Source organism: Rhipicephalus microplus, chromosome 6 (genome assembly GCF_043290135.1).
Source record: "Rhipicephalus microplus isolate Deutch F79 chromosome 6, USDA_Rmic, whole genome shotgun sequence".
NCBI classification, from domain to species: Eukaryota; Metazoa; Arthropoda; class Arachnida; order Ixodida; family Ixodidae; genus Rhipicephalus; species Rhipicephalus microplus.
This window is the reverse complement of record NC_134705.1, coordinates 66,516,055-66,588,143: the sequence shown is the minus strand read 5'-3', so window position 1 is coordinate 66,588,143 and position 72,089 is coordinate 66,516,055. Positions and strand designations below refer to the sequence as shown.

General features: G+C 45.1%; 1 long non-coding RNA gene across 1 annotated transcript; it reads left to right on the top strand.

Annotated features, from left to right (window-relative positions):
* The first annotated feature begins 17,011 nt into the window (after positions 1-17,011).
* Positions 17,012-26,977, top strand: LOC142764789 (uncharacterized). The gene is made up of 2 exons (XR_012883886.1): positions 17,012-17,296; positions 26,861-26,977. It is a non-coding gene; the product is annotated as an uncharacterized LOC142764789 (long non-coding RNA).
* Positions 26,978-72,089: the final 45,112 nt, after the last annotated feature.

The following is a 72,089-nucleotide window of genomic DNA, read 5'->3' as shown; positions in this document are numbered from 1 at the left end:
AGCGCAGGTTATCATGAGCTGAGGATTGAGTAAATTACTTACGACATAGATATGTACACACAGTTTGGATAAAGTACATAGTGTGTATGTGTATGCATCACGCGTCTCTGTCTGTTTGGACAGATAAGTGACTGGTAACATAATGGTTCCGATTTATAATATTCTCTCGTTATTTACTGGAAGACTTCTAGAAAGATGCATCATCAAAGAATATTAGAGAATGAATATGGAAATGATGCAAGGTTGAGCGCCTGCACTGGGGCAGCATATTATAAGAAATACAACGTACACAGAACGAATTCTTTTGTGTCGCAGCTGGGGGCTGCAGTTGATCTGGTCCACTGGTGTAGCATCCAATACCGGGGTTCTCTATTGATGAGGTTTTACTTAGTAGCCCTCTAAAATAGGCATGTTGCATTCAAAGAATATACTGCTTTCTTAATGCGAGTGGAAAGTAATGTAAGTTGACTTGCACTGACAGCAACTACACAACGATAGATCAGTTAGTGTAATATAACTTAACAGCCATGGTACATACCACTGAAATTCTTAACGTGGATATCAACACTTGAAAGAAATTGAAGATGAAATTTGGGTAACTGAAAAAGCAAGACCACGCACTTGATAACGTGAGGAAGTGCGCTATTTTTCTAATTACGTTCTTCTTATGTTCACAGTACACTTTTTTTTTTCAGTGCCACAGCGCAAACTGCCTCGTCCATTGATACAGTTTATCAGGAAATCCATGAACATCATTTTCTGTGTTGTGTCATTTTGAAACATGGCTAATGCGTAAGGGGTTTCCTACACGCGCGTTCATGCGAGTTAATTTTCTGAACAGCGTAGCATTCTAAGCAAGGTAAATTATATGAACAATAAACGAGCGAATCGCAACGACCGACCAGTAACATATGTATACAGATATATGTGTATTTAAACCTGATATACCGAACTGGCGAGGCACAGCACACCTTTTGCCGATGCTTTGGGATTGAAAACAACGTGCGTACACCGTCTTGCTGCAGCTGAGTCCGTACGCTTGTTCAATCAAAACATGCGTCTGTAAAGTGGTCACTACAGAACCGGCTGCCTGGAGAAAATGTCCACTTGTCTCTTAGTTTGTGATCTAGCGCTGCTACAAATCCGGTTTATAGCGAGGAAATCTGCGAAACACAAGATATAGCTCCGTTGACATTGATCATAGCACTTATACAGGAGCATTTATCGCGTATCACCTATTCTGTACAAAATGTCGTGATACAAGTGAAATGTGTTCCCACACGACTTCTCTGGTCTGCTTGTACAGTTTACGCAACAAGAAGCGGGCATTTTCGGCTAAATGTGAGCAACACCGGCCCATACGTAGACGCAGCTATGCTTTCGTGGCGGCTATCTTGAATACTTCCGGTGACCGTGCGCCGGAGCGCTCGAGGCGCCATTCAGCAAACCTAGTGGAAATCAGTGGACCCCACCATTGTCATACCGGCCGCCAGCCAGCCAGCAATGCACGCCGAAGAAGACTGACGTTTGGCGCACTCCCGACCACCACCCACTATGCTACCACTGCGGGGAAGCTGGCCACACCTACCGCCAGAGCCAGTACCGACAAATGGGTCAGTGAGGTTTTGACGCAAATGCTCCGTGTCAACAGAAGTGTGAATGGCCTCAAGATATCACTGACTGCCTCACAGAAACTCAGTGGACCCCCGGTAACCATAGTGTTCGCCGCAAACAGGCCCCTACAAGTCACCCCAACGCCACCAGTACACCGGCCCTTCTTGGGGCCGTTTCGCGATCCCATACTAGAAAAACTAAGGGCAGCAATCAATGAAGGTGAGGTTCCTGTATGAAGACATATCGAAGATTCCCCTCCACCAGCGATGACGCCGCCGCAATGAAGCTAAAGGCACCCGCTGCATGACGAAAGCGGCCTTGACGTCGAAACCTCACAGCCCAAAAAGAACCTCATGAGGCAACGTGGAAACAGAAAAATAAACCGACGTAATGGTGACGCGACGCCATGACCAAACCGCAACTCAGAAAGATGAACCATTGACCTAGACGTAATATTCGACGGCCACCACACTGCTGCCTTCGCCAACACTGGAGCAGACAACACTGGAGAAACTGCCTTTCGCGACGAAGCTGAAGAAAACCAAGGCTGCATGACAAGGCCCCGAAATTCCGACAGCTGGAGGTCATTTATTAACGCCGACTGGAGTTTACACAGCAAGAGTCACAATCAATCGTCAGACTTATCCTGCGAGCTTTGTAATTCTATAACACTGCTGCAGGGATGTGATACTTTGAAAGGGCCTTCCAAGTCAACACGGCAACGTCATCGACCAGAGGTCTGAGTCAATAACACAGACCTCAAAAAACACGCTGCCTATCCCCACAATACCAAGGAATCAAGCAATGAATGTATTGGAATACAAAGTCTTCCTTTCTTCTTGCTCAAGCGTCAACGTTCCCGTCAGCAACGAAACACCCACAGACCTGGAAGGCGTCATTTAGGGCGCAAACAATCTGTTCCTCAGCCGTCAGATTTGCGTTGCAAAAATCATTGCCGAGCCTAGTCACGGAAAAGCGAAGGAAATGGTGGCAAACTCCAGCCAAGAATGCAGGCACCTAAGGAATGGTACAACGGTCACCCACATGGAAGAATTTGCCAACGCCAGTGATTTTCTCGCCCTATCTGGTACCTCCGAACATGCTTCGATGAATGAATTTTCCCAACCCGATTTTGACGTCAATCATAACCATCCTAAGTCGAAGCAAGCACACATAAAAACTGTGCTCCTAAAATTCAAGGGCTGCATCTCGTCGCCGTCCACAATTCTACATTCATCAGTCGCGAAACATCATATAACAGAAGACAGTGCCCGATCTGTTGGCAGAGCCCTTACCATTAGGAAAGCCATGGAGGTTTTCCTAAAGGACCTTTGCAGACGATGTCCCGCTCCTCGAATAATCTGTGGTGATTTTAACGCGCACAATCCAGTATGGGGAGATAAGAGTGTAGATTTTCGAGGCAAGGAACTTCTAGCAGCTGCGGATGCTGCCGACTTATGTGTGGCGAATGGTGGCAAACCTACATTATCAGGACACCAGACTCATGGAGTGCAATAGACCTTGTACTTCACTTCATGGGCCTTCTGATATCAACGACCATGGCTCCAGACAGGATGGGCAGCGACCATTTCCCCATCTTCAACAATATCCTTGGATTTCGAATTGCTGGTCGACAATTCTGCAATGTAACACGTTGGGACACCTGCAGAGAATCGTTGTACAAATCCACTGGGGAGCTGTTGGCAGATATGTTGCAAAGCAAGCGAGCGGAAACTTCGTTGCTGAAACTGCCCGACCATTTTCCTGCCCCTGACTTGAAATTGAAGAACCTCTGCGCAGCACGTAGACGAACGGAGCGGAAACTAATGAGAACAAAAGGCAATCCATCTGCGAAAACCGAATATAACAGGATAAACGTTACGATTCGTCGCCACACAAAAAACTTCAGAAGAATTCAATGCGCCGCTTTATGTGAGAGTTTATCAACGTTTACACCCTTGAAACGCATATGGGCAGTAATAAATACTCTTTCTGGGAGGATCCGCTCACACAGGCCATTTGAAGCACTCGCTTTGAAACAAGGGAAAGATTTGCAAACCCTTGCAGGAAATTTCGCGGACGTGTACACATCTGGCAGATCAGCAGGAGCAGCGATTCCTGTCAGCCTCGTTTTTTTACCGGATGGATACGCCATTCACCTTTCTAAAGCTTGATATGGCCCTTAGGAAATTGAGAAGACGCTGTGCCGTGCGTCCCAATTTGATCAGCAATCAAATGCTCAAAAATCTGCCACGTGAGCGAAAAAGGGCCCTTTGGGACATATGTAATCATTTCTGAAGCACGGGAGAGATCCCAGTTGTTTGGAAGACAGCATGGGTGGTGCCAGTCGTAAAGTCCAGAAAGGATCCTTCGAGCCTCGCATCATATTGACCAGTATCTCTTACATCATGCGTATCTAAGTTGATGGAAAGATTAATATGTACAAGATTAACTTGGTACCTTGAACAAGGAAGACGATGGCCATCGTGTATGACGGGATTTCGCCCACGACTGAGTGCGCAGGACAGTGTTTTAGACCTATTAGGACACATCCAGTACCACTACGTCAGCGGACTCTCGACACTCGCCGTCTTCATGGACGTTGCCAAGGCATATGAATATGTGCTTCAGGCAGGCATCGTGAGCAGGCTCCAAGCCATGGGTGTGTCAGGAAATGCACTTTGGTTCGTACATAAATTCATCAAAGACGGCTGTGTCCGGGTTAGGCTTGGAAATGTAACGAGCAAAGAGAGACGCATTTCCCTCGGCGTCCCACAAGGAAGTGTTCTATCTCCCTTGCTTTTTAACGCTCCTCGGCCAGCCTTCCTGACACTCTGCACTTAGCTCTGAAAGCAGTTAAAATATCCATCTACGCCAATGACATCTGCATTTGGATCTCAGGGTACCAGCATAAACGTTTGGCCCGGATAGCACAGAGCGCTATTTCAATCATTGAGCGTCACTTGTTGACACTTGGCCTATCTTTATCAGAAGAAAAATCGGCCTTCATGCTCTTCCCGGGAGCGAGACGGAAGTCAACACGTCTGTCGCTGAATATTCGAGGCCACTCAATTCGCTGTGCAACAAGTGTCCGTTTCCTGGGAATTATTATCGACAACAAGCTACTATGGCGACGTGCAGTTGGTGGTATATACACGGCACCAGTGCAAAGGATCAACGCTCTTCGTCGCATGGCAGGGGTATGTTGGGGCAACAATCCTATGTCCATGCTTAAATTGAATACTGCGCTTATAACCAGCCCCATTCTTTGTCTGCTTCCCCTGATATCACAATCACCGAGCCAGTTCGAACGCCTAGAGGCAGTGCACAGAAAGGGTCTTTGCTTGGCGATGGGAGTTCCTCAGGCGGCTTCAAACACGAAGGTTGATAATGAAGCCGAGTCTCCCACTCCGCCTTTTGGCGTCTCAGGCCTTATTGACGCAGTTTTCAAAACGGCGCGAGGCCTTCGCAGGCACGGCGCTACTCCGGTGACTAACAGCAAGAACTGGCTCACGTTTAAACGCGGCACTGATCACATTTCAATATTTAGGCTTGAAACTGCCTATACGGCGCCCTATGAACCCGCCATGGTATTTTGTGGTTGTTGCATGTAACTTCAGAATACTCAAGCTACCAGCGAAGCACACCATTCAAACTTCGGAAGCAAAATTTCTTGTGCTGGACCACTTGAGCACCACGTACCGCGGTTACCTACAAGTGTACACCGACGGATCAGTGTGCGCACAAACGGATAGCTGCGCAGCGGCTTTCTGCATACCCTGCCTTGGCGTGCCGTGGTCGGGCCGCCTGGATCGCGTGGTTTCATCCACAACGGTAGAAAGCGCTGCAATCACGGCGGCTTTGCGAAAATTGCGATCCTTTTTTGCACGAGGTATTGTAGTGCTGACAGACTCCAAATCGGCGCTACAAAGACTGCATCGTGGCCTACCTCAAGAAAAATTCACCAGGCAATCTCTGGCACAAATTAAACACCTAATTGGCAAGAGTTTTATTATAAAGCTTCAGTGAATCCCATCCCACGTTGGCATTGAAGACAATGAAAAGGCTGATGCCCTTGCATGCGAAGCGTGGACTTTTGTTCCAAAAATAAGAACTCCCAAGAGTTACCAGAACAACAAAGATGTCATACGTACTCATTTCTAGGTGATCTACAAGTTTCCACACCAAGAATGCGTAATTCATGGACTTTCTCGTGAACAAGCGACGCTGTTTTACCGCATAAGAACCGGCTCCGCATACACCCCGGCCTGGTCATTCAAGACGGGGAGATACGCTTCCCCGTTCTATGCCTTCTGCGGTGACATCGGGAATATTGAACATTATATTTGGCTTTGGCCACAGTTTGATGTGCAAAGAGCAGCGACGATCTGCGCCTTTCAAAAAGGCGATCATAGGCACCAGATAGTTGATGACGTCATTTTTCCTGAAGGACCAGTGGCAACTAGAATGAACGTGCAACGAATTTTGTTGGTCTTCTTGCGAGACACTGGACCGTCTGACACGTGGTGACAATTTGTATATTCAGGAGATGCCCAGGCGGAACAATTGCCGGCCATGCAGGCCAAGGTAACCCCGCCTGCTGCAACACCACCACCACTACCACCACACCAGAGCCCTGGCATAGTCTCGACGTGAGAACGCGAAGCCGTAAATAAAGAAATCATCACAATCTTACGTGATGACACAATCCAGCTGTCGAAGAGTGCCTGGGCGTTTCCCATGGTGTTGCAGCATCTAAAACAGCACCCGTAGCATCTCCGTTACTCGCGAATGTGGACTAATCTACCGAGACAAAAATATACACCGACTTAAGCAGTCTACACCTCGGGGCCGTTCTTGTGCAGAGAACTGACGAGCGTGAAAGAGTCGTCAGTTATCACAGCCGGTCACCTTCAAAGGCAAAGGCCAACTATTTTGCAACAGAAAAGAAGTGCCTCGGCATCATATTGGCTACATCAAAAGCTCAACCTCTACTTTAAGGCAGGCTCATCCAAGTTGTGAGCGATGACCGCGCCTTGTGTTGGATGGCTAACTTGTAAGACCCTTCTGAAAGCTTCGCATGCTGGAGACAGAGACTTCAGGGATGTGGCGTTACAGTCATCTACTAGTGGTGAAAAAAACGCTCGGATAACGACTGCCTGCCTCGTAGCCCCGTCGAATAACCACCGCCGGACGACCCAGATGATGACTGCTTCTTGGGACCATAAATACCGACGATTTTGCTGAGCGACAACGAGCCGACCTGGAACTCAAGGGCCTTGTGGAATACCCCCAGGATAACAGCGCCACTGTTCCAAAAAGATTCTGTAGAGGACTGGCGTCGTTCTTCCTGCTAAACAGAGTTTTCCAAAAGAAGAACTTCTTGCCCCTTCGAGCAAAACACCTTCTCTTAGTTGCTTCAGCAGTTAGACCAGAAGTCCTGCAGGTGTTACAGCGGGAAATCTCAATGTTTCTTGTAAGCTCGCAAAAAATACAGGAAAAGTACTACTGGTCACGACTTGCGCTGATGTGGCTCCTTGCGTCAGGACGTGCTGTGACTGTCGAAGACGAAAACAGCCCTGACAAGACCAGTAGCCTTTATTTAGTCGACCGAACCGCCTCACAAATCATTACAGCGAATTCGTATAAACATACTGGGACAGTTTCCTACGTCCACTTGCAGGAATAAATGAATCGTGGTCGCCACCAACTACCTTACCCGGTACGCCGAAACAAGGGCCAAATTTAAAGGTAGTGCCACTGAGGTTGCGAAAATCTTCGTTGAAAACAAAGTCCTGAATTATGAAGCCCTCGAGGCTCCCTTAACTGACAAAGGTACGGCCTTCACTGCCATGTTAATTCAGTCGATTTCGGCATACAGCCAGACAAGCCGCTGCTGGACTACAGCGTAACACCCACAGACGAAAGGCCTCACCGAGCAGCTGAACAAGACAATCGCAGACTCTTTGTACCCATACGTCAAAGTCAACGTCGAACAGAAGACGTTGGATGCCATCCTTCCGTACGTAACCTTCGCATACAACACTACGGTGCAGAAGATGACGCAGATGTCGCCTTGCATGTTGGTCACCGGAAGGAACCTGGCTGCGATGTCGTCGCCATGCTACGAAACGTCAGTGATGAAGAAAATATCGACATGACTATCTCCCTTCAGCGTGCCTAAAAAGCCCGACAACTCGCCCGCCTCAGCATCAAAAATCAACAGACGACCGAGCGTCATTGGAATCTTCGACGACAATTCGTGGAACACCAGCCCAGCGACCGCGTTTAGGCACGGACGCCGATATGTCGATGTAGCCTCAGTAAAAAACTTTTGCGACAGTTCTTCGGACCATACAGGGTAGTTTGACGTCTTGGCACATTTGACTAGGAGGTTCTCCAACAACGATGGCGCGCGCAACCTGAAGTCGTTCATATCGTGCACTTAAAGCTGTTTCATGTGCGTTAACAAACCTAAAGACTGTTATAATTGTTGTTGTTTCTTTGATATTGTGCTTTATTGTTTGTAACTAATGATGTGCCTTTTTTGCTCTATATTTGTTTTTATTGAGCTTGAATGCTTCACTGGTGTTCTGTTTCAAGCATCGGCCCGATGCTTCTCAGAGGAGGGCAATGCCACGCGAATTCTTTATTTACACTTATGTTTTATTTGGTTTACACCCACAGCCCCGCCGCGGTGGTCTAGTGGCTAAGGTACTCGGCTGCTGACCCGCAGGTCGCGGGTTCGGATCCCGGCTGTGGCGGCGGCATTACCGATGGAGGCAGAAATGTTGTAGGCCCGTGTGCTCAGATTTGGGTGCACGTTAAAGAACCCCAGGTGGTCGAAATTTCCGGATCTGTCCACTGCGGCGTCTCTCATAATCAAATGGTGGTTTTGGGACGTTGAACCCCACATATCAATCAATCATCAATCATGGTTTACACCCACAAAGCCTGTCTTGAATGCTTAATACACACTGCGTCTCATTGTTTTAGAAGGTTCGCGATTATTTCAGATAGTTCTGTGTGGACCAACTCTGCGCCAGACAACCCACAAGACTATTCCAGAGCTTGCGCGAAGACCAGTGATAAGACTGGAATATTTGACGGCTAGTGTATAAATACCGACGCGCTTCGCACTTGTCACTTGATCGACGACCGATACAATGTTCACAAGTATCGGTGTCAGTGTGTTAATGTAATCCGTCGTTTCGTTTACTGGCCACAAGTCAATCCAAATAAACAGTTTGATCTGTACATATATTCTGCTCTCTTCTCCCACGTCACCACCCTTTGAGATTATGATGAAGTTTGAGGACTGCTTTTCGGTGTCTTTCAGAATTCGCCAGGCCCATGCATTAAAAGGTTTGATGCTTTTTTGCACTGTTTTGCTCCTGATTGTTCTATCGGTCTTCGCGAGGGGTGTTAGTGGCTTGGTGATTCGTTCCATATTTTTTTTTTTGACGAAGCAACTCCAAATAGGCGCACCAGCCGAGAAATCAGCTTATGACATATTTGTTGGCACGTATCGGGAAGGCAAAAATAGGAGCTCTTTTACGCGAATCGAGTCGAGTTCCTGAGTTGCTAGTCACATGATCCAAAGGCAATATATCTTGTCTTTATCCCGTCTGTCGCGCAGACGTCGATTTCACAGTATATACAGTATGACAGTATATAGGGCCTTCAATTTCATGAACGCTAAGTACCTCGGAGCTAGAAGTTCAGCAGCGGCGTCGTCTGTGCTTAGTAGAAAGCACATGTTCATCTTCGTGATTTCTCGAGGCCACCAATGACGACGGATAAATGTAGGGTGCCATTCGCTTTCTTCACTAGTACCATTGCAGACACTCAGGCGGATTTGAACGGCAGGATGATCTGGTTGTGTATTATTTTTAGTTTAACTCCCTACAGCCACGCGAATTCACATGTGAAGCCTGCAAGGGCTCTGACAATGTAATGTCACACGTTTTGCATTTATGATACAATATTTGGCTCCACCACTGTTGTTCAGTAGCTAAGGTATTCTGCTGCTGAGTGGCAGTTCGCGTGATTAAATTCCGGCTGCGGCGGCTGCATTTTCGATGGAGGTGATAATGCTGCAGGCCCGTGGGCTCAGATTTTGGTGCTCGGTTATTGTTGTTGTTGGTTTCCCCTGCACATGGCTCGTACCCAAAGGAGGGGATTGGCCGATCATAAGGTGAATTTGCCTGATACTTTCTGCAGTGCTTCATTTCTAAAAATACTTTATTATTTATTTATGATTTCAAGTGCCAAATAAGAATTTGAATAAAAAAATAAAGGAAAAGAAAAATAGTCAGACCACAATTTCACAAGAAAACCATTTAGTCGCAGTGATGTATTCCTGAACGGCGTATAAAACATCCCTGTGGCTGAAACCCAGTGTAGAGGCTCCAAATGAAAGGAGAGCAGGTTCTTATAAATCCAAGCCCAGTTTTTGAAGAGGTGGTGCTAGTATGCTTGGCCAGAATAAATGGAAACGGCGACATTATAATGAAAAATGACTAATCTTTTCCTCTTGATTAGAGTAAATGGACATAGTGGAATTCTATAAACCTGATCTATGCAAGTAAAAATTGAGGGAGGTAACGCGGCAATGAAATTTTGCAATGACAACTTCCATCATCCTTGAATCAGACAGTTCACTGCGCCAGGGAAATAACAAGTGGTTGTACTCCAGAGAAGCCGTCAGTGCAGGGTCTGATAAATTTTGTCTGATTTTAAGTGTGTGAAATTGCACCACCGTTATGCGTACTGTAGCAGGGAAAATAGGAATTATGGGTGTCGAAAGCGATGTCTTCGCAAGAGAATTAGCCATTTCGTTTAACAACAGACCTTTGTGCCCTGGTGCCCAGAATAAATGAATAATTCGGAGATGACAGGGAGCTATTGATTTAAAAAGTTTCAGTATGTCTAAGCAACCGGATATGGACAGAGAAGAGCACACTGATAATGAATCGGTTATGATTGCTACAAGTGGAATCAAAGTTTTTGCCTTTCGAAAAGCTATCAATATTGCCATAAATTAGCCAGAAAGACAGTAAGAAAACCTGGTAAGCGAAGTTAAAATGACCAATATATTCCAATGCCTGATTTTTCATCTCATTCTGACGCGTCCGTTGCAATAATGACATTTGTTGGCAGAGTACCTAAATGTTTTTGCAATAAACCATTAAAAATGCCTGTAGGTAATAGCTTAGCGTAGTTTGGGAAGATATCGTGGTAAAAAAATCTGGAAAAACTTGTTGCTCAGTAAAGGAAGCCGATCACGAACTTGTACATTTGGAGGATCAAGTAACAATTGAACAAATACTATTTCTGGTTCGTCATATCTGGATCAATGCTTGGAGAAAAATGGGTCAGGATTCGAAATAAAATAATTTAATCAGGGTTAACGATTGCTTCATAGAATCTTAAAAAAGTCTGCACATTAAGATTGTTAGAGCGACGTTAAAGGGTTGGAATTCGTGCTTCAAGGTATAACACTGCGTTTGCAGTACACTTTGGAAGTCCTAATCAGAGCCGTAAGGCCTCTCTGTCCAATAGAACGAGCGGCCGGCCGAAGCTTGCGGGCTGGCGCACCAGCAAAAAGAACGCAGCCAAATTCTAAGACAGGTCAGAAATACATTTTAAATAACATCAAAAGTGCCTTCCTTTTCATACCTGATCTACAATTGCTCAACCTCCGCAATACGCCCATTTCGCTAACTACATTTGTCGCGATGTATTCAATGTGAGGGCACCGATTGAGATGCGCATTTTACATAACTTCAAGGTATTTCAATGATTGTGCTTTTGGGATATCTTGTAATTAATAGATATCTGCACAGGATCTTTGACAGGGAAAACGAGAATAGCCATATATTGGTGTTCAGGTTCATTATGAATTCCTTCATCTAATGTTCTATTTCACTTAGATATGCTTGCAAGATATTGTAAAGACAGTGGATGTTATGTGCCATAGCAAAGGAAGCAATGTCGTCGGCATAAACATCGGTTTTCACATCTGGCTGAACGGGGATGGTACTAAGCAATATGTTGAATAATACGGGGGAAAGTACTCACCACCGAGGTACACGTTGGAATTCGCTGGTGCTTACATGGAGAAAAACCAGCTTGAGAACAATAGAAATCTCTTCCACTAAAAACTTTGTCATCCATGCTACTATATAGATGGAACCCCGTGAATTCACAACTGATTAATCAAGATAGTATACTCTACACTATCGCATGCTTTCCGTATGTCCAACGTTACTAAAGCCGTATATCACTTTTTGTTATGGGCAATATGAATACGACTTTCCAGATCTGCATGTGGATGTCATATAGAATATCCAGACCTAAAACCAATTTGGAAGAAACTCAACAGCTGTTTTTCAATAATAAACCTAATTATATGGCCATGAAGTACCCTGTCAATACGTTTTACTACATTAGATGTTAAGGCTATCGGTTGTATGCTGTCTAAATTATTGTCTGCCCCTTGTTTCTTAAGCAGTGGTACAATTTTCGCAATCTTCCATTCATAAGACATCCATGCTCTTCTAGCACAATAATTGATGAGACAAAAAATTATTCGGATATTCCCTGAGTAGTATTTTAGCATTGTATTTGTTATTCCATCGGGGCCTGGTGCTGCCTTTGGCAATTTTCCATAGCCTGATTTATTTCGGAAGTCGATGTTTCCGTGTAGCCATAGATGGCTGGTGTGTAAGCCGAGTTAGGAATACGCAATAAGAACCTGTTTTATAATCTTTCAGTCAACTGATTTATTGATTCTTGTAGTTCTTGTGAGGTGTGAAATACCGAGTCAACGTTTCCTGGAATAGGGATCTTCTTCCTATTATGAAGGAAATTGAATAAAGCACGTATCTTATTTGATTTAGACAGGTAATCTAAGTGTTCTTGATCATATTGCTCTTTCACTCGCGATACAGTGCGTATTATGCTGCCACAATGAACTGACAACCCTTTCAGTTTTTGGGGCTCTGATTACACATAGGTCTTTTTCATGCAGCTTTTCTTCTTCCATAGTCTCGTTTACACTCAGTATTTCACCATCTGCTAGGTTGGGCACTTTTGGTTGACGTCGAAGTAATTACAAGTTCTAAACTGTTCTTGGGGATTTCTGAAGCAGAACAGACATTTCTTCCGAGGTTTTCATTTTGATAATTACACATTGCCATAATATTCGAACGCTAGCAGTTGATATATATTTTTAATTGATCAATGCTTTCTCCGTCCTCTCAAGAGATTTCACAGGACATGCGATTTCAAAGTATACAGGAAGATGGTCACGGTTTGAAGAGAAATCAATTGTTTTTCAAGTCTATAATAAAACACTCGAGCTTCTAAACGTAAGGTGTAATACCGATCGTGTCCTTTCACGAATAAATGTAGGCTGTCTTTCATTTGGCAGGTAAGGTTTTTAATGATCATTCAATTCCACAGAAGAGTGCCGGAAGGGTCTTTTCGAAATCCCTACGAAACGTGATGTGAGTTGAAATTACCAGTCAGAAGGAATTCATTCTGGCATTTAGCTAAGGCTGTATTTATTTGTTGAGTATCATGCATACCCGTAGGAAAATATGCGTTGATAATAGAAAAAGGGTTCTGCCCTGGCAGACAAGTCTATAGCCGAAATTTCGCAGTCTGAGGACATAAGCTCAAAAGCTATGCTCGCTGTGTGGCAAAATTTATTCCAGAGTAGTATAATTAAACCACCTCCTAGGGATGAACGGTGTAGCAGAAATGCTCTAGAATTGTTTACATGATAGTTATTAGCGGGGTTAAGCCAGATTTCCTGTAATAATATTATATCCGGATATAACTGAGCATATATAGCAAAGTAAGTCAGTAGACACTCAAATAAAGGCCTACAATTCTACTGTGCTAATATCAAGGTATCTATGTTGACGAACGAATCACTTCAGCAACGGCGGCTTCTAAGATACTCTCTTTAGTAAGTGCACTGGCGTTATCGTTGCCCTTTTCAGGTTTTGAGTGTGAGCAAGAAGATTTTACAGGAGATTCATTGCGCTTGTGATGCCTGAAACCTTGGCATATGTCCATTTTATTCTGATCCTCCGCGTGGGTTGACGTAGAAGGTTCAGACGAAATCGGGGCTTGATCTTTTGGGGTTGCCGCTGTGGGGTTAAATTGGACATCGTTTTCACTGCACAAGGTGTCGACTCGGTTATCGGTACCACTACTGCGGAAACCAGCTGTGTCATTTACGAGCAAAACACTTCACAGATGCACTCACTTACGTTCGTAACTATGTGTTTCAACGCTTTCGACATTGCCCGTTCTACTGCTGCTTCAATTGAATTCAAAATCTTCGTCTCAGTTGTTCGTGCCTCAAAAAGCCTCCGGCATGTCTAAAGGCCCTATACTTCACAACTGTTATCGCTTCTCGCCGCAAGCAACGACGTCTGTTCATAATTTCTAGCAGTTGGGTTTTATTAGATCTTGCGGTGCAGTCCAAGTAATCGGCCGCATGATTTCCTGCACAAAGGCAGCAATTTTCGGTTTCGGCAGTGCACTCTTTCAATGGATGGGCATCGCCACAGATCCGGCAACGTCAATTCGATTTACAGCCCCCTACATTGTGGCCAAAACTTTAACAGTTTTGACACTGTAGAGGACGAGAAGCGAGGCGTTCGACTCTGAAAATAAGTGGCCATATTTTCAACTCTGATGGACAGGAAGTGCCGGCAGAGGTAGCAATAACCGACTCAGTGGGCACTTTCTCACCTTAATTAAGCAGTTGCACCGGTACACAGCTATGATCCCAGCATCATACAGCTCTTTCAGAGTCTCAGTGGGCGGTAGTCTAGAGTCGACTCTTCGAACAATTCTCTTAGTACACGCTAAATGAGGCAGGATAAACGCGCTCACTGGGACCAAAGCAAAAGCTTTGCATTTTAGGATGTCAGAAACGCAAGAAGGATCTGACGATCTGCATACCAAACCACCTCTTCCAAAGTGACAAACATCACTTATCAGCTGGAAGTGTGGCGTCAAGACCTGCAGCTCCGCCTAGGTTGTCCTCGAGTTGTTGAGCCTAATAAATCCACAACTCGTGAGCACCAGCGCAACAGGGATGCTGCCGACACTACTGCAGAAAAAATATTCTACTGGCAAGTCATCATTAGGCAAAGAGGCTGACCAAGGGCTATGCCCTTGGCCAGGATACAAATTTGACATTACCACTGATTCGACCACCTAAACAAGTACTAAGCAACATCAGCTAGTTTCAACAGGTCAAATTCTTCTAAGGCTCAGCCGAACTACCGTCCGAAAGAGACCGAAGGGAACCAGTTCGCTTGCAGACAGGGGCATCAGCAGCACACCTGACGTGGCCACTTCCTTTGTTGTTGGGATGCGCTTGGCAGGTGCTCAATAAAAGAGCCTGGGGTAGTACAAATTTTCGGAGCACTCCACTACAGTGTCTTTCATATTATTAGAGTGGTTTTCGGACGTTAAACTGTACTTAAAAAGAACAACAATATCATACGATTTTTAGCGTGTAGGTCCTGGCGAATCCTTATGACGAGAAAAATCACTCCCGAATTCGCATCATACTGCTCTTTTTAGTAACACGAGCTACAGTTATGAAACAAAAAACCCCAATGACCGTTATGTGAGCCACGCGGAGGGAAAGTGGCAGTGGTGTAATTTTTCCATAAAATGAAACGTTACGAAGTGACTGTAAACGTATGCATATATGTTCTACACATAGCCCTATGTGTATTCATCACACATGTTTTCTAAACCAGTAGTTTACCGCCGCGTAACGTTGCTAACTGTAACGTATTAGCAACACCAGAAGCAGGACACTGATATCTAGCGCTTGTTCTTTTCAGGGTGGCCCTGGCTACAGCTACGTAGGCCAGCTTCAGTATATGACGCTTAAGTATACAACTGACGTCAATTCGGCAATATTCTGTAGTATACAACTAGTAACATAGGATTTACACAATAAAAAAGCCAGGCTTCCAACCGAAATAGACGTTTCATCGACCATTACGCTGGCAAAGGGTTGTTTCTCAAAGCAGTTAGCATTCCTAGCCTGACTCTGTGCTAAAATACTTCATTTATATACAGAATGATTTGGTTTAATTTCTTTTGACGCCAGAATGTATAAATATTGCATTCGTGCGGTGAGTGCTGCCGAGGGTGGTTTTTAATAACGTACACATATTTACAGTGCCAAATGTCTGTACTTGTCGTTGTCGGTAAGTCTGCACTGTCGAACAAGTGTGACGAGTATTTGTATGCCGCGACCCGTAGTATACGGGTATGGGCCACAGATGCCAGGAGGAAACTGTTAGACGAGGTACGCGGCCGCATTTTGCATTATTCATGTCGCGACCAGCTGGAGATAATTGTCCAACCGTCTTATCATCTCGCAATAATTCGGTACATCCAGAATTAAGGAGCCAATCACGCGAGCCCCTGGACATGGGCAGCTGGATAGATTAATAATATTTTAATTAATTAATTAATTATTAAATAAATAAATGATTGATTGATTGATTGATTGATTGATTGATTGAAACGCGCAAAGTGCCTGCAGTTCACTAAGCATTGATTCGCATTAACAGCGGCTGCTTCAGAAAAGTGAGCGTGAACGTTACACATAACATAAAGAGCCGAAATTGTGTTTTTATAAAAAGATTCAACATTCTTTCTCAAGCTAAGTAACATTTTTCATTGCTGGTACCTTTCGAAGCTGGTGTAAAGTTGTGCAGTTGATTACATTCTTACTGATAATGTACTGATCTTTTAAATCTGTCAACGTTTCTTCAGCAAAGCTTACAAAAAAATAACGTGAACACGGCTAGCAAACATGTACAAGCCAAATCAGTGCACAAGAAAAATCAGTGTTCGCACAATGGTGCTGACATGTTTTTTTACGTCGTTCATCGCTGTGTTCTGTTATTTTATCACTTTTTTGAAAAACTTCAACCACTTTAATCCAACTGGCGTAATGTCATTGTTTGCGGATTTATCACTCGAAATTTATGCTATATGTGACGCTAGCCGCTTGGTATGTAAGTGACTGAAAATAAGATGCCAGAACAATGAAGCAGGTTCATTGGAGCGAATAAAGAAAGCTAGCAAAATGAAGCGGTGTATTCACACGAGCACTTAACGTCATGGCAGAGTTCTTTTCAAAAGAAGTGCCTGAAGCCCTAACTTGAGTGATGCGTTGGAAGTCTGTCTATCTAGCACGGGGAAACAATTCTGCGCGATCGAAATATCCTGACAAAAAGTGTTGCTAAATAAGGCGCAGGAACCAGAATTCTCGTATTCTCGTTATAAGCGTCTGTCCTCTCTGAGCAATGTGTTTTATTATGCCATGGTGATCAGTTCAAAAGGTATTTTTTATACCTCGTTGGAACAGTATATAAGTGTGCTTGGCTGCCATTCAGAAAATACGTCCCTTGTTGTATCATAATCATGGCAAAGGTTTCAAGCATCCACACTATGGTCTTTTTGGTCGCGTTGATTTGTCCACTTTTAATCATGAACTATGATAGAAAGTCCAGTGTTCATGCAATCCCTGTACCTGCCGGTCCCTATGCAGTACTTCGTAATAAAGGTATTTCATTACGGGGCCCATTCGGACCAAGGAGACCACGTTATCCAATGCCGGGTATGTCATACTAGCTATTGCTTGTTATCTGTGTTTTTATTATTCCATTGTACGCAAAGGCTCGCACGCAAGGGTGCAAGCTGCGAACTACTAGATTTTCCAATTCAATGAAGACAATGATCAGCAGTGTTAGATTATATTGTTTCAGTAAATAAGGCATGCTGTTTTCTTTTTCTTTCGGCATAATTGCTCGAACTTGTTTTTCTGAAAAAAGTACAACACACAGCTGGATATCATATGATTGTGAAGTACTGCGCCTGCATACCTTATTTTCTAAACGCATTTCATAGATATCTGAAACACAATACCACATATTTTAAAATTAAAATGTTTACAGTGATTAGTTGCATTTTTAAGCCAAGTAGTAACAAAAGGAACAAACGGAATGAGGCAGTCATATTCGACATCATTTGAAGTCTTTCGAGTAGCGTAGACAAAGGGGGCTGCAGTAAAACGGCAAAGTGAATTAGTTGAATTTGCTGCATAGTGTAGTTGTAGCGCACAGACACGAGGACAGACGAATGGGACACAGGAAGCAGCACAGACTAACAACTCATTTTTATTCAATAAGAAAAAAGAATATACAATCTTTTCAGCTCTCTTTATCACTGCGCATGACCAAAATGGCACCGCACAATAAAATATAAAGCAATCGATCCTTTAACAGATGCAGTTATTCAGCAATTGTTTTTCTTCTTCATTCAGCGACATTGAAGGATGTTAACCACTCGTGTCTTTAAGCCTAGGCATATGCCACGCGTCTATAATTTCTCTCGTTGTCTGATTATGATTACCATGCAGAACTTCAGTTTCATTATTCAAAGGCTTATATGAACTAAACGAACAACGCACACAATGCAATGCTAGATGTCTTTCTGGCCGTCCGTTAAAATTTTTCAAGTGCTCTCGCGGTCTCACACTGGAACATCGGCCAGTTTGACCGACACAACGGTGCCCACCACTGAAAGGAGTCTTACACACTACATTTCTTTTGCACTTGACCACCTGATGATCTGCACGCTTCGAGCATGTACTAAAAATATTCTTTGTCCTCTTTTTGTAGATCTTACTTACAACCGAACACACGTCCCTTACTTTGTCCTTTGCCAAGAATGCTACTTTGACACCATACTTATGCCACCTTCTTAAGTTTATTGGAGAAACCATATGCGTAAAAGTTTACCGAAATTTTCTTTGTATCTTCGCTTCTTTCCTCTTTCTCCCCGGATATCATTTTCTTTGTAATCAGTTAGGAGAGTTGAGCTAGAGTATCAAGCCTTTTCCAGCTTTACCTTCTGCTCTACAAGAGAATTCATTAACTTGTGATTGCATGTTGTTGTCAAAGTCAATTTGCAACACGCTCTTGCTATCCCCTTTTTTACTGTTCTTGAATGGGCGAAAGCATACTACAGATGGGGCTTCTTCGTTCTAGGGCAATACTTACAACATACATATTTTGTTTTTCCAAAACAAGCTTCATGTCTAGGAACTGTAAGCAGTTGTCCGTGGGTTGTTCAGATTTGAACATCAGGCCTCAGCCCCCCTTTTTTTTTCAATGCTTTCATCAAAAGGTCTGGTCTTGCATTTCCCCGCGTCGTCTGTAAACTTCCGTAACTCATTTTACGCAGCTAACAACAGACCTACGTTGGACAAGTGATTGATTTGTGTATGAAATTTAAGGTATGAGGCCAAGTGACGCAAACATTTTTTTTAAGTGTAAATCACAAGAAATATATTCGTCTGTAGTGTAAACCAGAATTTCTTAGGCACGTGTGTCGGTTATTGAGCCAGTCACACTTTATTCGTTTTTTTATAATTTTTAAATTTTCCTAAAGAGATGCTTTGTGTGAACCTTCCTAACTCAGGTGCTGCTGGTAAAAACTTTTTTCTTCCCACGCACATAAAATGCTTTGTCCTTTGCAATGAACCGAAACAAATGACCTCCGTTCAATAAAAACATAATTCTCAAATATCCGAAAAAGTATACACTAACACTAGGGGCACCTTCGTAAAGCAGGAAGCTATATTAAATGTCGAGGCTCGATTTTCTTATTGAGGTTCATAGCACGCCTAATATTTTGATATGAAAGTGTGCAGAGTTTTATTGAAAAACGATTGGCATTTATCTGTGGGGCTTGACGTCCACAAACCATCATATGATTATGAGAGACACCGTAGTGAAAGGCTCAGGAAATTTCGACCCCCTAGGGTTATTCAACGTGAACCCAAATGTGAGCACACTGGCGTCCAGCATTCTCGCCTCGATCTAAAATGCAGCCGCCGCCACCGGGATTCAATCACGCGACCTGCGGGTCAGCAGCCGAGTGCCTTAGACACTAGACCATGGCGGTGTGGCTTATTAGAAATGTTGATTAACAAAATAGCTATTGTTCGCGTACGGAAAAATGTCAGAAACATGGGTTTTCCCGAAACCGAAAAAAGAAAGATTTGAAACAAGTGCAGTGCTTACAAAAGACACTTGGGAGGGGGGGGGGTTCTACCATTGTCTACATTTGTCGCGAGTTTTCATTTTGACCTTATTATTTTGTGCATCTTCTTTAGCAGCAACTCTAATTTCTTTCGAGCTTGTTTAGAAGCAACAGTGACTTGACGAGGTAGTCTCATACACCAGTGCTGATTGTTTGTGAGGTATGTTTTTCTAGTTTAGGGGTCAAGCTGGATAACAATTCGCTTTAAAAAATCAAATGTGATTCTATTTCCCAATATTTACCCACATCACCGAACCAAGTGAATTTCATAGTTTACAGACTCACAAAAGGTCCCTTTAGCGTGAAAAATACATCACAATACGCGTTCACCAGGTGAAAAAAATATTACCGTTAGGAATAGAATTGACATGCTGACAGAACTTTTAGAGCAATTTTACTTGTTCGCTCTTGATATGAAAGCTAAATAACCAACAAAATACTACATATTAAGCTAATCGTTTAAATAACACTCAGTTGGCACATTCAGTTTCAGTTTGTCATGTGATGGGTGGTCGAACATTTTCGCATGTTTATTTCGAAAAAAAGAACTACCTAGACATAAGAACTATACAGCAAAATGACGGGCAATAAATGGGCAGTTAACTTAGACAGAAAACTGGAAAACGACGTTATGAGAAAAAAATTTGTTTTTTTAGCTTGGCCTCACACCTTAACGTTCTAGCCTATGTAGGGCAGGTCAAGGCCTATGACGAGGCAGGTGCCATCTTAAGGACTGTTCAAAATGTCATTGAAAGAACGCACCGACTGACAACGTGGATCATGTGCTCGAGAACTTGTTGCTCCCCCTCCCCTAAAAAAACTGCAGATCCAGGTCTTCAATATTGTTTGCCATCGCGTGGCGGAAAATTTTCAGATGCCATATCGCGGCAGTTTCCACTGTGGTGGCTCTGCAAGAAGTGTTCTTCGGATGTCGAAGAACCTGTGCATTTGCAATCTTTCAGTTGGTCTATTTCTCTCACTTCATTGTGAACACATAGGAAGCATATTCCCAACATTTACAAATTTAAAAACAGATGGCAAAGCACCATTGAATTGAGTTTAAGAAAGCGTTCTTTGCCAAATAAAAGTGCTATCTACTGCCAACACAGCCCATAAGAGTTTCTCTATAGAAGAACTCTGTATTTAAAAAAGTTTACGACACCAATATAATCAACCAGCACCTAAAACTTCAAGCCATGGTCTTGTTTCCTCAGGAGAAAACTGCGAGATGCAGAAGACGTGAAGTAGCGAAAACTGATCGACAACTGGAAGTATATCGGTACTGAATACGACAAGGTGTGGCACGAATACGCATTAGCGCTTCACCTTGCATTCTGCCAAGTTAAGTAATAATGCAAAAGAAGAGACAAGATTGATGTGTACCCTTTTTAACCGAGGACGCGTTCCTGTCATAAATTTATGCAGTGCCGTGCTGATAACAGCAAATTTCTAAATCTCTCTTCACCACTCACATACAAAGTTACGGCATCGTTTTTGTCAAAAACGAGCAGTATTAAGAACAGAGCATTGATTATGCTAGTATGATGACTTACGAAACGCCCATTCATTACCTCGAGATTGTTATAACTGGAACGTCCTATACAACTGATTATGACGTGGTTGTTGCTAATACCCAAGCATACAAGAATATGTGATAAGCTTGTGGAACGACTGATCTACGAGAATATAGGACATGACAGTTTCAAGAAACTGCTTGATTTTCATGTTCACCCCCCCGCATAATGTGTGGGGTTTTACATCCCAACACAAGTATATAATTGTGTGCAATACGTTCTTCAGAGAACCAGGAGAGAGAGAGAGAGAATACAATGAGGGAAAGGCAGGGAGGTTAACCAGAAAATGGAGCATCCGGTTTGCTACCCTGCACTAGGGGAAGGGGGAATGGGGAAGAAAGATTGGAAAGAAAGCGAAGAGGGAAATAGACGCGCGCGAAAAAAAAAGGGGGGGGGGCGGGGGCTGGGGTGCTACAGTCTATACAATAGGCCGCTGCCACGCAAAAAGTTCAGTAGGGCCTTCACTGATTTTCTGTGAGCACACAAATCATGTCGTCTTTCCAGCACTGATTGTTCAGACAAAGGTCTGTCGTCAAGGCGAGCTAACGCAGCAGCTAGTTGCCGTCTTTGCACGCTGTAACGAGGGCAGTGACAGAGAACGTGCTCTATAGTTTCATCACTGCCACAATGACCGCAAGCAGCACTGTCTTCTATGCCGATTCGGAAGGCGAAAGCTTTGGTGAAGGCGACACCAAGCCATAGTCGGCAAAGCACCGTTGTCTCGAGTCGGGAGAGTCCAGACGGAGGCCGGAGTCGACGAGACGTGTCCAGTCTACGCAGTCGTGTGTGCTGTAAGCACTCGGTGTTCCACAGGGATTTTAATTCTGCATTAGCGATTTTTCGGATGGTCATTGCAGCATCAGTCCTTCAAAATGGTATAGATTTTTCTTCACCATCTTCGTGTGCTGATCGGGCAGCTGCATCGGCATGTTCGTTGCCCAATATGCCGCAGTGACTTGGAATCCACTGAAACGTGATTCTGTGTCCTTCGTAGAAGAGGTGGTGAAGCAGCTCTCTAGATTCCAGCACTAGTTGTTCATGAGGTCCCCGGCGTAAGGCGAATGTCAAACACTGTAGTGCTGCCTTAGAGTCCGTGAACACGCTCCATTTCTTGGCTTCTTGGTGTTTAATGACTTGAAATTCGCTACGTAGAGCAGCAAGTTCCGCAGCTGTCGATGATGTCTGGTGGGATAAACGAAACTTCACCGTTGTCGCTGTTGCAGGAAAGATCACCGACCCTGCAGACCCATCCACTTTAGTTGAAGCGTCAGTATACAGATGAGTATGGTCACTGTATTTCTCATATAACAAGAGAAGAGAAAGCTGCTTTAGCGCTGGAGACGAGAGCCGGGCTTTTGACCCTATGCCTGGAACCGTGAGTTCAACATGTGCACAGGTCATACTCCATGGGGGAGTTGAAAGCCTCGATGGAGTTGTATATCCCACAGGAATGCGTGTGCGATATGACAAGACTGTCTGGCAGAATGAGGCACGAGGTCGGGCTTCTGGCAGTGAAGCTAGATGATGGGCAGGGGCACGAGTAAGATGCCTCACGTGTGCTCTGAGCACTTCCATCATGATATGCGTCTTTAGCGGGTAGTCATTAGCGATCTCTATTGTCTCAGCTGATTATGAACATCGCGGTAGCCCCAGACAAACTCGCAGAGCCATGGCCTGGATGCTTTCGAGAGTCCGAATGTTGGTTCTACATGTGTTGGTCAACACAGGCAAACTGTAGCGCAAATAGCCAAGAAAAAGCGTCTTGTACAATTGCATCATTGCATGTACTGAAGTCCCCCAGGTTTTTCCTCCGAGATACTTGAATAAGTTAGCAATTTCTGTCAGCCTCTTCTTCAAGTGGGCCACATGTGGGCCCCAGCAGAGGTCTCTATCAATGAATACGCCTAGAAATCTGTGCGTCCTCGCAGCGCAGCTGTGTGGCACAGTAACCGAACTCATTGACAGAGCGGCTTTGCTCGACGCGAGGCGTCGCACGACCGTGTGTGCCGAGAACGACAAGAAACCGTCATCGTCTACAGCAAGCCGTGGTCAGGGTTCGAACCAGCGGGTGCCAGCCAGCAGCTCTGCCAACTCGCCAAAGGCCAACCCGCGCAGCGATTTCTCGGGAGCTCCACACCCGCGGCCCATCTCTGCTCGTTCGTGCTTCAACTGCGGCGACATCGGTCACCTGTCCCGTGATTGTAGAAAGCCGAAAACGCCAGCAACGATCAAAGCGGACGAGAAACGAGCGAAGAAGGACAATAGCAGCCACGAAACAGGGGCTACGTCACCTAGGCAAGCGAACTGTTTTTTGCATTCGACGGGCGGCACATTACCAATAGTGTCCGGTACTGCTAACAACCGACCCGTCCGCGTGTGCATTGACAGTGGCGCCAACTTATCCATCATGAGTGCCAATGCCTTGACGGACGACATTCCCACGCACGCATGGGTATCGCGCGAAAATATTGAAGTTCTCAACCGCAGCATATGCCCAACTCTCGCTGCAACGCTTGATGTGACACTGGGCACCACGAATGTGCGACTCGAAGACGTCGTGGTAACGGAACTGCCCAGCGGCATCAACCTGATTTTGGGATCAGACTGGCGACGAGTCGCGAACGTCGACGTAACGTTTCACACGGTAAACGATGTGACTATCGTTCCAGTCGAGCCCTCCGGAAAATTTTCATCGTCTGATGTGCCACCCCCAAAACAAGGCACACCACTCCGCACCGGGGAAACGCTTATTGCGACGTTCTGCCGGCAATCGGACGAGAGTGTTTCCGAAGACGAAGGGTACGTGCGCCTCAACACGAAATGTCCCGCACCCGACGAAGACTTCACGAGTCTAGTCGAAGACGCCACACGGAAGATAACGAAGGATGCCACCGAGGCAGAGAAGGAACAACTTCACGCAATTCTGTCAAGGCATCACCAAGCGTTCACTTCCAAAGGCGACACTTTGGGCGTGTGTCCTCACACCGAACACAGCATCGAACTCAGAGACAATATACCAGTGTCATCGAGGCCGTACAGGTGCTCACCGGCTGATCGCAAGTTCATCCAAGAACAGGTGAATGACTACCTCTCCAAGGGCATCATAAGGCCGAGCGAAAGCGAGTACGGTGCTCCAACGATAGTCGTCGACCGACCGCACCACCCGACTACTCCACGAAGAATGGTACACGACTATCGCAAGCTCAACGAGAAAACCATCAACCCTTCTTATCCAATGCCCGTCATGGTAGACGTTATTGACGATGTCATGTGCGACGGATCGGCTTACTTCACTGTGTTGGACGTGAAGACGGCATTTCTGACTATACAAATGAAGCCGGACGACGTACACAAGACCGCATTCGTCACTCCAGACGGAAAGTACGAATACCTTCGAATGGCCTTTGGGTTTTGCAAGGCCCCTCAGACCATGCAAAGAGTCATGCGTCGCACGTTCGATGGCCTACCTAGGACAGCTACGTAGATGGACGATAACGGGCAGGGAGCCACAACCGTGAGGGAGGCTTTGGATTTGCTGAACGAAGCACTCAGGAGAGTCGTGATCAACGGCTTGAAGATGGATCTCCGTAAATGCCAGTTGATTCAAGACAAAGTATCTTTCCTGGGTTACGTGATCTTCGCCGAAGGACGAACACTGGACGAATCCAGAGTTGCCGCTGTCGAGAAGTTCGAGCCGCATAGCAACGCATCGCCAGAGAGAGAGGGGAACGAGCCGAGATTCGAGCCGGGACCGGAGAGCGAGCCGAAACGCGAGTGGCGTCGCACGTATCCGATCGAGCTCCTGCACCGAGTCCAGTTTCCTTATACATGCAACCACTGCCGATTCACCTGTAACTTAGCACAATACAGTTTTTCTTAAAATTTGAACCTTGCCTTGACTACATTCATTCGGACATCGCTGACATGGCCAGAAGCAGGATACCTGTATATGGACGATATGAAAAAGTTGTGCCCGGCACTATCACAAGACTTATTCCATTCAATAATGTATTGAAAAAAAAATAAAGCAGAATGGTTGGATTCATTAGCATTTCCAAGCATATAAATTGATCAGCATTTTCCACGTCCTAATACTGATAATACCAGGGGTTTGAGCTGCCAATACTTCGGCGCAGTTAGCATATGTGTTGTACAATAAGGCTCCAGCAATTTCGACCATTTCATGCTTTTTAACATGCTCAGACATCGCGCATTACATCGGCCCTTTGCAATACGATGCCATCAGAACATGGTATTCATGAACGACGTCAAACTGGTATCCTTCCAGTCAGCAGCTTAGCACCATAAGCAACATAAGCATTCAACCCACCATTGCAGAGACCGTCATTTACCATTAAAAGAACTCATTGCTTGGCAAGTTCGTGCATCGTACTACAAAAAGGTTAACTGCGCTACCGCTACCGGTTAATTGTTCCATGCGTGTGCCAACACGCGTAGAACCAGACACACACACAATAGCAGATTTGCCACTAGCTTTAATTTCACACAGTGCACAACTCCACAACACCGATTCCGTTAAAAAATCGTCATCGAGTAGGCCAGTTTCAGAAAGTCATCATTACAAAATATCTGAAAAGTCATAAGACGTCACCCTAAAAACACCATTCAATGAACCTCATCTCTGTGCTATGCAAGAACACCGACGATTCGCTGACACATTCATTTTCCTTGTTCTTTGTATGATGAGCTTCACAAATTGCCATTGTGGCATTATCACGGCAGTGACTGAATACCTTAACATCCTTTAGCATCGATTGACGCTTGTACTCGGAGCATCGGTGGATAGGTGACCCATCTTATTTTTGTTAAGTGGCAATTCATGTTCACACATCCGCGCATTGACTCATCTCCCGGTCTGTCTTACATAACTATTTCCGTGAGACAAAGGTCCGCGCGAATATTGCACTTTGCGTAAGATTTCACGCACAGTTTTTCGCACACTTGTAGCCTGTTTTGGCAGCGGCCTATGCGCGCGCTTATCTCAGTGAACCTATTTTGGTTGCTGGAAAAAAGCGCACACAAAGAAATGTAGATTGGAGGCAGGGTCTATGAAATAGTTTTTTCATGTGCAAAAAGTTTTGTTGGATAAACCGGAAGATGTGTGAATGTGAGAACTTTTAAACATGAATTGTGAAAGATAATGCCGGTGGCATCTTGTATGGTTTTGTGAGCTTTGTTCGACCTGTCTTCTTTCTGAAACGCTCTATGCACGTCAACAAAGCATCCTTATTCAAGTTTTGTGCCTAATAAGTAACCCAAAGCTTTTCTTATCGATTCGTATTTCCTTCTACTAAAGGTAAATCCTTCTCACGGGGAGGAAAGTATTATAAATTGAAACTAGGCATTCAACCTCGAAGAACTGAATGAGCAAAATACAACTTCGGCGCACTTACCAAAATCACTGTTCAGAGTTTTTTTCAAAGGCACGTAAGTACCTGTCGGCTAAGAAAACGCTTATAAGGAATGTGTCTTTTTTCTAGGTGGCGCAAAATTAGGGCGTCCAGGCCGCCATGGCTGACGTGGCTCTCAAAGCTGAAGAACTTGCAGCAATACAAAAATAACTTTAAATCATGCAATAAAACGTATTTGAATACGAACACCTGATGCTCGTCGAGATTTAAAGTGCACTTGGCTTGGCCAAAGACGGCCATTCCTAGTGCGAAAAAGCTACCCTATATATAACTGTTTGTAACGGGTTTAGAAGTCTGCAGATGCTATCCTTACCACACTCTCGCCTTCAGACTCCCACAGCTACCAAACACTTGACCACCATGATGTCCTTTTATGTAAAGCAGTAGAGGAAACTAGAAACTTCCACACTCAAACAGGCCGCTACCTGAAACTTAACCCTGCAACGTTCAACACCAGAGCCATATCAGGTGAGCCTAAGCTAGAATAGTTATTCAGGATTAACAAAGCGTCAATTTTCGCCTTACTGATCTCTGCCAAGCAAGAAGAATCAGAAAGGCATACACCGTATTACATGGCCCATGATGTGTGATAGAGGACGTCCTAACAGAAGAGTGCATGGCGTGTGATTTGAATTCACAGGTAGTTGGCAGGCAAGATGAAATACGTCTACAGTATCAGTGAAAGCGCAGTGAGCCTTGTGAATAAAGTAAACAGGAGACGCAAGTTAAAAAAAGTGCTGGTGTGTCCTTCAAGCTTCAGTCATTACGACGGAGAATTAGAAAAAGTGCATAAAAATACCGAACAAGAAGAGACAAAAGAAGCCCCTATTACATCTTATTCATGGGACACTTCAATGAAACAGTAAAACGAAAGCGAAATGAATGCGATCACACTAGTAACTATGGTATCAACTGCAGAAATAGCGAAATATGATTGTATATCGCTATGATTCGCAGACACAAATAGACTCCACATAATTAACGCCTTTTTGCAAAAGATAAGAGGTGGACAAGAAAAGCCTTTACCGACGAAAACAAAAAAAATGTGATTGTTCTAGGCGGCAACGCAGGCATAGAACTAGACGTCAGTTCTATCATCCGAGAGAACTAGAGTGATCATAGGTAGGCAAGGTTGTGCACTATAGCGTTTAATTTAAGAAGATCGGTAATCATTGAGAAGACCGCACCACCTAGACATAGCAAAAATAATGTCTGAAAATTTTCAAATTATAGTGTAAAAGTATTACACAGTCTGCAGAAAGAACCTTAATACTCGTATCGATTATGGCACTCATTCCTAAATCAACTATAGAAGTTGAAGGTAGAGCGCGTATATAAGAACTACGCAAGCTTTAATTTATCCAGGGACATAGACCAGAAATAGCCACACCTCAGGGAGAATTACACAGTATGTAAAAATGAGTTCTCTGAGCTAACAAACCTTAATAACAAAATGACAGCGTGTGACACAAGGAAACACAAGATCAAAGTGACAGAACCTGAAGTATAGAAAGCATCGGCATGAAAGAGTATAATATACTTTGCATGGGGAGAAATGATATGAATGCTCTCAAGGCTAGGGCCGGAAATAGTTGTGTTGGCTCAGAAGTTCAAAAGTTACAGAATAAGTAATCAAACCTATAGTGCAAACAGCATGGAGAAAGATACGAAGTTTCCACGTGTAATTACCGTTGAGTTTAGAATGACTATACGAAGTATCCCACGTGGTAAAGTAACTGCCGATGACAGAACAACGGTTGATATAATCAATGATGAAGCAGATCTTATTTGAAAGAAAAAAAACACGATTTTTATTCAGTGCCTCCCAGCAGCAAAGGTTCCGCTACCTCTAAATGTGCCAACATTGTATTTATACAAAAAAACTAAGTCTTCAGATCGTAAGCTTCAATCCGGTGGTACACAAACTATATACGGAAGTGATTTTTAAAAATTAGTCTAATGCTTCCCCTTTAGGAGTTGAACGTGACAGCGACATTCTATTTCTAGTGCGTATTTTAAACACTTAGTGAATGAAGTCTTTTCGAATTTGCTATGCACCCACTGCGTGGATTTAGGAGAGTAGCCGCAGTAGCATGATTACCTTTTGTAGTGGCACACTGGTTTTGGATCTCAGAGTAGTTATGATAATCACATTTTCTTATACCAGTTGGCACTGGATGCCTGTAGCACGCATTATTACTGCAATATTTCATGTTGCATATTGAAGCATGCATAAAGGACGCGCGTGTTTGTGAAGCAAGAAAGCTACCTTCACAGCATTTCCAAGCAAAGGAAGTTATTTTTACTGTTTTCAAATCATAGGCGTGGCCGCGTGGTAGAAAAACGCTCGCCACGCAAATGACTCGAGCTAGATCCGCACTTGGACACATGTTTAAACACTTCAGGTACGCATTCGGAGGGCACAACACTGCCCCATACTTTTTTATTATTTATTTTATTTATTTGCATCGTTCTCAGTTCATCAGTCACGCATAAAATGATAATTTTTTGCTCACAACTAATGATGCTGACACTGACACGAACGCCACCGCCGAAATTTCTGCGACACGAGCTCTTTAACGTTGATGCGTGAATAGAATAAAAGAAGCGCTTGACCTCGGCCAAACAAAACAACAAGGCGGTTTCGGGGAAGGCTTTTCGGCAATAGTTCTCCCTCATGCGATAAGTTCGGTTAACCGAGAAAGATGCTGAATACGACAGATCCCTTATTTTAGCATTCATAGTCTACAAAGAGGCATTCGACTCAGTTGAGAGATCCGCAGTTTAAAGAGCACGGGTTGACAAGGATTGCCTGAATCCAACATCAGTACTTTATACTACATTAACAAACAAACCAAGGCTACGTTTATTATCCACAAGAAAGGCTACAAAACAATGGAGTGAAATAGGTAAGTATTATCCCCCTATTGTTGCCCACCGCGTGCGCCGCGGAAGTGTTTACGCAGGTGGACTGAGAGGAAGTGGCAATCAAGGTCGACGGAGAATGGTTTAACAATTTGGGTCTTGCCGACTACTTAGTTCTCGCCGGTAACGATAGCAGTAACGAAAGCAATGAATGACAGGATAATAAAGTAGGTATCGAAATAATATCAAATAAGAACGGATAATAACGATGAATGGCTTAACGAAACAAAAGCACTTTAGATCATACATTACAATGTGTACAAGAATTTGTATAGGGAAGACAATACCAAGAGATAATATTCACATAACGCAAATTCAGTATAGAAGAATATTGGGTCACAATTACCTAATTTATGTCACCAGTTTATAAATTTACGCCAGAAGCACCTGCACCGACTCAGATGCCAATTGAAAAAAAAAAAACCTCCAGGCCTGCGCGGAAGGCGCAGCGTAGTCACAGCGAAAGCTAGAAGAGCGGCCTTTCAGAGCCTTTTGTTGCTGTGTTCCAATTCTGAGACAGCACGTAGACAGTCTACGCAGACTGCTTAGAAGACGGCACTGAGCCCATGCTGTCCGAGAATCGGAACACATTGTTGTTGTTGTTGCTGTTTTCCTATTGTTAGTGGCGCATACCCACTGTGGGGGATTGGCCAAGAATCGAGTGGTTTCAACATTTACTGTTCATATTTGGAATGATGGAGGTTTAACTGAAAGATTACCGATAGCCTAGAAAAGTGTGGTGCTAAATGTATTGCATACAAATATTTACATAAACGAATTTATTTTCAGAATAGAGCAATAATCAGATTTTATACGTATATAATTATGTGAACCTGTTAGGATAATGAAACTGGTTAATTAGTCAACCTATTAGTTTCATCAATATAGTCCCGGACGGCCGCGCATACTGTCGCATTAGAGAAACCAGAAATGGAAGCTCCAAAAGACAAAATGACAGGCAGAGATAAGTCCATATCAATACCACGTAAAGGTATTTCTAATAGGGTTTTTAGTAATGTGTTAAACCGCCTGCACGCTTAGACAGCTTTTACTCAACGATGCGCCACCTCGCGTTGAGAAAAAAAAGGTAAAAGAAACAAACGTGACAGTTGTAATTTCTGGCTTATTTCGTGTTGAAATAAAAAAAACTTTACTCACATCGAGCGCCTCAGAAAGCGTCTGCTTATGTGCAGACGGCCAATCTCGCGAGATTTGATCTATCTGAATGATTCGCTGAGCCGCCATCTTCTTTAGACAGCAAAGTAGCCTCCATCGCATTTGTCTACGATGCGGTCCTCTCGGAGCTGTCTACTTTGCCGGCTACGTGAGAATCGGAACGGTACTTAAGATGGCCGCCGTCCAGTTAGCTGTCTATTTAGCCGTCTACGGTGAGTATTGGAACACAGCCTGTAAACACTTATTTGGTAACTGGTGTAAGCACGCTTGCTAGATTCCCACTACGTCAATATAATAGAAATTTAAGGGTAGTGGGATGGCATTCACTATGCTATTTTTCTTCATTCTTCTGAAAAGCCTAGTATTCGCTAAACTATTGCGAGGTTTTGTGCCAAATATTCATGCAGTGCCGGACGACGATGACGAATGACGCGTAAAGTGGGTATCCGCCAAAGTTGATAGCTGAACAAAACCAAGCTTTTTTAATGGGTTTCAACATTGTACGACCCACTCGTTACTCTATTCACATTGTGCGATGATTGCTTCTTCCTCAGCTTTTTAAAACGCTTTATAAATCGTTTTAACGAAACTGCTTTCCCGGCATCAAGCCTGTCTAGGGCAAGTTTGCCAATAAGTCCCAAGCATCGGCGTAGCTCAGCAGTGGAATGCTGGGTTGGCAGCCAGCTAACCCGGGTGCAAGCCCCATTATATAATTGGTACTGGGTTTCTTTTTCTACATTCGCGCTATGTGGTTACCGGCGGCGGCAGCGGACAACTACGCCGCTGCGCTAGACCCGAGTTGTGAACTAAAACCACCAGGCCTGCACGCAATGCGCAGCACTGTTACGGCGAAAGCTGGAATAGCGGCCTTTGCGAGCCTTTTTAAACACTCGTTAGGTAAGTATAACGCGCACATAAAAAACATCATGAGGGTGCACTTAACCAGCACACAGGAAGAAACATAAAAAGACAGGCGTATTCTGTGTTGTGTTTAGTTGCACCCTCACGATAGTTTCTATATCAAAGCACCATCTCGCCCTACACTCTTAAAAATATAGTAGTACTTTTTTAATTTGAGGGTAGTACTGGTTTTTCACATATGTTACAACCCTGGTAGTAAGCGTAGTTAGTAATGGCAAGGGTGCTAACTGTTTTAGGGGCGAAGATCCTTATAGCGGCACCCGTTCATCCATCGTAGTCGTAGTAGTAGTGTTTAACCAGTCTTACATTTTGTCCTCCAAGGTAGTGCCGGTAGGAGATTTCTTCTGTGCGTTGTTGAACAATAAAAAATGCGCAGCGTGGCGTTAACTAAATGCCAAATTCTCCTGTCTCTCAGTCCCCCTTAGCAGCCATTGGCATCTACATTGAGCACTATTTGACAAGAAAGGGTTGCTACGTTATACTTGCTGGGCGTAACCTCTTTGGTTTTAGAAAGGTTTAGCAAGCGTTCGGCCGCAGTGCCATGAATACAGTGAACTAGTATATACCATAAACTCGAGGTGGTTTAAGGTGGGCAGTAGACACGAAGCGCAAGCCGTAAGAAAGTGTGCGTGTGCCTCCTCTCGTTCTGTCCTTGGAATGTCCCCTGGTTGGCGGTGCTTCTATATGAGGAATATGTGATTAAAATATGCGAGTTGGTGGTACTTAGAGTGTTGAATAGGTGGACGAACGGACACACAGACAGATGCATGAACGGAAGCGCGGATGGCTGCACTGACGGATGGACGCATGGACGGACGCAGGAGCGGATGCATGGACGAACGCAGGGACGAACGCTCAGATAAACGTGCGGACGCACGAACAGACGCAAGCACGGACGGACGGAAGCAAGAAGAAATGGACGAATGGATGCTTCGCCCGACTCTCCATCATTCAATCCGTGGATATGCTGCCATTTCTTTACAATTGTTGTTATTACCAGCATTTAGTAACTGTTCCTAGCTCCTACCACCCATGGGTAGTAACTTTTAAAGGTTTCAAGAAAAAAACGTAGTAACCGATACTACCCGGTTCACTTATTTTGGCATATTCAGTCTTCATTGCTAATGTTGGTCAATCAATGTCTCAATACCACACAACTTCGGTTAATCTTGCGTGGTGTGCCATGAGAGCGAAGAATACATAGACCTAAATGTTCACAATTTTTTTCTACGATACAGTATAAAGTAAGCATGGGGTATAAATTTAGCCCCTACTTTGCAGATGCATATCCGGTACATAGAAGCATTTGTGTTTCAGGATGAATTATAACAAGTGTGAATCTAGAGCACTGTATTAGTCTACCTGGTTACTAGTGTTTGGGGATGTAGCAAAAAACTTTTAAGTAGCCTTACTTATCACAAAATTATATGTATATCTGTTTATTATAAAAAAGCCTCAAACAGGCATAATGTACAGTGACCGAAAGAAGGCATCGAAACTCATCAACATAGTATCGGTCCATTTATAGCTTCTCACGGCTAATATATGAGCGGTTAAAAGGTAATGATTGTTTTTTGAATTGGATGTGCCAAAACAACGATAATATTTGGAGACACGCCACAGTGGATTAGTTGTGACCATCCTCCGGAATAATTGTCACCGTCTGGTTATTTTGATCCGCTGGTCTAGCTAATTTGCGGTAATTCACCGAGTTTGTTTTAATTGTCTATTACAACGCGTGTATCACTTGCTTATGGTTCATTACTTGTATTTCTCTGTTTCGACAATAACAAAATGATATACATATCTTTGTTGCATAAGTTTAAACAAAGTGTTTTTTCCTGATCTATGGATATCTTCTTCATCAATTTTTTGTTTAACGATGATTAGTGGAGACGATTCCTCTCATAAGTTATTAGATCTGGACTCATACACTGTTTTGAATTAGAAAGTCAACAGCAGGGTAGCAAAAAGGTAGTAACGGAGCAAGAAAGGTAGTAAAGGCTGCAGTTACTAGCTCTTTCATTCCAGTTACTAACTGTTTACTAACATTTGTAGTAAACAGGTCTGAAAAGTTAGTAATGGTTGCAGCTAGTTACTGTTTACTAACGTGGGCAGTAAACAGGTAGCAAAAGAGTAATGGTTCAAGAAAGGTTGTAAGCGCTCCATATACTGCCTGTTTTCTTGCAGTTGCTACCTTTTTACTGACCTATTTTTCAACAGTTTACAATCGATTTTCTTTAATTTATCACGCACACTTGCAGTATACTCACCATACCATTATTCACTGTGTAGTACGCAAGGATTCACTATGCCATCCTTTTGTCATTGTTCGGAGAAGCGTGGTACCTCCTGCACACTTGCAAGAAACTTTGGGCATTTTTTGTGCTGCGCTTGACGATGATGAAATATGGCAGAAGCTTTTGTAATCAGAAAACTCCCACAAAGTAGGTATGGGCCACCGTTTTTATGAGGACAAGATCGAGCTTTCGTAAATGGTTGGAATATTCGACGACCCACTCTTTACGCAATTCACGTAATCTGACAACTGATTTTACCTTTGCTGTCCTAAAATGCTTCAATACTCATTCTCTTTATCACCACTACTTTCCCGACATCAAGCCTGCCTAAGGTCAGTTTGCAAAGCAGTTTCAAGCACCGCCATGCGACAAAGACTTCTTTCATTTATTGTAGAGACGAATTTTATTTTGTGACGTTATAAAAAAAACAATCAGAAAAAACTGCCAATTACAACTCATGGATTTAGGATCTTCCCTTTCAAAAAGAGTTTGATCGATAATCCTCCATATGACCTGTTTATTTTGCTGAGACTTTACTCAATATGAAAAGGTGGCATGATTCATAGACTCGCCGAGCCACCACGGTCGACGAGATTCGTTTTCCTACAAGCAGCTGCTCAAGTGTGCAGTGTTGTTGTGACTTTTTGCCCCGTTCCGCAGTGGTTTTGCCTTCTGGAGGCTTGTGTGTGTTTGCCTGACTCCTCATGAAGTATATTGTGCGTAGTTCGCGACTACTAGTGATGATCTCACGCATTAAAGGAAAAAAAAACACCGGCGTGACTCAGTGGTAGAACACTGGAATGACATTCAGGGGACCCAGGTTCCAATGCCTCTGCGTCCTTGGTGTTTCTCGTCTTCTCAGTTTTTTTTTTTTTTTCTTATTTCGTGCGACAGTGGTTAGGGACACCGGCGGCGGATAACTACAGCACGCACGGGAGCTGTGTTAGGATTTCATAATAACTTTAACTGTAAAAAAGCAGTTCAGAACATCCGTTAGACCTGGCAATCATTCGAAGAAAATCAGCATTTAACACTTATAAAGATGTCAGAATAGAAAGCGTGACTGACCACAATTGAACTGCGATATTTTGCGAACTCTGTTAGAATGCTAGGAAGGAATTATTGACCATGAAAACTGCAAATGTACTCTTTTAAAAAGCTGGGATCAGCATGCTCTAGGGGTGCAAGGCGGGAGTTTGTTTGCTTTTTTCGTGTGAGTGGAGTTTGTTTTTCCTCATTTCTTCAATTTGATCTTCCAAGAGTGAACTTGTTAGAGGTCCTCAGAGCGACTTGTTGCGTGGCGCAAGTTACGCGGGTGCTGTAGGGCACAAAGTGAGTTCTTGACTCCCCAATTAACACACGCATTGGTTCCGCGAAGATAAACAATAAAACGCGTGTACGGGAAAGCAAGACGACTTGTTCGTTCACACTAGGCACGAGCAATGCCGTCAAAGTCACCCTCAGTTTGGGAAAAAGAGAAAGCCTACCGGGAAGCGCTTCTCGCAAGAACCAGGCGAAGCACGTTCGTCCGGTTTTAGGTTGACTGTTCGGCCTTCACGTGTGCCGTTTGAGAATGCCACACGGACGCGACCACTAAAGCGGGAGACACATCGTGCGAATTCGGATGTGATTTGCCGTACGGCTGTTCGTGCCAACAGCCACATCCGACAGGATGCAGCGACGATTCGCACGCCACGCGTGCATCCAACTTGCTGAATGCAGCCGCACGGCAGCCGCGCCGGTTTGGCGGCCGCAGCCAATGGCAGCGCCGGAGCGTGACAAGGGGTGCCACAGGTGGGCGCCGTCGCAAGTTTCTGCCTCGCCGCTCCGATCGCCCCCGTATTTGTGGATATCGCCGTTGCCAGTAGCATTAAAAACATTGAATAGACTGTTTCTGACGTGAAATAACTCATGATTGAATAAAGTGATGCTTGAAGTGTACTATTTCTGCAAGGCAACACTGGTTTCCGAACCAACGACGAGATGTCGAGCCGTGATGGAAGTTCATTTCGCAGGTAAACAAACAGTAGTACTGGCGGTCTCGGCGAACCGGCCCGCTTAGTTTCCACGCTTGCTTTTTACATGGACGCCGTTAATTAAACCAGTCGCACGGGCGAGAGCGTCATATAAGTGTACAAGGTTTTATCGTGTTGGTAAAAAGAAGTGCTGGACAATGAGGTCAAGTCAGAAAGACAGCGGCACTATCGAGAACGTCGGCCTTGCTAGGCCTACGCTCGCAGTCGATAACGAATGCGGGCTGTGTCGATGTTTGCCGCTTGCGAATGCGTAGCTTTGTTGGCGATGTTAGCAGACAACAAAGCATGGCAGCGTGAGCTTCTTTATCTTGCGCCTAATAAAAATGATACAATGTCTTCCGAGCGTGCGATATGAGGGGTCCTATGTGGGCGGAGCCTGAGCGCTGATGGCTGTTCGCCTTATGTGTCTTGAACCGTCTTACGCGGCGTGCGGTTTCGCGCGCCACATCGGATGTCAAATCGCACCATGTGTCTCCCCTTAAGCCGGTCGAGACATACTTGCGGTATGCATGCACCCTTTGGCAACTATGCAGGCATCGAAGCATGCGGACGAGCTTCTCCCCACCATATGTCATTACGGTGTATTCTTGGGATGGCGGGGCCCCTCGCAGTCGCATGCACACATCGTCATTGCACAAGGCCAGACAATGTTCTCACCGTGTTTATGGCAGCTTCTCTGAAGCAACTTCTAGCGCACGAACTGTCGGAGCTTGTTCCTGAAAACGGCTACCGGCGGACATTGACCGATAGACGGGTTAATACGGGAGAGAGTTTGACAACACGCGTTGCGCTGGCAACCTATCCCTTCACGTAGGCTATATTGTGACCTGCTGTTGTGAATGCAAAGTCCGTCATGAAAGTTTTTATGCGATTGGTTGTGGTGATGCGAGCTCCCACATGTGATTGGCTTGTGTGGAGACCCTTTGTTTACCGATAGTTCGAAAGAGGCTGTTAGGATGTGAAAAAAAGAGCGGAGGTTAAGGCTTGGATCCATGCAGACGTCTGAGTGCTGCAATAAAGCGTCCCTTCACTGTACAACGGGTGTTTTTCTTATCCCGGCCACCGAGAGCTTGAGTCACCGAGGGGCGCCCATTCCGAACCTCAAACAACTTCCTTCCTTTGCTAGCAAGAAACCTTGGAAAGCGCAAAGCACGCAGTAATGGATCGCTGCTGATGGACGATCAGATGGCCTATGAGCCGCCACTGTGGTTCTTGGAGCACGCAGATCAGCTGTGCGTAATGCACGGTATATCGAGCCATCGCCTCGTATATAGCGCAGGCGAAGACAGCGGGGCAGCCGTTGTCATGGGCGAGTAGACGGCGCATCGTCTGGCGTGCGCGATGCACCGCTGGAAACCATCGGAGGCGATTGTCTTTCGTGAGACCGGGAGAGCAGGCGTCCCTGCGGCGATTTATCGGCACACCGTCTAGCTGAAGGCACTGGAGACGTCGTCAGGTCTCAGCGCGAGGGTGAACGAAGAGGGCCTCGGCTTTCGGCGCCGAGATCTTGAGGCCAATGCTTCTAACGAAGGTGGCGACACACTGGAGGGCCTCCAGCATACAGGCCCACGCCGCTGAGCTTTTACGAGTTTGTCCACGCACCCAAAGAGTGACCTCGTCTGCGTAAACAACCGATCGCCCAGGGAACACAGCCGCTTCAGGAAGGCACTTGGTGAGCGGCGAGAGTACCAAAATTGAACAAAAATGGGCTGAGGACACTGCCCTGTAGGACGCCGAAGCTGACGGGACGCGGTGAGCTTGTCGCCCCGCCCACGCGCACAGTAAACGTCCGGTCGGTGAGAAAGGCCTGAACCTAGCTAGTTCAAGAGTTTGCCCTCGACAACGAGCGCGCACACAGCAGTGATGATGGATGCGTGGGGCAGCGAGTCAAACGCCGACTGCATGTCAATGAGTAGTAGAAGGGACATTTCTCCATCGTGTAGAGCTTGCTCAAAGGGACTCGCGGTCGCGGTTATGAAGTCGGCTGTCGCATGATGAGGCCGGAATCCGTACTGTTCTGGTGGAAAGGCGTAGTGAGCATCCGCGACCGATAAAGGGCCATCTCTTCCATTGTTTTGCTCGCCACTGAAATAATTGAGAGGGGTCTATAGGACTTGATTGGGTGTGGCGGTTTTCCTAGCTTGAGGATAGTGATTACAGTAGCGGAGCGCCACTAATCCAGGAGGGCAGCACTGGAACTAACTCTGTTGAATGTATTCAACAAGAAAGGATGGTTGGAAGCGATTAGGTTTTGATGTATGATTTTGTCCGGGCCAGGGGCGCTGTGCCTCCGCCTTCTGAGGAGAACACGTTCCAGTTCGGTGTGAGAGAAATCCTCTTCGCAGAGAGAGCAAATGTCAGCTGACGTGGTGAGTTCAACGGAAGGAAGGGTGAACGCGTCAGTTGCCGTGACACTGGTGGCACTCCCTGTACTCGAAGAAGAAATGGGCTCGAATGAAGACCCAAGCAGTTTAACAAGCTCCCTCTCATTGATGTCCTGTGCAACGCCTATTTCGAGGACTGGGTAGCACTATACTTTCGTGCTAATCATGACGCGCATGATACGCCAGCCATAACGACGGCGGCGTGCGTCCCTCAGAGAAGAACAACGAGAGAGGGGGAATTGTAGGAAAGGAGAGACTGGGAAAGGATGTACATATGCGATGGAGGTGTAAACGCATCAGGGAGCATAAAGGCATACTTTTATACAGACTCCAGAGGGAAAGCTGCCCATGCGACCCATGAATTAAAACCTATAACCACTTGGATGTCTCCATGAAGGAGCGATACTGGGTTTGCGGGTGATGTATGCTCGCACTCGCACCTGCATGCTGAATAATCCTGGCATTTTTTTTTTAGGTTTTCTGGATCTCTAGTGCATCGCAGTTACAGAGTGTCACTTAGAGTCAAGCTGGTTGCTTACAACAGCAAAAAAACAGACGACGAGGTGCGAGAAAGCCGGCCGATTCGGCCGCACATTGCACCACCCCGCTCTCAAGCGTTGATACGATACAAGAATCGTGGTGCCATCTAGTATACAAAACTGAAAACGCTTTTTTGCGCACGCAGCAAGAAATATCTTTCGTAAATGTAGTGGATATAAACATTACAGAATTTCAGTTTGTTGAACGTGAACACACCGGTTTATGATTTGTGCTGCGAGATTTGAGGGTTTTAAACTAATATATTTAGCGCTTTTTTCACGTTTTTTAGCGGCAACGATCACAACGTTCCAAGATGTCAGCGCTCTGGTGGTTATAGCTTTCCCGGCCGAGCTTTCCTCTAGAGTTACCGGTCATATTAACTCTATACATGGAGAAAGGCATATATTGAGGAGAGGCCGTTACGTCACATTTTGTGAAGCCGGAAGTAGGGAAGAGTGGAGGACTCCTGCTCGCAATGTTGGACACGCTACGGCGGCTCGCGCATGGGCAACTGGCATCAGCCGTAGAGAGGCCAGCCGCGCGCCAGCTGATGTCGAACTCGCCGAGTGGCAGTGCCGCCGCCATGTGATAGACGAGCTAGAAAAAAAAAGAAAAAAAAACAAGCGTTCGTGCTAATTGGGAGCAAGCGTGCTGTGATTCTCGCTTGTTAAGTGCGTGTGTGCCAGTCGCAGCCTTATTACGGCTCATATTGTGAATTTACAATAGAGTTTCAGCTTTGCAATTCGTGTTTATATAGTCCACTTAGTGCAAGAAGCCAATGGTCAATATTGGCCGCATAGTCGCCACAACAGGGTGTTTTCTTCTCCAGATACAATAAGTGGTCGGCTGACTGGGACCAGATCGAAAAAAAAAAACTTGGCCAAAGATGAGGTTACCACACATAAAACGTAAATAGGATGCGATTATTCCAACAATAAAATACCTTGCTCTGTCAGGCACGTCTGCAATTTTGACCCTGCAAGCTCCGGTGAGAACAGCGAGCCACGTGGTGTTTTCTGATAGTTGAGACCATCACACTCGAGAACGGTTCACCGCCGTCTCTCGCATCAGGAACCTTGGGCGCTGCAATTCTCGCCTTGGAATTTTACGCTTCCTCCGCTGACGCATGCAAAATTACAGAGCCGAACGAAATTAGTGAAGCCGCGACACCCACAATTTTTGAATAAGTGGTCATGAGCTTTGAAAGCAACGGCTTTCGACCACAAGCGACATAAACTGAACTCGCAAGCGTGAACATGAGCGCTCACTGTAGGCGTCCAACACATTTCATCGTATATAATAAGCAACAGCTGCAAAAGAAATCAGTTTAAAACTCGAGCCGGCCCTCACCAACGCGACCATACGAGTGTGATGCCCACAATACGAGACGATGGTGTGACCACGGAATCACACAACCCCCTTGCAAAAGCATGAGCACTTCCATCACACTTATCGCTCTGCAGCTAGCATTGTGAGGGCATCTTCCAGCTTTCAGCTTTCTTTCCTCGATGGATGGGACAGATGCCTAGTGCACAGAGAAGAGGTAGCGACTGTAGGCGTTGCGAGGCAAGAGGGGGGAAGTGTATAAGAGAAGAGAAAGAAATGTAAAAATAAAGGAAAAACGGAAACGTAAAATAAAGGAAAAACGGAAAGAGGAACAAGGTGCGATGTCCTTTGTTCTTCGGAAGGTAGAAGACCTTGAAAATCAGCAAAGGCGTGAGAATTTGCTCTTCTACGGGATAGAGGACTCAGCGGCAGGCGAGACTAATGCTCAGGCTGAGGAGCTAATCCTTAATCTGTGCGGCACAAAACTTTGGCTCACTTTTGTGAACATAGAGCGTGCGCATAGAATAGGGCCATACAATGCAAATAAAACGCGACCAGTAATAGACAAATTTGCTTCCTTTAAAACGCGACAGCAAGTCTTGACGCAAGCGGATAACTTGAACGGGACTGCACATGGCATATCTGAAGATTTTTCACGTACAGTTTGTGAAAAAAGAAAAAAGCTTTCGGCATACGCAAAAGATAATAGGAAGGAAGGCGAGAAATCCGTTTTAAGAATTGATACCCTATATCTGGGTGATAAACAATATCGTATTGACAGCACCACAGGGGACGAAATTCAAATATGACCATCGTTGCAGTCTTCTGTGACGCATTAACTAAGACTACAAAACGTCAATTGCAGAAGTCTTAGAAGTAAGGTTGACGACTTTCACTTGCTGTTAAGGTCTGTTCAGCCTGCAGTTGTACTAGGCACTGAATCATGGCTCGATGCCACTATCCTTGATAGAGAATTGTTCTCCGTTGGGTATCACTGTTTTAGGCGGGACCGTGAATCTAGGGGCGGTAGTGTATTTATTCTTGTACGATCAGACTTGCCTTGTGTTCGATTTGATTGTGCTTTAGAATGCGAATGTGCATTTTGCAAGTTGCGGGCTGATAATGGTCAATGTTTTCTCATTGGCTCTCATTATCGACCACCCGGTGCTTCTTGTCAGCAGTTTGCTCAATTGACTACTCTTCTTAAGACGGTTCAGTGTGATCACATTATACTGGGAGGAGATTTTCACCTTCCCGGTTTGGACTGGGGGTCAGTTAATTGTCTCGCAGGTGGTACAACAGGTGGTTTAAACAAAGCCTTCTTTGAATTTATGAACGAAAACTGTCTGCATCAGTTAGTAAGAGATCCTTCCAGTAATGATGATACTGGTAACGTGCTTGATTTGTTGGTTCGTGATGCGCCGAACGTTATTTCAGATATATGTGCTTTGCCTGGCATAAGTGATCATAGGGTTATTGTAGCGGACGCTACATTTCGAAATGCGTTTGTATCGAAAAAAGCCCTTAGAACAGTGTATGCAATAACACGGCTAACTAAGCTACACTAAATCTAGTTCTTGAATCTTGATTTGATTCATTTTTTTGTTGGGTTTAACGTCTCAAAACCACCATATGATTATGAAAGACGCTAGTTCTTGACTCTTACTTTCCTACTTTTGACACATAGGCAGATGAGTTAAACGGGGAAAAGTTGTGGGGAGTACTTAAAGAAAAGCTTTTTGAACTGCGTGTTAAATTTTTCCCGTTCGAACACTCTCTTCTAAGAGTTCAAAAAATAAACCATGGTTTAACAGGCAACTCAGTTCTTTATTAGGAAAAATCAGAAGAATCTATTGGCTTAGCAAGACTCAGAAATCTGATAGTCGCTACACACAGTTAGCAGAGTTAAAGCGCAATTTTAGAAAGCTAGCAGGATCAGCCAAACAAACATACTTCGCTCGCTTACGCCAGAGGCTGGTAGACAATCTGAAAGAATTTCGGAAATACGTTAAAAGAAACGGTAAGGAGGGCACTTCTGTTCCACCATTGCACTGGTCCTACCGAATTAATAATGATGAACTGAGTAAGGTTGAACTTTTTGTTAATTACTTTTCATCGGTATTTCAGTCTTATTTTGACATGTTAGTGCAGTTACAATTAATGATATTTCTGTCCAAGTCGACAAAATGTTTGAGATGTGTTTAGTGCGACGAGAGTCGAGAGATTATTGCAAGGCTTGAAACACATGAAAGTGAGTGGTCCGGATGATATTGCCGCCAGCACGTAGTGGGTTGACAGCAAGAGCGGCTCAAAATCTAGAGGAAAAAAGAAGATCGCGTTCTTCTTTGCTCGAGAGCCAGCCACGACTGACGCATCGTCCTAGTGCTAGCTACCTGGTGGTTTAATAAATCCCCCAGTACTTGTGACTCATCGTGACAATATTCCGGCGTCGTTTCTTATTAACTCTTCGGGCACTCTGTGTTTATACTTTTGTCATTTATTTCGAAATTCTTTGAATGACGGCATTGTTCCTGGGAACTGGAAGTCGGCCCGCGTGGTACCAATCCATAAAAGTGGGCAGAGGGACTAGAGTTGAGAATTATAGGTCAGTGTTGTTAACTAGTATTGTGTGCAAAGTTCTGGAACATGGGATTTATAGCAGCATCATGTCTCACCTTGTTGCAATAACCTTCTTCATCCTAGTCAGCATGAGTTCCGGCAGGGCTTTTCTTGTACGACGCAATTGGTAGAATTTACTGATGACCTTGCCTCAGCTGTCGACAAGCAGCAAAGTGTTGACTGTATATTTCTGGGTTTCAGAAAAGCTTTTGGCGTTGTTACGCATAGACTCTTGATCGCTAAACTTAGACATTACAAACTGGATGATAGGGTTATTGCTTGGATAGCTGAGTATCTTCACTCAAGGCAGATTTCTGTGGCTCTGAACGGTTGTTTCTCTACATATGTTGCTGTGACCTCTGGTGTACCACAGGGATCACTCTTAGATCCGCTTTTATTTTTTTGGTGTTAAATGACAACACTTTTGGTATCACATCATCATTTAGAATGTTTGCAGATCAGGCCAATGGTTGCAGAAGGCCATCAATAGTGACCTTGGCAAACAAGCACTGCAAAATGATTTAGATTTAATTGCCGCATGGTGTGAAAAATGAAAAATGTCGTTGAATGTGAAAAAAAGCGTCCACGTCACCTATACCAGGGTGAGTATTCGAGAAAAATGACGACAACGACGAAAGTGTGGGACAAGGCGCGTGTGATTTTGAGCCAACTGTGCGCGTGAGGTCAGCCACACAGCTTATGATGTGTGGTGGCCCATAGAGGTGGCGCGCCACAATTGGGCCACGTGTGACCATTACGCGACGGTAAGCTTCGTTGCTGGAGACGAGCCGAAACAGTGGCACACGGAAGACCGCGGGCCGAAGCGATGGACGCAGGCGATCCAAGTTCTCGCAAGGGAACGCGGCTGTCCATGCTACTGCCATCCAACTACCAGCTGGGGTGCCGTTGCCGGCACGAGTACTGCATCTCGGGGCGCGGCCTGGCCTGTTATTCTCTTCCTTGCCGAGGGCATTGCAGATCTCGGCGAGGCGTCCCCACGGTCAGCCGTTCAGCACAGCGATGGACGTGGCCTGGCTAATGGTCAAGGTTGCGCCGAGCATCGCGTCTCGACGCAGCAATTCTCTGGGCGAGCTGGCCATTCCCCGCATGGAGCATCGCGTCTCCGATGCGAGTTGACTGCTCTGTAGTCGCACCCACACCGTCAAACGCCGTCGTCATAACGTCGCACATCTAGAAGCATCCCGCTCCCGATCGCCTGTCGCTGCCTCCTGCCCTGCACCTCGGCATTCGTCAGGCCCCATATCTCATTGTGAGGTTTTGGAACTCTCCGCCTTGAACTCGCGTTCATTTGGGTTTCTGGTTCGATGGGACAGTTGTGTCACTTATTCGCCTTCGCGGTTTTCCTGGTTCTGTGTTGCCCCGACGCGGTAGTCTAGTGGCTCAGGTACTCGGCTGCTGACCCGCGGGTCGCGGGTTCGAATCCCGGCGGCAGCGGCTGCATTTCCGATGGACGCAGAAATGTTGTAGGCCTGTGTGGTCCGATTTGGGTGCACGTTAAAGAACCACAGGTGGTCGAAATTTCCGGAGCCCTCTACTACGGCATCTCTCATAATTATATGGTGGTTTTGGGACGTTAAACCCCACATATCAATCAATCAATCAATCAATCAATCAATCAATCAATCTGGTTCTGTGTTCTATTAAGGGCGAAGCTCCTTATAGCGGCACCCGTTCGTCTCTCGTAGTCGTAGTCGTAGTGTTTAACTAGTCTTGCGCTTTGACCTCCAAGGTGGTGCCGTTGGGAGATTTCTCCTGTGCGTTGTTGAACAATAAAAAATCCACAGCGTGGGCGTTCAATAGAAGCCGAATTCGGCTGTTGCTCATTCCCCATTAGCAGCCTTTGGCATGTTCCAATAGGAAACGTTAGTAGAAGTGTTAAAAGCCAACTTCTCCGTCTCTGATTCCCACTAGCAACCATTGTTTGCCTACAATTTAGTGCCTGGTGAGATTCCGCCTGTGCGTGAATAAGCACGATGTATTGCAGAAACTGTGGAATATGCCTCATCGCAGGGTCACAACATCGTATTCCAATGGATACTCAGCCACATTGGAATAAAAGGAAATGAAGAGGCTGATAGCCTCGCGAAAAAAGCATTGAAGGAAGGACGGGATTGCGCAATCCCTATGTCTGGGGTGGATATTCGACATTTTATAACGCTAGAGCTAACCATTGCTCGATGCAGAAGTGGTTTGAGCGCCCTAAATCAAAGGAAACGATACTTTATGAAGTTGATCCACACAGAAAATTTTCTATAGCGACAGACCTTCCACGACACCTAGAGACATTAATACACCGACTTCGATTGGAAGTAGCATACACAAACAGCTTTCTGCACAAGATACATCGATCCAACTCACCGGAATGCCATTGTGGTCATGCAGAAGAAAATGTTCGCTATATTCTTTTGGAGTGCGTTAGTTACGCGAAAAAGAGAAAAATTAAATAACAATTTAGCAAGTTTGGACAGACGCCCCTCAAACAAAACAAATTACTTGGACGATGGCCTGAGATGCATCTCCAGAAAAAGCCAATGATCTTCCTGACAGACTTTTTAGTGCAGACCGGACTGGACAAGCGCCTATTGTACACAGCCAGAGATGGGTATATCTAAATTTGGTCATGTACATATTGAGAGTAGAATAGTAAGGTGTGTGTGTAAATAGTTTATGACTGTGTGAACTGCTCTAAGAAAACTGTGTATTGGCATGATATTTGAACTGGTTTCAGTGTGCTATTGTGTTTTTTTTTCTTTTCCGTATTGTTAATTTTTGGGTAACGTTCTGTATTATTCTTTCTTTTTCGCTGCAGAACTTTGTGATATAGAGTAGCCGAGGCAATATGCACCTCAACCTCTCCACAGCAAAACAGTTACAACAGAACAGAACAATAAAAAAGTTTTGTTCAAGACGCCGTTGATTGATGAAATAAACTAACAAATGCGCCTGATGTTTTACAAAAGTCAAACGAAAAGACGCCAGATGTTTCTAAAGCAGAACAAAAAGAAGACGACAGCTGCAACGAAAGACGCCAGGTGTTTTCTCAAGCAATGGTTTTATAATTGAAACCATATCGATACAGCTTTGTAGTTGCCGATGCTCATTGCCGTCGGTGTGTGCTCGTATGGATAAGGATGCCGAAAGTCGGGCGCACAGGGAAGCAGCGGCACGCGCTCGCAGACAGGACCCTGAAGTGAGAGCACGCGAGACAGAAGCGCGCCGGGAAGCTGCGCGACGTCACCGTTAAGATCCTGCTGTACGGGAACAGGTAGCCACATCAGCAAGGCAGCGTCAGCAAGATCCCGCCATACGTGAACAAGAAGCTGCAGCGGCACGTCAGCGTCAGCAAGATCCTGCTGTACGGGAACAAAAAGCCACATCAACAAGGCAGCGTCGGCAAGATTCCGCCGTACGTGAACAAGAAGCTGTAGCGGCACGTCAGCGTCAGCAAGATCCTTCCGTACGGGAGCGAGAGGCCTAGGCAGCTCGTCAATGTCACGAAGCAGATCTTGAAAACGTTCGACAATGGGAAGCGGCGAGGAAGTGCGCATGTCACCAGGCAAATTAACGGAAGAAAATTTCCCGGCATTACTTCCAGGAGCTTCTCCCAATCTCATCATCATTCACCTCGTGGATTTACCGAGAAGTTTTTTTTTTCTTTCGTGCTCTATCAGAAACGGGGTGTGTGTTGTTACCACGTCATCTCAAAGTCCGTTTCTCCTAGCACGACACGCAAAACAACCTTTGACGAACCTTAGCCACGATATAGAATATTTCCATTACAATATATGGCAAGCCTGCCAGGATTAAGCTCTTGTTTTAAGTATTTTTAAGAGCCTCACCTGTTTTTGTGCCGTGGCCGAGAGATTGACCCGAAAAAAGTTGCACTGTTCAGTGTAGAACAGAGTAATAATTTCGCCGAGGAAGAAATCACTTGGTTGTGGAAGCAGTTACGTGCAAGCGAACGGGGGGGACAGGAGCATTGAGGTTACGTGACAGTGAGGGTAGCGTGGTTGTGGCGCAGCAGCGTTGGACATGCTTACAGACAGTATAGCAGTGCTGCCTGCAGGCACGTGTGAGCCTTCTAAGGTTAGTACGAAAAAACTATTGGGCTGGCGTCACTACAGTTGGCAATCTCACAGCGGTAGATCATGCTGGGAATCATCTCCAGCATGATCATTCTTCTGGACTGTATCATTGTAAAAACAGATTGGCTTTTCCATTAGTGCCATCAACGGATATTGTTGGAAGTTGCATGTTTTTCTTTCCCTCATCACTTTGTTGTGTGAGAAAAGTTGTTTTGTGGAAACAACTTTATTGTTTGGGGGGTTATTGTGAGGATTCGAGAAAAACGATGACAACGACAAAAGTGCGCGGCAAGGTGCGTGGGATTTCGAGCCAACAGTGCGCGTGAAATCAGCCAATCAGCTGATGACCTGTGGTGGCCCATAGAGGTGGCGTGCCACAATTAGGCCACGTGTGACCATTACGTGACGGTAATCTTTGTGGTTGGGGACGAGCCAAAGCAGCGGCAGACGAAGACAGCGGGCTGAAGCGTCGGACGCAGGCGATCCAGGTTCCGGCCAGGGAACGCGGGTGTCCACGCTACTCCCGTCCAACTACCAGCTGGGGTGGCGTTGCCAGCACGAGTACTGCACTTCGGGCCGTGGCCTGGCCTGCTGTTCTCTTCCTTGCCGAGGGCATCGCAGATCTCGGCGAGGCGTCCTCACGGTCAGCCGTTCAACACAGCGACGGACGTGGCCTGGCTAATGTTCACGGTTGCGCCGAGCATCGCGTCTCAACGCAAGCAATTCTCTGGGCGAGCTGGCCATTCCCCACATGGAGCATCGCGTCTCCGATGCGAGTTGACTGCTCTGTAGTCGCACCCACGCCGTCAAACGCCGTCGTCATCATAGCGTCGCACATCGAGACGCATCCCGCTCCCGATCGCCTGTCGCCGCCTCCTGCCCTGCACCTCGGCGTTCCTCGGGCTCCGTATCTCATTGTGAGGTTTTGGAACTCTCTGCCTTGAACTCGCGTTTATTGGGTTTATAGTTCAATGAGACAGTTTTTTTTTTAATTATTCGCCTTCATGGTTTTTCTGGTTGTGTGTTCTATTTTTTTTCTTTGGTGCTCTGTCATGAGCATGGTGTGTGTTGTTACCGCGTCATCTCAACGTCCGTTTCTCCTCACACGACATGCAAAACAAGCTTTGACGAACCTAAGACCCGATAATGAATATTTTCATTACAACCAGGAAACTCTCGCACTGCAGAAATCATTACACGACTAATAACGTTATTCTTCAACATGTCATGAAATATAAATATTTAGGCATATTTTTCACTTCTGAGTTGAATTGGAATAAACATGTCACTTACGTTACGAACGGGGTGCTAGGAACATTAGGTTTTCTGAAACGTAACTTCAGTACTTTCCCTCAAAAACTTAGAGAGCAGCTCTGTTTACACACGTCCGTAGTATACTGGAGTATGCGTGCGTCTGCTGGGACCCATATACTAAGGAACTTTCAGATAAGTTTGAAAACGTGCAGAGTAGAACAATTCGATTTGTCCTTAGAAATTACGACAGGATGCTTAGTGTGACAGACAGCAGAAAACCATTAAATTGGGATCTCCTTGAAAACTGTCGTTGAAACCTCAGATTAAAGTTCTTTCATAGAATTTATCATTCTAGAACAGGGATCATCAGGCAGTTGTATTTTCAACCAGCCAACTATGTTTCTCAAAAACGCGATCATCAATTAAAAATACGCGAGATTCATTTTGGGGGGACGCTTTTCGCTACTCTTTCTTTGTGTGCACTATAAGAGAATTGAACACTCTGCCACAGGAAATAGTCTCTATTGATTGAGGTGATGATTTTTTGCCATGATTTATTAATGGTTTTATGTGTTTGATCATATGTACTGTAACCTCCCTGCTGTAGTGCCTTATGGCGAAGCAGGTACTTAATAAATAAATAAATATTATTATGACTATGAGAGACGCCATAGTGGAGGGCTCCGAAAATTTCGACCACCTGGGGTTCTTTAACTTGCACCCAAATATAAACACACGTGCCTGCAACATTCCCGCCTCCATCGGAAATGCAGCTGCCGCAGCTGGGATTCGATCGCGTGACTTGCGGGTCAGCAGTCGAGTACTTTAGCCCCTAGACGAACGCAGCGGGGCACAGTGGAGCATACCGGTAGTCTAGTATGTGTCACTGGTCTGCAGCTAAGTTCCACTGGTTATTCACACTTTGCCTCTTCTCCTTTTTATCTCTCTCTCTCTCTCCCCTACTTTCTCATTTTCCTCTTCCCCCATGTAGGGTAGCAACCTTGACTTATTTTAATCACCCTCTCTACCTTTCTGATATTCCTTTTCGCTCTCTCTCTCTCACACACATTCTACCAAGAAACGGCGACTGCACGACCCAGGGCCAGTGACAGCACACATGGGTAATTTCAGCACGTGGGCATTAAGAAAAAGCTTACATAGGCAGTGTTGACCCGAGAAAAGCAAAGAATAAATGATAGAGACCCAGCAAGAACTGAACCCCAGCATTCTGCGTGGCCGTCAAGTATTCCACCAAAGAGGCACGCGAGGCATATGAGCTCCTTTTGAAATAGACCATAATTTTCATCAAACGTCAGTTGTGGTTGCAGCGCTGTCTATTCAGTTTTATAAGCTTTACATATGCACTCCTTGGACACAGCCGTCAAGTCGAGTTAACGTCACTTGTAGTGAGGTAACAGCCACTCAAAATTATTATTGTACCAGTGTCCAGGACTACCATCCTCACGACCACCAATGCTTCACATCAGCTTATCGCTTATAGTATTAAATATTGATGTTCCTGTTGGCATCACTGCGCAAGTGCAAGCAGCTGGCTATATATACTTATGCGACTGTTCAACATATTGTTACAGCTAGTTGTGATGAAATGTTTTTATTTAAAAGAGGTGAGTGATGGTCGTTCGCGGTAGGGCATTACGATCTTGTCAAGACTATTCGTCTTCCTTCCTTTCTCTTCTCTGCCTTTCACATGTCCGTTACAATCTCCCGCTTGCAGACGAAGCCCATCGGGCGAGGTCTGATGCACAAGGAGGGTAGACGAGCAACGTGAGTGGGCAGGTTTTAGACGAGCAATGTGAGTGAGCTGAGTTTTGCTTGATCGTCGACCATTGGACAAAAGACGAGCTATTACGTGGGCGAGCTGGCTGAGATGCTTCAGAACAACAAATAAGCCTGAATATCGTGGCAGAAGGTTTTGACGCAGTCCATGCTTGCATTTTGGTGTCCAAAGTAACACCAAGTCACATTTTTTGAATGATACTGGTTCGTGACGGTTGACGCACCGTTCCTTCGAACGACGTTGAGAGGCCAGAGTCCGAAGACGAGGGATTCGGCGGGCTTTTCTCGCGAGGTACAAGGTGTTCGATACAGAATCGTCCTTGTTTAGAATGAAGGGTAAGAATGTGTCCAGAGGGCGGAGAGGCAACCTGTCGTACAACAAATAAAATGGGCTAAAGTTTTTTGTTGCATGTTTTGCCGTGTTGTACGTGTACGTGATAAAAGGCAGTGCGTTATCCCAGTTCTTGTGATTGGAGGAAACGTACATGGCAAGCCTGTTGATCAGCGTTCTGTTCGTTCGACGAGGTCATTTGTCCGCGGATGATACGGCGTGGAATGACGTGACTGTGTCGTGCACATGCGAATTAATTCTTCAACAGCATCCGCAGTGAACTGGTTTGTGGCCACGGTCGCTGATAATAACACGTGGTGGGCCATTGCGAAGGACCACTGATTGGAGCAAGAAGGCTGCCACGGAAGCAGCAGCAGTACAAGAGGCAATGGCTGTGGTTTCGGCATTTTGCGTAAGATTGTGCACGCAGATGATTATCCAACGGTTGTTATTGTTAGATAACGGAAAGGGACCCATCATTTCAAGTCCTACATGTTCAAAAGGCATGCTGGGTGGTGTTAATGGCTGATGGTGACCTGGTGTTGCGGTGGCCGGGCGCTTGTGACGTTGGCACGTCTCACAGCTAGTGACGTAAAGCTTCATTGTTTCGTACATCTTGGGCCAGTAAAAGCATTCCAGCGTGTGGTTGAGCGTTTGTATGAAGCCTAAGTGACCGGATGTCGCATCGTCATGCATTGCACGTAGAACATCAGAACGAAAGCTCTCGGGAACAACTAACGGAAAACGTGCTCCAGGTCTGGAGTAGTTATAGAGCAACTTGTCTCTTACCGTAAAGCGACCACTGTGTTGGGAGGTACGGGTGGCGGCAAAAAGAGCATCCAGGTTGAGATCTTTGCGTTGTTCTCTCCGGAGTTCAAACGTATCAGGTAACGTGCTTGCAACGGCAGCAAGGCAGTCGTCGAAATTCGCAGCATCACAGTCATTAGTCACGTGAGAAAACTGGGAGAAGCAGTCTGCGTCAGCGTGACGACGGCCACTCTTGTACGACATCGTAAAGTCGTATTCCTGAAGTCGCAGCGCCCAACGTGCGATGCGGTCAGAGGGATTACGCAGACCGACCAACCAGCATAACGAATGATGATCGGTAATTTCCTTATATGGCCTCCCGTAAAAATAACAACGAAACTTTCTTACGGCGAAAACAGCTGCCTGAAGTTCCTGTTCCGTAACTGTGTAATTGCGTTCAGATTCGCTCAGGCAATGGCTGGCATACGCCACGACTTGCTCTGCGCCACTGTGACGTTGCCCAAGCACCGCTTCTACGCCGATACCACTAGCGTAAGTGTGGACCTCAGTCGGGCAAGATGAATTGAAGTGACGCAACAGTGGTGCTGACGTCAGTACAAACTTAAGTTGGCAGAATGTGGCATCACACTCTGGTGTTCAGTTGAAGGTCGCATCCTGTCGCAAGATGCTTGTCAGCGGGTACATGATCTCTGCAAATCATGGAACAAAAGGACAGAAATATGGGCACAGGAGTTCTCGTGTGGACTGCGGTGGTTTAAAAGAGCTCGCTACTTCTATCTTGCGAGGATCGGGTCTCACGCCATCATCGTCGACTAAGTGCCCCAGCACCAGAGTTTGACGTTCGCCAAAGCAACATTTTTTTCGAATTCAGAACCAGCCCGGATACTTATATACAGTCGGGAACAACACTGAGATGGTTGTTATGTTCGTTAAACATGCGGCTAAAGATCACAACATCGTCAAGGTAGCACATGCATATCTCCCAATTTAGACCACCTAATACTATGTCCATATATCTTTCAATGGTGGCAAGAGCATTACAAGGGCCAAAAGACATGACATTAATTTCAAATAGGCCATCTGGAGTTACGAAAGCAGTATTTTCCTTGTCACCGGATTCCATATGTATTTGCCAATAACCAGATTGCAAATCAAGCCTTCAAAAATAGGAGGCGGCATGCAAGAGATGTACATCTTCGTCACAGTTTTTAGACAACTTTAATCTACGCAGAATCACCACGAACCATTCTTTTTCCTGACAAAAATTACCAGGTCTGTCCAAGGGCTGGACGGCTCTTGCACGACACCTTTTTTCAGCATGTCCTTTACTTGTTCGGTGATAACTTTGCGCTTAGAGGATGAAACTTGATAAGGCTTTTCGCGGATTGGGTGTGCAGAGCCAGTGTTTTCTGTGACGAGGGCGGGACAAGGATAACTGAAAGGGTGCATCTCTATGTTTGAAGTCAAAAGCAACAACACTCCGGGAAAGGACCTGTACGAGCGCTTGTCGTTCTGTTGTACTGAGAGCCTTGCTGATCATACCGAATATCAGATCTTTATCACGGCATATTTCGCAAGGAGACAAAGAGGTGGTTCGGTCCGTAACTAGGGCCGCTATCGAGCTGCAGCTCCATGAGGTCCATCGAATAGAGGTATCTACATCTCACGAGGCAACACAACCAGAGTGGCAGAGCAATTCAGTGCTCACAATGTGGCTACTCCTTTTGTCACGCACACAACAGAACAGGGCACAAGTATGTTCTTCTCAGAGCAGTTCTTGCGCAGCGGCCCCACTACAAGGTCAACACAAGCAGCGTCAACTGCTGGAGAAGAGACTCGAACGGGTGTCAGGCACCAAGATGATGCTAGGACTTCATCAATCACACTATGTGTGTTCCTGTCTTCACCACGGTGGTTTTCTTCGGGAAGCGACGGTAGAAACAAACTATTTATTAATATTTCCCCACTACCACAGCCGACGCAAGCACCGCATTGCTCCAGAAAATCGATACCAAAAATGACGTCGCGAGTACAACGAGACAGAGCCAGAAATTCGGATACAAATACTTTCCCAGCCAATAAAACACTGACAAAACATCACCACTCGCCACCTACACCACGAGAGGTAATGGTGTCGTTTCATGAAAACAGGACTTTGCGACCTAAGTGGTTTCTAAAGGCGAGGCTCATCACAGACATCGTCGCCTCAGTGTCAACTAACGTCATCGTCGGTATTTCATCTATCAACACATTCACTTTGTTTTTGAGCAAAACAACAGGCAGAGGCATATTTTGAGAAGACCGTCCAGTGACCTCACCTCCATTGGCCACAAGTGCTAGTTTCCCGGCGGCGGAGAGGAAGAACGACGCAGAGAAGACGGCGAGTGACGAGAGCGGTTGAATGGTGGTGTCAAACTCCGTTCGGATGCTGGCGAATCGCCGTGTCTGGTATCACGTAAAAAACAGTTTCTTGGAAACAAGTTAGCCGTCTGCAGGTCATATGAAACACCGAGTCTTGGTCGCGAAGACATGGCTGGTGTCCTTCGTGATTGGCGGCGTTGTTGGCGGCAATAACGAGCGATATTCCCAGTGAAACCACAGTTGTAGCACCCGGGAGGGTCGCGGTTTATACGATATTCGACGGAACAAATCCTAGGCCGCTGCTGCCGGCGAGGAAGTTCGTTATCACGAGAATAGCGGGTTTCTGTCACTCTCTGGAATCCATTGTATTGGTCGTAAGTGTCATCGTTTGTAGTAGGGTCGGTGCTGTCCTTGCCGCAGTGGGACGTAGTTCGGCTCAGAGTCGTGAGCATAAGAATGCGGCTGTTTTCGTCGTGATCGAGCGTCATAGGCAGGGCCTCTATCGCAGAAACGTGTCTGATACCGAGGCGCGGCATGCCCTCCGCCACTCGGTGCCCTCCGCCACTCGGTGTCCTCCGCCACTCGGTGGGAAGAGAATGAAGCAACGCTTCACTCGAACTCTGGTGGCAGGTAAAGAGGATGAGTGCTTGGGTGGTGTGCCCCAATGCGCGAACAGGCCGAGTTCCTCACGTACTATTTGCCGGATTGTTGACGCAAGATCAAGCGGCTGGTTGTTCTCTATACTGCGACCGTCATCACACTGGCTAGCTTGTCGAACTTTGGCGTGATGTGCCTTGTCTTCAGTTGCTCAAAAGTGCAGCAATGGTGAATGACATCGGCGACAGGTGTCAGGGTGCTTTCGCGATGAAGGTACTGTAACCATCCTCGACGATTCCTTTTGAATGTGCCCTACTTTGTCTTTTTCAGACATGCCGGAGTCATTGATCCTACATAGCTCTATAACTTCGTCAATGTAGGCCAAGCAAGGTTTGTCTGGCACTTGCACGCATTCGATTAGCGTCTGTTCTGCTCGTTTCTTTTTCGTTGTGGGGTCGCCGGAACGCTCTTTAATCTGAGAAACGAATTCCTCGCGATTCTCGTACCGCACTAACGCAATCTCCGTCAGAAAGAACGCGACGAATGAAAGCTGAGAAGCAGCATCCTATTTGTTGGCGGTGCTTACTCATTTAAATTGAATGAGAAAAAACTAAACATCTTCATCTGGTCTGCCTGTGAAGGTACGAGCATCTCTCAGTTGTGGAGCCAGATTGGGTGGCACTGAAGTTCAGAGGGGTCGATGTTCATCTGCGTTGTGGGACATGTCCCGTCCAGATGGATTCGGTGGAAGTCCAGCAAGGCGACGGCTCCGTCGAAGTGCTTGCCATTAAACCTCCGTCTTCTGGTGTCAACTACCCAGCACATCCTCCACAACTGTTACAGTGAGTTGTGATGAAATGGTTTTATTACAAGAGATGAGCGACGGTCGTTCGCGGTAGCGCACTGCGATCTTGCTTACTTGCTTGATCCTTTTTCGTAACTCTCACCCACTAAAGGGGATTTGTCGAGAAGCTGGCGGCTAATATAAGTCAATACCTTAAGATTATCCAGGCTAGAGAAATAGAATTACTTTGTTTTGACTTGGTGGAATTATTTTAGCACAATGTGAACAAAATGAAAGAAAACAAATAATAGAATTTTTGGAATAGCTTAGGTGTCATCGTTATAAGAAAGTTTTCTGAAGGTTAAGTCAGTTATTATTTAAGTGTGAACTGTTAGATTGGCCAGTAAAAAGCGAGAGCTGATCAATGGCTCAGCAAGGTAATCGTTTTGTATTACATATAAATTCGCAGAGAGCCCCGCAGATGTTCTTCTAGGTGAATCCTAGTGAAGCAGCCCGAAACGAAAAAAAAGGATTAGCAGCAGTACGTGATATTTGTAGCTTTCAAAGACGATAGTTTTCTTGGGGACCTTCGAGAGAAAAATTTTGGTCTGTCTGTCTGTCTGTCTGTCTGTCTGTCTGTCTGTCTGTCTGTCTGTATGTATGTATGTATGTATGTATGTATGTATGTATGTATGTATGTATGTATGTATGTATGTATGTATGTATGTATGTATGTATGTATGTATGTATGTATGTCTTTCTGTATCTTTGTCTGTTTGTCCGCCCTTAACGGTACCTCCAACGGCACCAAACGGCCGACCCCATCCGCAGTGCCCACCAATATTGCTCAGTATTCAGCGTTCACAGTTGTGCAATTGTCAACTAAAAAGCAATTATTGCGCAATTCTGAGGCACCATAACAACACGTCATGTGTTCTATGTGTGCGTTTTACTAGAAGATGCACACACAAGTAACTATAAGGACTGTAGCGTTCAATGCGCTGCGCTGGGAGTGCGACGCGATGCTCGAAAAGGTAAGTGTTTCCAACGCTTCGATAAGACGACACGGTGGTGGCACCTACCCAACGCTTTGCGTTCTACACCTTATCACTTCCGAGACAGGCGCGCATCTTTCTTCGTGGGAGCGCACGTCTTCGTTTTCGAAAATAGCTGCCAGATGGCGCTCGTGCCTAACGTGCCTCGATGCGCTCGTTTGCCTCTGCTGCACGCTCGAGGCACTCTAAAGCAGCCCCTCCAGAATATCATTCACCGATTTATTTGCGCAGAACATCAAATAAACATTTTGTTTACTCTCTCCAGTTGCAAGACTATTGTTTTTCGACGACATTTGCAGTGTAACATGCATTGTGGGCCAATTTTTTAAATAAAATCTTGAAACAACTTTTCTTTCGTTTTTAAAACGATGGCATGTGAGAAGAAGATGGTCGACATTTTCGGGTTCATTACAGCTTGAGCACAGAGGGGATGGAACCAAACCAGACCTGCTCAAGTAGAAATTAAGAGGTGGTACACGGCAGCGTAATTTTGTATGGAGACTTGCAGTTTACGCGTGCATAATCATTTATTATTCCATGCAAAGTGCAGGTGCGAAAAGTGTAGCTTCTGTATCGTAAATTTTGATGAGTCTTCAAGAAGGGAAGTTTTATTAACCTCGCTGCTGCTACATAAGCATTAAAAGGCCTAATTGGCATAATCGGAAGATCAAGGGATTCTCGCGCAAGTTGGTCAGATATCTCATTTATAAGTATACTACAATGGCCTGACCCCCATATCATTCGCACTAGAAGAATGCTTGCTGGGATTAATCATTTAAAGTTCCCAGTACTGCTTGTGCTGAAGACGATGATAAAAATGCACACACGGACTACGAGTCAGTCCCTATCACAGCTGTCGAATGAGTCGCACGAAGGTAACGAAGAGCTAGTATAACGGCCGTTAATTCTGCTTCAAGTATGGGTGTATAATCTCGGAGGCGTAATTAAAAGTACCAGCATAATGAGATAAAAAAAATACCCACACCTGCATTCTCACTACTCATAGATGCATCTGTTGCAGTAACTATATTAGTACCTAATTGAGACAACTGTTCTTCTAATAAGCCAATCAAATATTTAGAGGGCAAGTGTTTATGTTAAGAAAATATCGTGAAATTCCAATTGCACTTGGCCGATTGGTTTTTCAGATGGTATTATCTCAAATATATTAGCACTTAAAGCATCAAGAAGTGTCTGAAGAAATAGCACTTGGGGTATATATACACGGGGCCAATGCTCATTGAAAAAATACCAGGCTAGGCAAAGAATACAAACTGTCGCCTTCTTAAAGTGGCTTCAGAAAATTTAAATAGGTTTTAACTGTTAAAATACGCAATCTGCAAGCAAGAGTGGGTATCCGAGCTTGTTGATGCAAAACATTGTTGGCTGTAGTTTTCGCACACCTAAACAACATCGAAGATCTTCCCGCTCTAAGAGAATCAAGGGTTTTATTGTGTATGCTGGTCCACACGAAAATAGCACACATCCAAAGTCGAGAATCGGACGAACGTGCATGCGGTAAATCTCGATCAGCGTATCTCTGCAAATACCTGAACGGAGCTGGCCAAGCCTACCTATCATTCAAACAGCGCGTGCAGCCTTAATTTTATTATGTTCAATGTGATGACGCTAGATCAGTTTTTGATTGTACAGTACACCCAGATATTTAATACATATAACTTGGGGAAATATTCCTTGATGGTACTGAAGAGAAATATTACCTGGTACGTACAATGGAAAAAACAATTATAGCACTTTTAGTTAAGCTCAGTTTCGTATGAATTACCTGAAACGAGCGTTCCAATGTTGCCAAATAAACTGTAAAGTTGACTGTTGTAACTGAATATCACAGTCAGATGCAAAAAACGCAATATCTTCTGCATATACATATGCTTGTACCTTATCAGTCAGTTGTATTGAGCTTAACAAAATGTTGAATAGCATTTGCCATAGAACACAGCCTTGAGAAACACTTCTCGTTTGGCTATACTTCGGTGTTGAAGCACCTCGATGGAAGCAATAAAATTTTCTGTCTTTTAAAAATTCGTACATCCAGTTTGTTATACAGTGCGGGAAGTTTCGGTCGTTTAGAAAATTGATAAGAATAGCATGTTCGACACTATCATATGCCTTGCCTAAATCAAGGGTTACTAGGGCCGCATATTGTCGTCTTTGGCGAGCAAGCTTTATACGAGCGTCCAAGTCAACGTGCGCCCACCATTTAAAGTCTAAATCCAATCTTGCACATACTGAGTATTGCATTATCTGCTAAGAATTTCCTAATATTAATGTAAAGTATTCTTCCTATTACCTAAACAACATGTGATTTCAAAGATATTGGCCTAATTTTATCTATCCGCAATCCTTGTCCCTCTTTTTAAAAATGGTATTATTTTTGCGAGTCTCCAGTCAGGACGTATACAACTATTTGCAATTGAGTGGTTGACAACGCTAAAAAGGTCTTCAGGAGAGATGTCGAATAATATTATTGGAATTCCTGAAGTCAAATCATCTGGTCCAGGACCTGTGTTTGGCAGAAGACGAATGACGTGCGCAAGCTCATCTCTACTTACTTCAATCAAATGATTTCCGAATGAAGGTTTCACAAACTTAATTTGTATTTGCGATGTAAATCTTTTCTCTAATCCTAATGCAATTTCAGCTAATATATCTTCCAACTACTGTGGGGAAAGAATAACTCAGTCAATATTTATGGGCGCTGCAACGGCTTAACGATTGCAGATAAATCTGAATAGATCTTTCTTGTTGCTGCTCTTGGATAAATAGCCATAACATTTTTCTTCATAGTCGTCTTTCGCTAATGAAACTGTTCTCCTAAAGGTAGCTTTAGCAAATAAATAATTTCTCCACTTAGCCGGACATTGGTTGGTGAGGAGTTTTTCCATGCAGCGTTGCGGCGTCTATAATCCCTGGCGCAATCCGCATTCCATCAGGCAGATATAAATTTTCCCTTTGTTGGAGATATAGTGAACTGTGATTTTCTAATTGTACACTTTAGGGTGGAACAAAGGCTCATAGCTTTCAAGTTTGCTTTCATATGGGGCAAGGAAGACAGCGTTGACTGTAAGTTCTTTTTAAATTTAGAGTAGTTTACAAAACTTTGTACCTGGTGATCTACCATCACTAAAGGAATGCTGACTTGAAATACCAGGGGGCAGCGATTACTAATTGTTGTTGTATCAAGAACAGCCGAAGACGATGTGGTCACATTTGTGCTAGCAAATGTGAAATCTAAGAAAGACCTCGAATGACATCGAACGAATGTGGGAACTCTGGAATTTAAACAAATAAGGTTATTCTGATTAGCCCAGTCCCATAATCGTTGTCCCGATGAATCAGTGTGGTAATCGCTCGACACGTGATGGGAACGGAAGTCTCCCGCAAGTAGTATACTGTTTCTGCAAAAACTCAGTTACATGAAGGGCTCTTTCATCTCGTATCCCAGGTGGAAAGTAGTCGTTGACTGTAGATAGTGGCGCGCATCTGAGAAAGTGAATTTCCGAAACCAATACTTCATAATTGTGTGATATTCGTTTTTAAACTAATTGTGCCTAAGTACAAACTTTCGATAAAGTGAAAAAAATAATCACCCACCACATGAGTCTCTGTCCAGTCGAAAGCACTCATAGTTGTTTGGATAGAATTTTCGATCACCTGAGAGCCAAGTTTCTTCTAACATTATGACGTCTGGAGATTGTTATTATATTAGGTATATTAGGTCTGTAGTTGCAGAGTGAATTGAACAGCAGTTCCGCTGAAGTACTCAAAAGCACCCTATGATGACAAGCAAGCAGTAGCAACTGCTTGATCAAAAATACTGTATTTTATGAAGTCCGCTTTAGTCCAAGGTTCCTTCACAGTATTTTTTGTTGTTGGGCGAGAAGAGTTATAAAATTTACTACTAGGTGATCTGGTGCGTTTCAGAAGGTGAGCATCCATATCTACATCCCGACTACTCATTGACTCTGAATCAGATATACTTTCCTGCTCAGTTGTGTTAGATCGGGAAGGCCTTGCTTCATAATCGATAGAGGCATCTGTCTTATGTTCAGCAGGCTTATTGATTGAATAATTGATTAATATGTAATGTTAACGTCGCAAAACCACGATATGATTATGAGAGACGCCGTAGTGGAGGGCTCCGGAAATTTAGACCACCTAGGGTTTTTTAACGTGCACCCTAATTTGAACACACAGGTCTACAGCATTTTCACCTCCATCGAAAATGCAGCTGTCGTAACCGGGATTTGATTCCGCTTTTTGATTGAGGTGCTAAATGGTTGGATATGCTTAGGTATTTGATCAAATACGCGCGACAACTGTGAATCTATATCATTATTCAGTGAGTCGGACAGATTGAGTAAAAATATTTCTAATACGTTTTTACGGCCGTTTCCACCATAGCTGAAATGGACTGATAAAGTGATGCATCCATAGCAAAAGGCGGACGAGCTGCTATGCCGGCATAAGCCTGATTTCTGCTCTGAACTTCAGCCATTCCTTTTCTGCGAGAGCATCGTCTCTTTTCAATTACTTCAAGCGTCTGATGTTCCTTTGATCTTGCAGGGCAATTAGGATCGTCGGCAGCGTGATTTGCCTTGCACAAAGAGCATGTCTGATTGGCACTCAGCAGTACTATGGCCGGCCCCGCATAAGGCCCCGCAACCTTTAGTACTATGTCCAAAGCGCCACCGTTTAGCACTATACAGTGAAGGGGGAGCAAGAGCTTCGACTCTATAGATAAGCGGTCATGCCTTTATCTTCGAAGGGTGATACGTTCCAGCAAATGTGCCAATCAGGGTTTCAGTGAGAACTTTCTGTTTGTTTTCTTGCGTGGTACAGCGGTAAACCAAATTAACACCTGCTGGAGGAAAGACGTCCAAGACTTCTGCTGGACTTAAACTTACGTGTACCCTCCGAACCAATCCTTTGCAGCAAGCTAGATGAGGTGGGATAAAAAAGCTCACCAAATGTGATGCAAAAGTAGTACACTTCAGTAGGTCTTGGATACAAGCTGTCTGGTGAGCAGCCTAGTATCCCCCCGCGTCCAAACTGTCGAACCACTGTTGTCAGTAGGGAGTGGGGAGTGATGTCACGACGCTCCATTTGGATTGCCTTGGGATTCTTCATACGGATAAACCCACCAGTGGTCGGCACCAAAGCTACAGGAACGCTACGGGTTCCATTGCGAAGAAACAACTATAAGTGTACATCCTGAGAGGTAACAGAGGCTGACCAGAGGGTAGGCCTCTGGCCCGGAGAAGAAACAGACATGAAAGGAGTTACAGTTAGCCATGCACTCAATACAGTTGCGGAACAAGAGCCTGCGATCTTGCCAAGCCTCTTCGTCTTCTTTCCTTTTTCTTCTCTGCCTTTCACATGTCCATTACGATTTGTCTATGCGTGCAACATTTGTAATTACACTTAGCATCATTTCTTAACGTGCTACTCAACAAAAAGTTACAACACGGTCACCTTCGCTTCGCATGCTTCTCATGACGTCGATTCCCAAAGTACGTCAGATCCGTCGAAACTTTTGTGCAGCATGGAAGCGACCACTACACCAATAATTGTCATCCTTAGTAATGTTCTGGCTATATTATGTTCCTCAGGCCTCATTCTCCATAACACAGCTAATACCTCAGCACAGTGCATGACAGAAAGATAATGGTCCGTGAAATCAAAACAGTCTGGGTGAGTTCCGAGAATAACACACCATCGTGTGCGTCTGACATCCACCATGTGAAATGGTGAATAGACAGACAGACAGACAGACAGACGGACAGACAGACAGACAGACAGACAGACAGACAAAGAACTTTATTCAGGTCCTGAGGAACTGCGTTGTAACGGCCCCGTTTAGGGGGAATCCGTAGCAGTCACGGGCCGCTCCCACGTAGGGACCGGGAGACCGTGGCCCTCCGCCCTCTCGCAGGCCCTCTGGACAGCCCAAAGTTGAACCAAGAGGTCGCCGCTGTTAAGGGCTTCCTCCCAGTCCTCTTCTTTGTTGAACTCTGCGTCACGTAACGCAGGACATTGCCACAGCATATGAGGTAATGAGCAATACGCCTCTCCGCAGTCCGGACAATGCGGCTCGATGTTGGGCGAAAAATGACTGAACCTGCCTCGCGAAGGGAAAGACCCCGTTTGGAGCATCCTGTAGGCCGATGATTGCGGTCGCGTGAGTTTAGGATGAGGAAATGGAAAAGCCCTCCGAGATAGATGATAATGAGTCATGATCTCGTGGAATGTGAGTAGCGAGTCCCTGTATCTTCCGGCGTCCCCGCCTGCGAATCCACCGGGACCGCCGCGGTGAGCGATACCTCGCGCACGGTCATGGGCAAACTCATAGGCGTTGGGGACATCAGGATGTACGTTGGCCCCCATGTGCTTGAAACTGTTTAGCATTGTCATGCTAAGTTTTTACATTTACTGCGTCGATATTTTGTAAAATAAAACTAACAGATACACTACAAAATTTTTTTTGAAGGACCAAGGTGGGAGGTGGGTGAAGTATGAAAATAAATAGGGTATTTACTGCACATCTTATTGTGGTATGCTTTTTTAGCGTTGCTTGTTTTCTTGCATTCTAGGAAGTCATTTTGCAAGTGCAATCATGTGCTGGATTACTTACTCATACTTAATTTTGTGTGCAACTATCCATGCGTGATATTTTGCTGTGATAGTTTGTTATATTCAAATTTTTATGATAACTTTTTGAAGGAATTTCGAAATATTGAAACTTAGGTCCAGGCATTAGGGTATCAGTCAATGGGATCGCTCTATTCTTTGTAATTTTAAAACTGAGTCGATAAGTTCATACCTGCGTTGTCTACCGTACGTGTTCATGTTGTTTGTCGCGGCGCGGATTCTGACAGCTCTGATGCGAGCGTAGACCCAATGCAGATAAACTGCGTGAAGAAGAATGAGTTGGTTCCCCATTGTGTGGTGTCGATCGATGGCGGACGAACTTGCCTATGGACTGTAAACTGTTCCTCTTAGCCCGTGACACTACCCAATGGTTTGAAATTAGCTTCGGTCAGCAAAGAACACGCGGCTTTATCAGTGGTCGAGCTCACAGACGTGCCGAAAGAACGTGCTGGAACTGGTTGTCACAATTTGGACGAGGCGCTTATGGCAACAATAAATAGCTTAGCTCAAGCGAGTGCCGAACTTTAATGAATGTGCTGTTGAAGCACGTTTTGGTATTTGACTTTGCGCAGAAGGACAAAGTAATGCCTATCCCCCTGTCTCGAACGCGCGATACCATCAACACTGGCGCGGCAAGTCCGATTCGCCAAAAACCATATCGTGTTTCCCCGTCAGAAAGACTAATTGTCAACGAGCAAGTGCAGGACTTGATGCAAAAGAAAGTGGTACAAGAGTCAGCCAGTTCGTGGGCAGCAAAGGGAATCCTTGATAAGAAGAAAAATGGATTTTGGAGATTTCGTCTCGACTATCGCCGACTGAATGCCGTGAATAAAACGGACGTATACCCGCTGCACCGTATAGAGGACACAATAGACTGCTTATATTCAGCCTGTTACTTTTCATCCGTAGAATCACGATTCGGTTATTGGCAAATTCCGATGCACCCAGAGGACAAGGAAAGGACTGCCTTTGTAACCCCTTATGGGCTCTTTGAATTCAACGTGGTGTTATTTGGACTATGCAATGCACTGGCAACGTTCGAGAGGTTTATGGACACCATTCTGTGTGGCTTGAAGTGGAACATTTGTATGTGCTACTTCGACGACGTCGTCATCTTCGGCCGCATGTTCAGTGAACACAACTCTCGTATGGATACTCTATTGAATCGCATCCGAAATGCTGGCCTAGTTTTAAACTCGAATAAATGCCACTTCGGAGACCGCCAGACACTTCTGCTCAGGCATCCATTTGACAAGGATGGCATCCACGCTGACCCCCAGAAGACAGCAGCAGTTGAGGCGTTCGATGCGCCGCATTCCGTCAAAGAGCTTTGTAGTTTCCCGAGGCTTTGTTCGTACTTTCGCCACTTTATTCCGAAGTTTGCCGACGTTGCGTATCCTCTCACATGCCTCTTACGAAAAGACAATTCCTTTGAGTGGACTCCGGATTACGATTCTTCATTCAGTCAATGGAAGTTTTTGCTGACGTCACGACTCATCCTTGAGCACTTCAGTCCTTCTGCTCCGACAGAGCTTCATATGGATGCTGGCGGCATAGGTATTGGAGCTGTCCCAGTACAACGTTACGGTGACCGCGAACACGTCATCGCATACGCAAGTTGCTCCCTAAGCAAGCCGGAGCAAAATTACACTCTCGCGGAACAAGAATGCCTGGCGGTGATATTTGCAATTGAGCGGTTTAGGTCTTACCTGTACGGACGCCCATTCGCAGTCGTAACCGACCACTACTCGTTGTGTTGGCTCGTCAACCTTCGTGACCCTTGCGGCCGTTTTGCGCGCTGGGCACTCCGGCTACAAGATGACAGTTTTACCGTCGCTTACAAGAGTGGTCATCGACATGCTGACGCGGACTGTCTTTCACGTATGCCACTTTCACGTATGCCACTTAGCACAACGGACTGTGAATCCGATGACCTTGACCAGCTTGTAGCGTCTGTGTCGCCTACATTCCCGGACTATTCCAGTTTCAGAGCAGAACAGCGGAAGGATGCGCAACTACCACCTCCATTCGCCGCTGCATCCACTTCCACTATTGCATGCCATTTCTGTATGCGTGATGGACTGTTGTTCAAAAGGAACCTCTCCAGCAGTGGCGCGTGTTTCCTTAAACTAGTGGTGCCGGAGAGCCTGCGAACAGTTATGAGTGTCATGCACGACGACCCAACATCTGGACATTTAGGTCTGGCGCAGATGCTTCTTCGGACTAAAGAGCGCTTTTATTGGCCTGGTATGCATGCAGAAGTCCGTTGAGAGTTATGTGGCCAGCTGCATGCAATGCCAGCGTCACAAACGTCCATCAACTGGTCCAGCTGGTCTTTAATAGCCGATGCCAGCTCCAAGCGCTCCTTTCGAACAAATGGGGATTGACTTTCTGGGCCCCTTTCCAAAATCAGCTAAGGGCAACAGATGGATAATTGTTTGCGTCGACTACCACACACGCTACTGCGAGACCGCGGCCGTCCCCTCCGCAACTGCCAGTGAATTCTCGTCGTTTTTGCTACAGTACGTCATTCTCCAACACGGCCCACCACGCCTGATTATCAGCGATTGTGGACGACAATCCACAGCGGATGTTGTGGAGGATCGAGCTACTTCGTTTGTGTGAATCCCACGTGCGTCCCTGGACACCATACCAGCCCCAAACTAATGAGCTGACGGAGCGTACCAACCGCACCATAATCAACAAGTTGTCTATGTATGTCTCATGCAAGAACTTGGATGACGTACTCCCGTTCATTACTTACGCGTTCAACACCGCGAAGCACGAGATTACAGGTTATAGCCCTTTCTTTTTGCTTTATGCACGTTCGTCCCGGCACACAATCGACACAATCTTATCTTTCTGTGATTACGACATCGTCACTGCCGTCGAGGCTCTCTGCCTCGCCGAAGAGGCGCGTCGCATAGCTCGACTACGCACATTGGCATTGCAAGGCAAAACGAAAGCACGCTACGACATTCACCATCGACCAGTGATTTATCACCGTGGTGATCTGGTGTGGTTGTGGACTCCGATGCGCAAGCGTGGATTATGGCAAAAGTTTTTGGCCACTTCCGATAGACCTTTTGCCATTGTCCACAGACTTACAGTGGTCAACTATGTAATAGCTCGTCTCACGGCGAGTGGTCGATGAGCTGCCAAAACTCAAGTGGTTTATGTTACCCGCCTGAAACTGTACACGCCACGACAACTCGACTGACTCGTCCCGCGGCCTTCGTCTGTGCGGAGTGCAATGTTGCGCACATGCACGAAGACAACGAGGCATATACGATGAACCCACTTGTCGGCCGGAGTGAGAAAATAAAAAGAGGATCAGGAGGACCTCTAACCAGTCAGCCGCTTCTGAGCTGCCTCTCACGACCTAATAAACGGCCCCTTTAAACCTCTACCGGTCTCTTTCAAACGTAACAATATTTGGTCCGATGGGGAATGCGTCGCCCGCTGCGAACACAGGTGGAAAGTGCACATTCGGTGAACTAGCCACCTTTACAAGTTCTGGTAGGCCTGCTTTTTTGTTGTCTATGTCTTTCTGCAGAAGTGTCGTTTGCCAGACACCTGCATTTCCTTCCGATGCTGGTCAGTATCAGTATACCAAAACTTGCAATTGGCATCAACGACGGCAAAGAGAATAACACTGAAAATTTTTTGTAGCTCCAGTAAATTGTTTCCGATTCTGGTGGTTTATGAGCACGTTTTTTTTTCATCGATTGCTCCAATGCAGTTCGGGAAATTCCATTTCTAACTGAAGCCGTCCATTACACTTTTCCGCTCTTCTTCGGTGCAAAGTGTTCTCATGAAGTCTCCTCCTTGCTCTTCGTAGATGGCACGGCACGTTTCATAAATAATGTCATTGACGCTGGAATGGCCCCGTCTAAACTGACAGCTGAGCGATTGCTGGCTTTCTCCTGCAACGGAAATGAATACAACGTTCTTAATCAATCATTTTCGACAGACGAAGAAATGTACGAAGTGCACAAATACACATTATTTATTTATTTATTTATTTATTTATTTATTTATTTATTTATTTATTTATTCATGTATTCATATACCCTAAATACCCATTTGGGCATTGCATAAGGGGGGGGGGTAGTTAAAATACAGCAGGGTTATGTGGAACACAAAAATATTTACACAGAACACGAAAAAAATGATAAAAATGTAAATGCAGAAACAAATTTCTCACCAAAGAAGACATAGTAATGCAGTGTAGCACTAATTATTGAATGAAACGAGGTGTGCAATAAGTGATTAGTATTGGCACTAGACTAAACAAAAGAAAGCCACAAAATGTTATGGTTCTACATTCTACATCTACATTATTCTGCTAACAAACGTATCGTGATCACGCACAGTTACAACATCACTTGGTAGTTTATTCCAATAATAAATTGCAAGAAACAATGGTGAGTCACGAAGAAAGTTAGTACGGGCAAACACGGGTTGTATTTTGTAAGCATGATCAACACGTGGAACAATCTGATGAGCTAGTTTATTGTGAATGTAAGAAAGATGACTCACTGAAATAAAGCTTGTGGAAATTAGACAGCAGTGCGATGCCTACGTATTTCTAGAGTAGGTAACTTCAACGACGTTTTAATAGCTGTTATGCTATATAGCCGACAATAATTTCACATGTGATAAAGCGCTCTGGTTTGTTTTGAATGGCCTCAAGTTTATGAATAAGGTATTGGTGGTTTGGATTCCAAATAAGGGCAGCGTATTCCATTTTCGAGCGAACTAAGGTTGTGTATGCTAGAAGTTATGTGGATTGGTTAGCAGAGTGCAAATTTCGTTTAATGAATTCTAGAGCTTTCAAAACCTTACTGGTTATTGCCTCAACATGAGCATTCCACGAGAGGCTGTGTGCAAGAAGAACTCTTAAGTATTTTATTGTGGTCAGATTTTCCACTAGCCTAGTGTTTATCATGCAAGAATGCAGCTCAGGTTTTATAGTTCTTGGAAATTGAATATACTTTGTTTTTGAAACATTAATTTCCATTTGCCATTGGTAGCACCATCGGGTGATTTGGTTAATGTCAGATTGCAGTGCACTCATAAATATATGTCAAGTAATTTGTCTGTAAATTACACAATCATCTGCTGAAAGTTTGATTGTGGATGACAATTGGTTACTTATATCAGTAACGTTATTAGGAATAGGATGGGCCCCAGCACGGTACCTTGGGGAACACCTGATTTTAACTTTACTAATAGAGACAAGGTATTATTAACAAAAACGGACTGATAGCGATTGGACAGGAAATTCGCTACCCATTTACAGATATTAGGGTTGATGTTGAGGGCGCTCAGTTTCATATTTAGGCGGTTATGGGGGACCTTGTCGAAGGCTTTGGCGAAATCTCTAAAGAGAGCATCAACGCCTGTTTTATTATGTATCGCTTCGTGAATATCGGTTATTATTCGAATAGTTGAGTTTCACATGAGGGGCCACGCTGGAAACCATGCTGAGTTGGTAAGAAGAACTTGTTCGTGGTTAGATATGTCATAACTGCAGGTGATATAATGTGCACTAAATGTTTGCATGGTATGCTTGTTTTTAAAATTCGTCTGTAGTTACTGAGCATAGAAGGGTGACACAATTCAAAGATAGGAGTGATGTGGCCAATTTTCCAGGCGTCTGGTACGCTACCACCATCAATAGATTGCTGAAAAAAGAAGCTAAAATGTGAGAAATAACAGGATTTGTTATTTTTAGCATTTTGGTGCAGATACCGTCCGGGCCGGGTGCCGAATTGTTTGGGAGCCTTTCAATAGCCCGTTCAATACCTTGGTGTGAAATATTTGAATCGTTCATTACAGAACCTAGAGTCGTGAAATTAAGGTCAGACGTAATGGGATTTTCTTCTGTGAATACTGAACCAAACAATTAGTTCCGTTGCAACACATGATGGTGAAAAAAGTACACCATCCTTGGAAATAGACACTTGTGATGACAAAGATGGTTTGGGGTTAACTACCTTCCAACTTTTTTTTGTATTTTCCTTAAGAGCGTTGTTATAATATTGTCGAACAATTTGTCTTTGGCTGCTTCGATTTCTGTCCTACATTGCTTGCATCGTTCACAGTAACGCTACCAATCCCTATCAGATCCCGACTGTTCGGCCTTCGAGTAAAGTCGTTTTTTTTTATTTATGCTGTGTTTTACATGCAAGTTGAACCAGGTGCTCTGGGTCGACGTTGTCACTTCAACTTTAGGGATATACTTTCCTTTTAGTTCAGTTAGCTGCATCTGTATGAGATGCCAGTTCTCATTAGTTGTGCGCAGCGACAAGGTGCGCGAAAATTTCAAAGAAAAAAACGACAGTTGATTTATAATCATATCCACATTAGCGCGCGTGTAGTTGTAGATTGTTTTCTTTGGCTTTTCTGGCTTTCTATGGTCTAAAGTATATTCCCCATGAAGCACATTGTGATCACTGATATTCTCTAAAACATTCACAAGTACATGATGGGGCTGGATAGTCAATACAAGGTCTAAAATAGCATCACCGCGATGCGGCAGTACCACCATTTGTGTCAAATTAAACAGGGCTAGTACATCAAGAAATTCCTGATGGTCAGACCTACCTGCGCCGCTTTCGGGTGTACACGGCCACCAGTTTATGCCTGAGTGATTAAAATCACCTGCCAAAAAATAGAGGACCAGGATTAACTGCATTGTATGAGGCTGAGCGAATCATTCCGTTTTTCATTGAAGTCGGCTGGCGAGTTTGGCGGACGGTAACATACTCTGTCAGCACAGGTTACGAATGACGATAGCTGTAGTGCGACCCCTAAATTTCAATGGTAGCCTCTGTTTGAACTATGTGAGCATTGATGCTGTTCTTTACAGCAACTAACACACCAACACTCCGAGAGGCCGTTCTAACTTTTCTAAAACCAGGAAATTATTCGACAGTGATAGCTCAAAGTTAGCCACATCCGGGGACAGCCATGTCTCTGTACCAAGTACGATGTCGGCAGAGCAGCCCTGGATAAAAGAACACAGGTGTTTTTTTTATGAAAAATGCTTCTGAAGTTTGACACAATCAAAGATAAGGTTCTACTTCTGCAATGCTGTTTGGGTCACGTAGTTGGCGCAGGCGCGTCCCGCCTCGAAAGTGGGATTACCGTATGTATCGCTCAAGTTATTATCGGTATACAGCTTGTTACACAAGAAGAGTTTATGGACCGCAATCTGTACTTTTCGTTAGGTTTACGTTCAACGCGAGCAAAGTACCGAAGCCTTTTCCTAATAAGTTGAATTCATGGTGAGAAATCTTCTTCTATCCAAACGAACGATGATGCAACAATTTCAAGCTTTGACGCACTTTGGAATATGGTGCTCTTGTCCTTGAAATTCAAGAATTTCACAATGATTGGGCGATTCTTACAGGGTGTTTGTTGACCTATTCTGTGTGCACGTTCAATTTCACCAATGCTAAGGCCAAGGTTACGCAAAATGAACTCACTTATAAGTTTTTTCGTATCGGCCTATTTTTCACCTCCTTGTTCAGGCACTCCTTTGAATATCAGATCATTTCTTCTCAGCCGGTTACTGAGATTATCAACTACAATACTAGCTTGTTCAAACTGCCTCGAGCCAGTATTTTGGAGATGAGTTTTGCCTTCTTCAAGGATGATGGGGCGAAGTGCCGGCACGTCGGAGGTCTTGAGGTCAGCTTTTACATCATCTAGTGCTGAGGTTAGAGCAGAAACACCTTCCCGAAGGAGGTCTATATCTTTGTGTATTCTTTCTAGAGTAGATATTCGTCTTTTTACATCTGTGATGCTTGCTTGCATATCCTTCAGCCTACCTGCTACATCCTTTCGAAATTTCTCGTTTGAAGACGCCAACTCCTTCACGAACGTTAGATGATCTTATCTGGCCCTGCATAAGTCTTAACATCTCCAGCGCGAACAATGAGATGCGACAGGCAGAACAAGACAAGAATCCACTGCCCACACCCAAGGAACGGCAGAGTTTTCTCGGCGGGGGCCACACAGTAGAATGTGTTTGGACGTATCTACTTATTCTACGAAACAACCAATTAGAACTCGGTATGTGCAAATATTAATACCCATGTCTATTTACACAGTAATGACTCGGTGGGATTTGCGACCGAAAATGCATAAGTCGGTTACAAGATTCAAACTCACCTAAAAGAAGGCAGCAGACTCCGCTAGCATCAGTTGCCTGGCCGCAAATCTCACTGGCTGGTAGCTAACGCGGCTTCTTATAGGCAACAGGCTTGAGGGCGCTCCAGCAGGTGATAGAAGCACCACTACGATGGCGACGATTAGCGGTGTCGACCGTCTGCACAGGGGAAGTTGTAGGAACCTTGCACGGGCCGGAAGCAGCACGTGTGGACTGGTCACGGTGTAATCACCCGGTAGCGTCAGTATCAGCAGAGCGCTGATTTTTTCTCAAAGATTCAGATGCCTGAAAGAAGCGAGCAGGCTTCGTTAGCATCAGTTCCCTGGTAGCGAAACCACATGATACCCAGTTGTTTTGTAGCGACAGCCTAATAGAATATTAGCTAAAAACATTTATGCTTAATGTGACAGCTATATGTACAGAGATGACATGATTTCGAGCGTGCTCATATATAGAAATTCGGTGCCACAGCGCGGTCATATGAAACTGGTCTACGATGGTCTTGCTCTTTTCGCTTGCATGGAGGTTTCCGCAAAGACATGGACTCGTGCACCTACCTGAAGCGAGGTATCGCAGCGTGACTTGCAGCCGTGTTTCTGCCGATATAGAATGGCGCGTCATTGTGTCCTCCTTTCGTATGCGAGTTTCCACGCGCGACAGCAGTTGCAGAAACAGCTCTCTGCTGACACAAAGCAGCCTCCGGTATTCTTCGTGGTCAGTTTTCAAAAGATCGTTGTACAAAAGATTTTGGACACCTAGTTCTTTCTTTCCTACCCAGTCCTTCTGCCAGCAACTTCGTTTTCTCAAGAAGGAATAACACTCCTCGTCAAATTCACACAACGCAACAGCTATTGCAGCCAATAGTCGCTTCCTGTCGGCTTCCATGTTGTCGATTACTCTCAAACCGGTCTGCTGGCAGCGGACGCAGGTGAGCGCAGAGTCTGCTATCGAGAGTAATCCGCTGTTTTCTCCTAGGCACCATTTCTCGTGTGAATGCGCTTGCTGGCGAATGATGCGCGGATTAATCTTAATCACGCGGACAAATCTTAATCCGCAGAATGATCCGCAGACAGATCTGGATTAGGTCCGTCGTCTGAATGCACCATCACGGTTACTAGCTGCGCGAACAGAAACGTCTCTTAGAGGCACGCTTTGCAGACAATT